Source organism: Barbus barbus, assembly GCF_936440315.1.
Source record: "Barbus barbus genome assembly, chromosome: 49".
Classification (NCBI taxonomy): Eukaryota; Metazoa; Chordata; class Actinopteri; order Cypriniformes; family Cyprinidae; genus Barbus; species Barbus barbus.
The window spans coordinates 3,591,835-3,663,923 of record NC_136727.1 but is presented as its reverse complement, the minus strand read 5'-3'; the positions used below and the strand labels follow the sequence as shown (position 1 = coordinate 3,663,923).

The 72,089-nt window shown below is 38.0% G+C and overlaps 3 protein-coding genes and 1 long non-coding RNA gene across 7 annotated transcripts; 3 read left to right on the top strand and 1 right to left on the bottom strand.

Annotated features, from left to right (window-relative positions):
- Positions 1-16,632: 16,632 nt before the first annotated feature.
- LOC306867198 (uncharacterized protein) lies at positions 16,633-24,186 on the top strand. The gene is made up of 7 exons (XM_079412791.1): positions 16,633-16,813; positions 17,216-17,536; positions 17,749-18,069; positions 20,176-20,493; positions 21,255-21,581; positions 22,276-22,379; positions 22,526-24,186. The coding sequence occupies exons 1-6, from the start codon at positions 16,765-16,767 to the stop codon at positions 22,365-22,367; spliced, it is 1,428 nt and encodes a 475-aa protein (XP_079268917.1). The 5' UTR covers positions 16,633-16,764; the 3' UTR covers positions 22,368-22,379; positions 22,526-24,186.
- A 1,108-nt stretch (positions 24,187-25,294) lies between these two features.
- LOC306867854 (globoside alpha-1,3-N-acetylgalactosaminyltransferase 1-like) lies at positions 25,295-43,949 on the top strand. Of its 3 annotated transcripts, none has more exons than XM_079413773.1 (11): positions 25,295-25,427; positions 38,711-38,860; positions 39,289-39,413; positions 40,901-40,930; positions 41,036-41,080; positions 41,321-41,356; positions 41,517-41,552; positions 41,634-41,678; positions 42,239-42,271; positions 42,378-42,512; positions 42,655-43,949. In XM_079413773.1, the coding sequence occupies exons 3-11, from the start codon at positions 39,358-39,360 to the stop codon at positions 43,343-43,345; spliced, it is 1,107 nt and encodes a 368-aa protein (XP_079269899.1). In that variant the 5' UTR covers positions 25,295-25,427; positions 38,711-38,860; positions 39,289-39,357; the 3' UTR covers positions 43,346-43,949. The 3 variants fall into 3 exon arrangements, with proteins under 3 accessions (XP_079269899.1, XP_079269900.1, XP_079269901.1); XM_079413774.1 differs by lacking the exon at positions 41,634-41,678 and adding an exon at positions 27,042-27,142; XM_079413775.1 differs by lacking the exon at positions 41,634-41,678.
- A 6,521-nt stretch (positions 43,950-50,470) lies between these two features.
- Positions 50,471-60,299, bottom strand: LOC306867855 (globoside alpha-1,3-N-acetylgalactosaminyltransferase 1-like). 2 transcript variants are annotated; one of them, XM_079413776.1, is made up of 10 exons: positions 60,128-60,299; positions 56,727-56,851; positions 55,210-55,239; positions 55,060-55,104; positions 53,080-53,115; positions 52,884-52,919; positions 52,758-52,802; positions 52,159-52,191; positions 51,926-52,060; positions 50,471-51,783 (listed from the first exon to the last, which is right to left on the bottom strand). In XM_079413776.1, exons 2-10 carry the CDS (start codon positions 56,780-56,782, stop codon positions 51,093-51,095), a joined length of 1,107 nt encoding a protein of 368 aa, XP_079269902.1. In that variant the 5' UTR covers positions 56,783-56,851; positions 60,128-60,299; the 3' UTR covers positions 50,471-51,092. The 2 variants fall into 2 exon arrangements, with proteins under 2 accessions (XP_079269902.1, XP_079269903.1); XM_079413777.1 differs by lacking the exons at positions 52,758-52,802; positions 60,128-60,299 and having other exon boundaries at positions 50,477-51,783; positions 56,727-56,838.
- Positions 58,271-62,143, top strand: LOC306867885. The gene is made up of 4 exons (XR_013784072.1): positions 58,271-60,450; positions 60,604-60,870; positions 60,996-61,169; positions 61,698-62,143. It is a non-coding gene; the product is annotated as an uncharacterized lncRNA (long non-coding RNA).
- The last annotated feature ends 9,946 nt before the right edge of the window (positions 62,144-72,089 follow it).

Sequence of the window (72,089 nt, the reverse complement as noted above, 5' to 3'; positions counted from 1 at the left end):
ATACGGCATCAAATACATAAAGTATATCAATGTTATTCAACATATTTAATTATTGAAGGTTTGTGCCATATTCTGAGTTTGCATTTCACCGCTTTTATTCATTTTGAATAAAGTTGAATCTGTTTGTGCCAGTGAGATGAGTAAATACATATTGATATTTAGTCCAGAACTACAGTAAGTATCATGTTAACACAGCGCACACAACACCTCTGCACTTACTCCTGATTTCTCTCAACATGGAGACAGGAGAGCTGTCAGTCAATCAAAGAGAAAATACCTGCTGTTACTTATATGGAAAAGTAACTCAGATATGTTCTTGCAAATTAAAAACCCTTGTTACCCTCTTGTTACGTGTAGTTACTGGGTAAGTGTAATATTACACTATTTTAAATATGCTACAATAGATATTTTTCAAAGTTATTAACAATGAACTGTATTGGTTAATAGCAGTAGATAAGTTTTATTGAGGATTACACAGACAGAAAAAGCATTTGCATCTTTCTATCCTCATTTATTTTTGCACGTTCAGAAACAAAGTGCTTACATTTTCATTAACAGCTGAATCTCGCATGAAACATGCATGAAGACGTGCAGGTATATTCAAATGCTGCAGTCTTTACATTTACATTTAGTCAATTAGCAGATGCTTTGTAAAAGCGACAAATGAGGACAATATAAGCAATCAAAAAAAAATAACCCGACAGTTTTGGGATAAGTTTTGAGAAGACAAGATCTTGGAAAGAGATTAATTATGCCTTCGTCATAATGCACAGGCCAACCTTTTTTGCAGTCATTTGCAGTGATGTGCCTGCTTCTGATTTCTCTGTCACAATCGTGTTCACTCACATGAGGACCGTAATGTTGAGTGAGGAATTTTTGATAACGGAGCAGTATATGTGGTGGTTGACCATAAGCAGTGAAAGAAGCAGAAGAATCACAGCAGACTGATGGATCTCCATGACCTGGTGAACATCACAAACATTAAAACACCTTCTACTGACATTTGTCTGTGATTATTTAAGAAAATACTGATGGGACCCTTCTTTTATTTTACTTGCACATCTTAGTTTAATTTAACCGTGTGCATGTTTTTCTGACAATTTAATTTGTTTCTCTGGATTTGTGTTAACGTGTTTTGTCTGCACTTTGTTTCATATGCACCAAGACACCGGCTGAAAAGAGCAAGTCTCCCTCCACCCATCCTCACCACATTCTACAGAGGCACCATTGAGAGCTGACCCGCTGCATCACTGTCTGGTACGGGAACTGCAGTGCTGCTGACCGCAAGACCCTCCAGCGGACAGTGAACACAGCTGCAAAGATCATCGGTGCCCCTCTCCCCTCCATCCTGGACATTTTCCTTACAAATGCAAGTTCAGACTTCAGTGTTGTCCATCAGTATTGATGCAGTTTTTTATTGCAAACCTAACTTGACTTTTAAACACTGGACTAAGGTTACCTTGACCTTTTATGGGAAGCGTATCACCCTTATTTGTTATTGGGTGATTTAGCAAATATTAACCCTCATGTACTGTTCCGGGTCAATTTGACCTGATTTGATTTTTGAGTCGTTGGAAATATCAGTAAACTTAGGGTCTGCGGCTTCATGCCCATTCAATGAGGGGACACGTGCCCCCTCAGATTTCTTAGCTAAGTGGATTTTAAATGCAGCTTCCAAAAGACAAAAAAATATTACCATACATTTTCAAGATATTTATGAAGTAGACATCCTATTCAGAAATAGTTTAGGCAGCCATCTTAATATTTGATTTGAATTCAATCTCTAAAACACATAAAAATATACGTATAGAATTAGAGTGTGTTTGGTACCACATCACAAATCTTTTTTATAGTCATTTTTATTTTCATTTTTCACCAAATATAAAAACGAGAGTCTAAAACCTTTCAAATGGTATATAATTTGTCAAGATTACTTTAGGTTTAGACCAAGATATTATCGTTAAAAATGCGCAATCGCAAACATCTCACAGGTGTGGGGGAGGGGCAGTCAAAAATAGTAGTTGAAAATATTTTTATAAATCATAAATTAAATAATTATAAATGTTTATAGATCATAATTTCAGATCAGGAGATAAAGCAGCCCTCAAAACAGCAAGAGCCAGTCTGTCCTGTGGCATCAAATGCAAAACGGTCATATGCTCAAAAAAATCAACAATCACTTCACAGACAGCAGAGACACACGGAGCCTGTGGCAAGCCATTCAGACCATCACTGACTACAAGCCCCTGCCACAGGCCTGTGATGAGGACACATCCCTCCCCGATGCACTCAACCACTTTTATTCACGGTTTGAAATGCAGAATGACACACCTGCACAAAAACTGCCCACACCTCCCAACGACCGGGCGCTCTGTCTGTCTCCAGCCGACGTAAGGAAGACCATATCTAGGATTAACCCACGCAAGGCTGCGGGTCCTGACAACATACCTGGCCGTGTTCTGAGAGACTGTGCTGCACAGCTGACAGATGTCCTAACAGATATCTTCAACACCTCGCTGAGCCAGGCAGTCGTCCCCACATGTCTCAAAACCACAACAATCATACCGGTACCAAAGAAATCACCTGTGTCTTGTCTCAATGACTACCGTCCCATAGCACTGACTCCAATCATGATGAAGTGCTTTGAGAGGTTAGTCATGCACAACATCAAAACCAGCCTCCCCAACACATTCGACCCGCTCCAGTTTGCATACCGTCCAAACCGCTCTACGGACGATGCAATTTCCTCCACCCTCCACCTGGCTCTTACCCACCTAGAAAATAAAGACTCCTATGTTAGGAGGTCACCTGTTTTTGAACAGTACATGAGGGTTAAAAAAGTGCAGCTTCTACCAAACCTGAGCTAGATTTCAAATGATCTCAAATATCCTGTTGTAATGGGTTAGTCCTCTTATATTTTCCCGGTTAAATGCAGTTGTCCACAGTGCTTTGTTTTCCTTGAGCCTTCATGTGGCTATGCTTGGGCCCGTCATTACTGCTTGTAATTACTGTAATTTTGCTATGATAATGAACCTTCAAATCGTCCTCATTTCCTGTTTTTGGGGTAATTTTTTTAACCATACAAATTATATATATATATATTACTTCTCATCTATACATTAAAGCTGTGTTTTGGGAGATATGGAGTACTTTTGTACCTATTTACAACCAAACATCATTAGCTTGCATGTGAAATATTACATTTTCATGAAAAAATCACTTAAATAATGATCTAAATTTGATTTAAGTTGTTTCTGGATATTGATCCAGGTGGTAGGTGTAGAAATCTGCCATCTGCTGGTTAGAGAAAAACCTGTAGAAATAAGAGTTTTTTGGGGTTTTTTTAAAGGTAATTACCTTATATCCAGCAGAGAGCCATTCATTTTTGTGGAAGTGGCCAACTGCTCCTCCCACAACTTTTCTAATATTTCGTAATATATATTGGAAAAAAAATGATAAAATACATTAAAAACAGTATTTTTCTCAAAGGTTAGAATTAGTTTTTGTCATTTGAGGTATTTTGAAGTGCCCGCTTTTGCATTAATGCCACATAAATTTGCAGAAACTTTTTGTAGAAAGTAGTCACTAAAACTTGATTCCAGGAACTTTTTTTTTATCTAAAAAGTAAAATCAAAACTATTTTATTTTTTTTAAATATGTGTGTGCGTACATGAGTGAGTATGCTCATTCCACATTGCATTTGTGCTCTAGTATCAGGCCTTCGTTTTTTGTGTGGATATTTTAGATTTTTTTTTTTTTTTGACAATAAAAAGAAAAGAATATATATATATATATATATATATATATATATATATATATATATATATTATATAGAAAATCTTATTTCACTGAGATGAAGGGAACCATTTTTTTTTACTAAGTAATATTAATTGAGATCGTAATGACCCCATGGTCAGATTGAGGGTTAATTATTCATTAACTACATTCAAAGAAAATAATTTGTATCAGATGGATAAAAATATATATACAGGTGCGTTTTCGATGCAGCATCTCGTTCCCTTCGGGGAACCATGTTACATACGTAACCTAAGACAATTTAGAGATATTGATTTTTGACTTTCATTAGTTGTAAGCTCTAATCATCAAAATTAAAAATATATATATTTTGATGTGTTTTAATTTACATCTAATGAACCTAAAATATATGAAAGCTTCACTTTTTTGAAATGTTGCAAAAAAAAAAAAAAAAAAAAACTAAGTTCACCATATTGTAATTTTCTGAGGTGCACCTGTATATCCAGAATCTGATTTTTAGCCATAGAGTAATAGTCTTGATCTTGATCTTGTGGTCTTAGTCTTGCGCCCACATTGGATTTGGATTCAGAACTTTGCATCCTGGTTTTGATCTGGATCTCAGTCTATTTCCAGCTGTTTTATCTTTATTTCTCTTCTATTCTCAAAATTTTAGTTTGTGGATATTTATCTCCAATTTGGTGTTGTTGAGATACAAGAAAATCAAGCAGATGAGTAGTAGAGTAGTTTTATTTGAAGATTACAGACAGTTGGAGAACATCATCTTTATTATCCTCATCTGTTTTTGCACATTCACTACTCCCAGTTTATTTATTTTTTTAAATGCTCAACAAGTGTTAACGGAGTTAGACTTGCTGAATCATGCACATGATAGGCACTATTACACACAGAGACGTGCATGAAGAAGTAAAGATCTCAGAGAGATTCTGAAGAATATATCATTAAAGTTAAATTAAAGAAAAAAAATGTAAATGAATGTAAAAACGGACTGGTTAGACAGTATTCTCCATCCTACAGAGTCTCATAATGACAGACAGGTCAATTTTATTTTAATTCTTGTATTCTATTCAAAAGAGAAAGAGAGAGAAAAAAAACATATTGCTCAAATATAATTGGAGATTCTAGTATAGCTTTTTAAAGCACAACTAACAATGCAAAGTTATACATATATTGCCACTGTGTTCACGTTCACAGCTGTGCTTCACTTGTAGACTTTGGACTGTATCAAGCAGTCGTTGTCAAATTTACAGCACATGTGAAAAAAAAAGTAAAAGCCACTGCACTTTTTTTTGACAGAAAAAGACAGAAAAGAAGAGGTGAACAAATGATTAGCAAAATATTGTAAAATTTTGTGTGGCTCTGTTCAGCCTGTCATCTATACATTAATTATGCCTTCCTCATAATGTACAGGCCATTCTCGATCACACCCCAAAACAATATAACGAGTGGACTTCTTCCCTCTATATTTACAATTTGGGTGTCTCTGCCCACTTTGTAATTTACACGTGACCAAAGGAAAAGGCTGGTTGCTCTTAAACAGATTATTGCCCTTTGGAGTTCCTCCTCTGCCACAAACTGCTTTAATATTATTTTTATTCGCTTGTATGAAGGTGTTGACATCTTTGCAGTCATTTGCAGTTCCAGAGGCAGTGATGTCCCTCTTACTGATTTCTTTGTCACAATCATGCTCACTCACACTAGGACCGAAATGTTGATTGAGGAATTTTTGATAACGGGGCTTTATATTATCTGGCTGACCATAAGCAGAAACAGCCAAGAGCAGCAGAAGAATCACAGCAGACTGATGGATCTCCATGACCTGGTGAAAAACACATACATCAAAACACCTTCTACTGACATCTGACTTACAAAAGCAGTTTGTTTTTACTCCTATCTTAGTTACTTTACGTTAATCTAGCTGCGCACATTTTTGTACATAGACAGTCCCTTTGTCCTTCTTTGTTTGTACTTTTTTTTCCATTTGCAACAAGACAAATTTATTGGATATCTTATACTTGCTGAGTAAAGTTATAAAGTTCTTACCTTGTTGTTCTGGGTAAATGACTACTTGTCCTAACAGTTGCCTGGAGGCTTTGCAGTAATCAACAGCTGTGTTCAGTCTCGATGCTAGCTGTGGTGTTGAACATTCGCAGTGCAGGATCCCCGGAGAATGATCAAGCTGATAAAGAGAGCCAGTGTGTTTCCTTAACACTCTCAACTTTATTAAAAGATGGGTCATATTTATATCCATACATCAACATATAGGATGTCCTGGGCATCCAATCAAAGTACTCAGAGGTCAAACAATACCCTATATGGATGTCAAGATGTATTACAAGTAAGATGTGCAAGCGAGCATCTCTGTGTGTGTGTGTGTGTGTGTGTGTGTGTGTGCACTTAGTCCTCATTTTTTTGTGGGTATACAGTGCCCAAGGTCTAGTTCTTGTTTTATCTGTAGGTATGTCTGTGCACATAACTGAAGGAAATTACCCAAGGGATGTCTTGCACAAGGATTATCAAAAGTGAAGGGCAAGAAAAAAAAGAAATATCAGCAAAGGCCACTTTAAATCATTTATGATGTAGTGCTTCACTTTTGATAGAAATTGTTAAGGCTTAAGGTTTTTTAAAGGAACAGTACCTTTCAAATAATGGCAATACAAAATCTTCAAATCATAATTTAATACTGTGGTCTATTATGAACAGCAACGCTTGTCTTAATCATTCCTTCCGAATACTGCAATGCACATGGCCCGAAGCACATGATTAGCAGAATAATCAACACAGGTATAACAGCATATTGAAATAAGTGGCCCAATTAGAAAACCACTCTCTCATGGCTTTACCCCAATCATATACCTCTGGTGGGTCCATAATAATGTCTCACATGTGATTGATCAAGTCTGAATTATTGATGTACTAGTCTGGAATCAAAAAACAGCAAAAAAGCACTGAATATTTTACATTTCCTGTAGCTGTCAAAAGGTCCATTCTGCTCTGAATTGCCTCACTTGCTTTCACCTCATTATTTATAATAGAATCAGTTACTCTTACATCATAGCCAGTCTGTCGATGTTTTGCAAAGCAGCCACTGGCCTTCCAACCGGAAACATGCAATGTTTTCTGTGTCGCAGTCATGCTTTCAAAACTTTAATCAGGTGCTTTATGCTTTAAATGCATGCTCTGAACGAGATACAGCACAAACTGACACTATTTTACGATGGCACATAATTTAATGTTGAAGAAAAGAGTGAACGTCTAATGATTATCCGATAAAAATAAAAAAACAAAAACTTTACAGCACTTTCTTGAAGACTGTAACACTAAATATGTCCATCAGAGTGAGCCATATGATAACAAATCATTGTAGAATATAAGAATACAAAGCACAGCAAGGATGCTATATGTCCTATACAGTAGTTTCACCGTGAACGCTACGTAATACACCTAATACAATATATACGATTAGTAACGGAGTACTAGCGTCTGAACAATAAGAGCAGCAGTCTGTTGGCTAAATCAATATAACTTTTAGTTATTGCATATCAGCGAAGAAAAGCCGAAACATGGCATATAATTATACGGGGGGGGGGTTCATTGAGACCGCCCCCCAGCGGCGAACCATTCAACCAGCGTCTACTGTTATTTTTAACCTGATCTCGGATCAGTTTTATCCATTTGTAGACATTCAAAACGAGACATTTGTGTAATTAAAATGATCTATGAGGCTCATGCATGTTTGTCTGATGAGTGAATGTGTAAATATATGGTGTTCTTCTGCTGTTTGTTTGTTTGCATGTATTGCATTATGAATCTAGACATATTTCTCTACCTATAATCATTATTATCTTTAGAAGAAAAAAAAAAGTACATATTTTGTATATTCTTATAAGAATATATTATATCCCTGTCTTCCAGCAGTGCTTTATAATTAGGCTATTTGTTCTTTTTCAGGTAATGATGATGATGATGATAATAAATATGAAGTGTCAGTGACGGATTGAGATTCGGTCACTATACACACTGATGTTAAAACAAACCAACAAGACAGAATGACATGGTATTTTCCGTGAAGATCAGAGTAAGATCTGTACAGATGATGAGTGTGATGAGAGATTCAGAGACAGACTGAAGCTGGACAATCAGACCGGTGATCTGACCTTGACCAATATCAGAACTACAGACGCTGGAGTTTTCCAACTTCACGCAATAAGCAGAAGAATCATTCAAAAGATCTTCAGTGTTAGTGTTCTTGGTGAGTCATGTAACATTTTAAAGCATGATAAATATGCCTAAATCACATAATTTGGGGTTATTTTTTCATTGTTTTTTGTTATTTTTATGGGTCCATGCACCAAAAGTTTGTTCTAAATTACTTTTTTTTTTGTCTTCATTATTTTTCTACTTTAAAGGTGCGTGGGCATCAGAGACTGTAAATCACAGAGACACCAACTTGGCAAGAGGGTCCCAAGTGTATTCATTCACACATCTGTTGTTGGACTGTAGTTGTTTAGTTTCCAAAAAAAAGATCCTGCAGTGAGCTGTTGGTTTTTGTTTCAGTTTGTCTGGTGCAGAAACGGATAAAACAAATACCAAGTCAGCGATGGAGGGAGAATGTGTCACTTTAGATCCCGGTCTAGAAAAAAATCCAAATGATTCGATGACATGGTTTTTTAATGACAATCTCATCGCTGAAATCACTGGAGATCAGAGTAAGATCTGTGAAGATGATCAGATGATTCAGTCACTCTACACACTGATGATGAAATTAACCAACAGGACAAAATGAGATGGTATTTGAATGACTTTTGTATCGCTCAAATCATTGGAAATCAGAGTAAAATCTGTACAGATGATCAGTGTAAAGAGATTTTCAGAGACAGACTGAAGGTGGGTCATCAGACTGGATCTCTGACCATCACAAACACCAGAACCACAGACTCTGGAGATTATGAACTACTGATAAGCAGCATAAAAATCATTCAAAAGATCTTCAATGTTGCTGTTTATGGTGAGTCATTTAACCTGTGCAGGAGCTTAAATTTTAAATTAGAAATGCACTTTTGAGTTCATTAAAATGAAGGGAAATTAAGGGAAAATGTATTTTAAATATAAACCGAAGATCGACAGTAGGTGGCAGCAACTTACTGCACGAGTGAGTCATTCAATCAACCAATTCATTCATCAAATCAACATCACATTTGCAGTCGTGCTGATATTTGAGAGCCACTCTTTCACAAATTTAGACCTAATCCCAGACTAAGTCTAAGTCTGAGCTGTTTCAACTGAAAGAAACTTGCACTAACTTGTCTTAAAAGATGCCTTTGTTTTGTCTCAAGATGCACACCAGTATTGTTTTTTTTTTTTCTAAGGCAAGTTTATAAAAACTACTTAAATGTCCTAATTGAACTATTGCCTAATCCTGGTTTAACTTAAGCCCTGTCTGTGAAACTAGGCCTTTGTGTTATATTAACTATGTCAGAATCAGATGATATAAAAGACAAAGTCATATGGGGGCATTTTTGTCCACTTATCTTGAATGTTTGTTTTTTGCGATATACTTGATAATGTCAAATCACGTATCGTTTAAACAACAATTACAATATTATTGTAGATGATACATATCGCTCACCCCTAGTAGTGACATTCAAATATATTATCTTTAGATGTATACTACTTATTCTCCTGTATTTTAAATAACATGCAGACATATAGTTTATCATAACATTTGCCAACATTTATCAATAAACGAAAAATATTGCCTTTCAGAGTGATAGCCAAGAAAGCGCATATCTACAGTTCTCTCGTGGAATTTATGGTATTTCTTTAATCAATATAGAACTACAATCAGCTGTTGGTTTGTGTTCCAGACGTTCCTTTTGATGAACGAGATGAAATGAAGAGAAAGTCAGTGCAGGAAGGAACATCTGTCACTTTAGACAGTCAAGTAATAAAAAACCCAAATGATTTGATGATGTGGTATTTTAATGGCATTGTCATCACTGAAATCACTGGAGATCAGAGTAAGATCTGTGGAGATGGTCAGTGTGATGAGAGATTCAGAGACAGACTGGAGCTGGATCATCAGACTGGATCTCTGACCATCATGAACACCAGAACAACAGACTCTGGACTGCAGATCATCCGCAGGATCCGCCATCGTCACAGCATCAGCATCATCCGCATAAAGAGATTCAGCATTACTGTCATTGGTGAGTGTTATTTTCATTTCAGTTTCGTGTAATAGTCAGTTGTTCTTTAAATGCTGCTGCTCCACGTTGAGCTCTTAGTGGTGATGCTGCTTTAGCTCCTCTTCAAAAGAACACCAGATGGTGCCATTTATCAGTTATATCAATATCAAACAGCCGATGACCAAAGTAGAAGGATGTAAATATTAGAAAAAGCAAGCAGTAACCTTGATTATCAGTTGATCTCTTGTAATAATGACTGTCTGTCTTTATCATTACAGATTCAAGTCTGCCTTTAGGAGTTATAGCAGGAATATGTGCTGCTGTTGTTCTGCTGGTGGTTGTAACTGCAATTTGTGTAAAGTGCTGCAGGAGAGAACAATGTAATTAATGATGTATTATAACATATACTGTGTAAAATTACTGTCTAAATTAACATTGGTGTGAATTCATTTTTGTACCAGCAGGATGTTGTGTCCCCACTTCAGTGTCATGGTGTAACAAACGTACACTGTTAAAGAGCTGTGATGGAGATGATTAACCTTCCCCAGTGTTTCAGTGGGTCCTTAATTTGTTTTTATCTAATTTAAGGGCATTAATATCTTAAATGGTAATGTTTTCAAGTGAATGTTTTCTCTTTCACTTTCTGAAAAATCTTAATCACCATTTCAAGAAGTTCTAAATTTGAGGAACAACCCGTGATATGGCTTAATGTGAGTAAACTTTAAAAGGCTATGATTCCATTGAAATGTGCAGTATTTATTCAAAGTCAAAATGCAGCGCATTTATGTGAATGTTTCTCTAAGGAGACTTGACTGTCTTCAGAAAAGTATTGATAGCATTTTTGTTTTATCTTAGTAGCATTTATAAGTGCAGTGCTGCTTTTACAGCCGTTACCAGGGAAATCGCTATGTTTCCGCCTTTGCAAAAGTGCCAGCTCCTGTCAGAGAATGAAATTTGCATTTTCAATCAGCCCGTCTGCTGTTTCTGTTCAGAACTGTGTGAAAATCAACCCATATTTTTATGCAGTTGTAAATGTAAACCGGTGAATCAAGAAGAAGCTGCTAATGCATTGTACGAATCTGAACAATTAAGACAATTCAGTATATTGTAATATATCTTCACACAAGATATATTAAAGTGGGGCAAATAAGTATTTAATACACTGCCGATTTTTCAAGTTTTCCCACTTACAAAGAATGGAGAGATCTATAATTTTCATCGTAGGTACACCTCAACTGTGAGAGACAGAATATTTTTTTAAAAATCCAGAAAATCACATTGTATGATTTTTAAATAATTAACTTCCATTTTATTGCATGAAATAAGTATTTGATCACCTACCAACCAGCAAGAATTCTGGCTCCCACAGACCTGTTAGTTTGTCTTTAAGAAGCCCTCCTATCCTCCACTCATTACCTGTATTAATTGCACCTGTTTGAACTCGTTACCTGTATAAAAGACACCTGTTCACACACCTCTCCACTATGGGCAAGACCAAAGAGCTGTCTAAGGACGCTAGGGACAAAATTGTAGACCTGCACAAGGCTGGGATGGGCTACATGTGTGACAGAGTTGACTGATGTCCAGATGTTGAGTCTGGTTTCTGATGGGATTGTTGAGCACACAGCTGTAGGTGTTTTTATCCTGATATTCCACCTCCAGAGGTAGAGAGAGACTGATGCTGAGATCAGACACACTGATGCTGGACAATAAACTGTTTCCTTTGTACCAGGAGAGAGTCACATCACTCACATTCAACACTGAACACAGCAGTGAACAATATGATGATGATGACGAACAGTCTCTGATAATGTCAGGAGTAGGCAGATGAGCTGGGAAATAAGATAATAAACAGAAATATGGATAAGTGTAAACAACAGTGTTATTTTCAGTGTAGTGTGTTGACGGTCTGTGAGAGCATGTCATCTAAAACTATAACATGATTAAACATTTTCAATATGTAGGTAAAGGAATATTCATACTTCTGTAGACATTAAGCTCAATGTTTGTGTTTGAGCCTTAAATCACAAACACAGTCGAATAAGCTAAACCCAAATATTCATTTAATAAAACAAGAATGTGAACGCTTGAACAAATGATCTCACCATAGACCGAAACATTGAATGTTTTTGATGACAGTTTTGCTTCACTTATCTTTACTTCATAGAGTCCAGCGTGTTCAGTTGTGGTGTTTGTGATGGTCAGAGATCCAGTTTAATGATCCAGCTTCAGTCTGTATCTGAATCTCCCATCAGTATCATTATATGTAAAGAAGATTCCAACATCTCTACTGATTTCAGCTAACAGAATCTTTTCAGCTACAAAATGCCACAGTATATCATCGTCTTCATGTATTTTAGTAACATCAGAGTTTAGAGTGACAGAATCTCCCTCCATCACTGACACTAAATCACCAAACACACCTGAAGAACATGTTTTGTCACAGATTAAGGCTACTGATAGTTTACAAAGCCTGAAATCAGATGTTGTATGCAACCTTTAAACATGAACTGAAGAATAGAACCAGAGACGCAAAAGAAAGGTGATATACATGAACAGACAATTTGAACCAGTAATTTGATCTTTAATATGTTTTATCTGCTTGTAGAGTAATATAAATGTGTCTAATATAAATATTAGTCAATTGACATTTTCAATAGTTTCATATTTTTGTATTTGGCTTATTAAAACAGGTTCGGTGAAAACAGCAGCAGAAGCATTATTATGGTAAAACAGGAAGAAATTAGGGCATGGAAATGTGTTCGTAACTTACCAATCAGATGCCAACTACACAAACAGAACAAATAAAGAGTCTGAAACATTTTCTTCAATTGTACAGTGAAAAGTCTGGTGTAATAATAAGACTATCTGCTGATAAAAATCAATCTGATATGAATCCTCCCACAACAGAGTTTGGCCCTCCTAGTTCACATGGTATGGTGTTTTGATATATATATATATATATATCAACATATAAATGTTCTTCTGGCTCTAATGAAGCCTTTAACTCTTTTTAATAGTGGAAAAATTTAAACATTTATATAATTTAACACTGATAGTTTCTGAAAGGTAGTTTTCTGTCTGTGTTAGGTATGAAAATAGAAAAGTGTAAAATTGTGTGTATATAGTATCAGACAAGCTTTTAAGATATTTTGATGGTTTTATAATCATTCAGTTGTTGTAAATGACAAAGATAATCTGATAGTATTGCCAGTCTTACTGAAGTATGGCACGAGCAGCTCAACATCTGTTTCAAACTGAAAGCTGCTGTGGTCTGTTAGGTGGATAAATATCTTGTGCATCAGTGGCCGTTTTGTTTCATCTGTGTTTATTTTGTAAGTGAAGTGACATACTGCCAAGTGTGGTGACCCATACTCGGAATTCGTGCTCTGCATTTAACCCATCCAACGTGCACACACACAGCAGTGAACACACACACACCGTGAACACACACCGTGCACACACACAGCAGTGAACACACACACACCGTGAACACACACCGTGCACACACACAGCAGTGAACACACACACACCGTGAACACACACCCGGAGCAGTGTGCAGCCATTTATGCTGCAGCGCCCGAGGAGCAGTTGGGGGTTCGGTGCCTTGCTCAAGGGCACCTCAGTCGTGGTATTGAGGGTGGAGAGAGCGCTGGACATTCACTCCCCCCACCTACAATCCCTGCCGGCCAGAGACTCGAACTCGCAACCTTTGGATTACGAGTCCGACTCTCTAACCATTAGGCCATTACTTCCCCTTGTAAAGAAGATTCCAACATCTCTACTGATTTCAGCTAACAGAATCTTTTCAGCTACAAGGTGTAGGTGAAGGGCTTCTTCCTGTGCTGTGGTTATGAGCCTCACAGTCACAGTCTGATTTCCCTCCTACACAGAATAGATTTAGAATCAAATTAAATGAATTGACGAAAACCTGTGAGAACTGGGTTCTTGCTAATAATTAATTGTATTGTTTATTGTGTGTACATATTGTCTTAAGTATGCCAACATTGACCTAATTGTTAAAATTGTTGTTATAAAAGGCAATTAGTAGAAACAAAATGATAGTGATGACAAAATGAAACACTGAGGCTTTTCTCTTAGATTGCATAATTAACAGTGGTTTACAGTGATTTTAGAACAGCTACGAGTTATTTAGGAGAGTTGTGTCTATGATCCTTAGCTGCTCTAACAGTAATAAAATCAAGCAATGAAGTTCTGCAGCAACACAGACACAATGACGCAGTAATAGAGACAGAGCGCAATGCGTCATAGTCTGAAAACCTCGCCCACCGGGGGGAAAACAATGCAACTCTCTCCATTGGCTTTGTATTGAAACATGACGCCAAAGGGGTACCCAGTAAGTTAAAACATGAGGCCAAAGGGGTACCCAGTAAGTTAAAACATGACGCCAAAGGACGCCAAAGGGGTACCCAGTAAGTTAAAACATGATGCCAAAGGGGTACCCAGTAAGTTAAAACATGACGCCAAAGGGGTACCCAGTAAGTTAAAACATGACGCCAAAGGGGTAGCCAGTAAGTTAAAACATGAGGCCAAAGGGGTACCCGGTAAGTTAAAACATGAGGCCAAAGGGGTACCCGGTAAGTTAAAACATGAGGCCAAAGGGGTACCCGGTAAGTTAAAACATGACGCTAAAGGGGTACCCGGTAAGTTAAAACATGACGCCAAAGGGGTACCCAGTAAGTTAAAACATGAGACCAAAGGGGTACCCGGTAAGTTAAAACATGAGGCCAAAGGGGTACCCGGTAAGTTAAAACATGACGCTAAAGGGGTACCCAGTAAGTTAAAACATGACGCCAAAGGGGTACCCAGTAAGTTAAAACATGAGGCCAAAGGGGTACCCAGTAAGTTAAAACATGATGCCAAAGGGATCCTGAACAAAAGCTCCAATATGTGACGAGTTGGTGGGAGTGAGAACTTGTTGTGTATTGCAGGAAGCTGCCTCCTTGTCATTTCTGACTTATAACAAAAAAACAGAACAATCAATGCCTAAAAGCTACTTTGTGACAAGGTGTGCAGTAAAACAGACCAACATTTTTATAAGCTGTCGACCCCCCCAAAAATAGCGTTTAAGGACAAAAAAGTAGAGCGCAACGTGTCATATTACAGATCTGCGCCCACTGGAGGGAAAAGTAATCGGTGACAGGAAACATTCATTATTTTTGACCATGTTAGATTATTATTTCACCACCATATGTGAACCTGACGGGATGAGATATATGGAGAAACCAAATTGTATTGGTCTGTGTCAGTGCCCCTTTCCCTTACCTTGCTGTTGTTTGAGAAATGATGCAACTGAATGGCCCAACCTGAAATATCCCAACATCTTCAAATATTTGTCCTTAAACGCTCGCTTAACAGCTTATAAAACATAGTTCTGAGTTTGTAGCTGTTGTAGGCTACACCTTGTCACAAAGCAGCTTTTAGACATTGTTCTGTTATTGTTATAAGTCAGAAACGAGGCAGCTTCCCGCAATACAAAGGCTGTGTCCAAATTCAGGGTCTGCATCCTTCGGAGTACTCATTTGAAGGATGTTACGTCACAGCGCCGCGACGAAGGCTGTCCAAATTCGTAGGATCCTTCAAATGCGGCCCACAAATACGTCCTCCTTTTCCCCGAATTGGAAGGATGGGTGTGGTGGATCCTTTCCCGTCCTACCTATCCCATAATTCTTTTCGGCAGAGCGTAATGGCGGACGAAGCGAGCGGTAGCGGAGTGGGAGAGGAGTTTCTCTGACAAAACAAGCTAAAGTTTATGCTTCGGCTCAATGAATTTGTAGGAGAAATTAGTAGAATACTTAAAAACAAATAAAAATAGGCTATAATGGCTTACCTGGATGTGACTGTCTTGTAGTCTGATACAAAAAACTCTCCGACAACGAGCAAAGAAAGTATTTAATTTATTTAATTGCTTTATTTCTTCCAAAAGAATTAAAATGAGGAGAGTAACTCTTTGTTTGTCCATTTTCCCGCTTCTTGCTTGGCGCTGTCACGGTTGCTAGGCGACAGGATATGAGCAACGGGTAAGGGAGGGAACTGAAAGAAGGGTAGGCTGTCCAAATTCACAAACACCGACTTCCGGGTTTTGCGGATGTCGGAGGATCCCTCCTCCTTCAACCGGGTAGGAAGGATCCTAAGGAGGATGCAGACCCTGAATTTGGACACAGCCAAAGTCAATGGAGGGCGTTAGATTGCCCCTCCCCCTCCCCCGGTGTGGGCGTGGCCTAAACGCGCTCTGTCTCGTGTTCTTTCCAACAGCTTCGATTGCGCCTTCATGTGGTGAATTTATTTATTGTTTACAACATTTTATTTTAATTAAAATAAATAAATGCCATCAAACTGATTAATACAGAAACGAAGCATCAATTGCAGAAAAGAAAACAAGAATAAAGTTTTTCTTGACTGATAAGCTATTTTCTTATGTTTTTTTTTTTGTTTTGTTTTTTTTATCTTACCTTATGTTTTATTTTCTGTTCCCATGTGCTACATAAAAAGATTTTGACAAAATGCATTATACATTGAAGGACTTTGTTCTTTAGCGTTTTTTTGTTTTGTTTTTATACTTGGTTAGCCTTACTTTCACTTTACCCGAGAGTCGGGACGTCACACCACAGGCTGCACAGACAAGTTCGTCGAGTTTTGTCTGATCAGTGTGTTACAAGAACATCTGAGAATTTACTTAGGTAGCCTACTGCACTCGGTGGACTGCCGGAGCGCTGTTAATTGGCCTTTTAGCGACAAAACACTTTTTATTTCCACATTAACTGCATTAGGCTAATTGAAAATGAGGGTCTTTATTTCGTGCATCATACTGTGTGCATTCTTCGTGACTGGTAAGACATCTATTTGTCTAAAAATAAATAATAATAATAATAAATAAAAATAAAAAAAGCGATGTAATGCCGTTTCATTTTTGTATCGGATTTTACACTCGAAATAAATGTTTGTTTGTCCCCTACTGTTTTAATTAGATACGGGTATATTGTAATATTTTAGACAAAAACTAGTGGCGTTTTAAGATTAATGTTTGAGGAAACCAATTAAAGGACTAATATTCATAATACTGGTGTAATATATGTTCATAGAAAGTAGATCATCCATGAGACTCACGTATGTTTGTCTGAGTGCATGTGTAAATCAGCAATGTTCTTCTTCTTTTTTATTTTGCATGTGTCATGCATGTATTACATTTTGAGACATATTTCTCTACTTACAATCTGTTATTTCTTCTTCAGTTGCGTCTGATGTTGGTGCAGAGGTAGTGCCATTGTCAGTGATGGAGGGAGATTCAGTCACTCTATACACTGGACTTATTAAATCCCAACAAGATAGAATGAAATGGTATTTTCATGTCGATCGCATTGCTGAAATCACTGGAGATCAGATCAAGATCTGTACAGATGATGAGTGTGATGAGAGATTCAGAGACAGACTGGAGCTGGATCATCAGACTGGATCACTGACCATCATGAACACCAGAATAACAGACACTGGACTTTATAAACTACTAATCAATAGCCATAACACTGAACTAATCTTTGGTGTTTCTGTGAGTGGTAAGTGAATGAAAAATAAATAAATACTTGTTAAATGTGTTTGATTTACATAATTGATTCTGGTGATATTCAGTTCTGCTTTTTTCTTACCTTTAAATTAATTTGTAGAGTTCAGTTTGTAGAGTTAAGATCTGAGTCACAGTTCAGTTTGAAAAATAAATAATTTCCTTTGGTAAGCTATTAGTTTTGACAGATGTTGGTTTGTATTACAGCCATTTCTGCTGCTCAGCTAGACAACATGAAGAATAAGGAGGGAGAATCTGTCCGTATAGATCCTGGTGTAATAAAACATCCAAATGATGTGATTACATGGTATTTTAATGACACTATCATCGCTGAAATCACTGGAGATCAGAGTAAGATCTGCACAGATGATCAGTGTGATGAGAGATTCAGAGACAGACTGGAGCTGGATCATCAGACTGGATCTCTGACCATCACAAACACCAGAACCACAGACTCTGGACTCTATAAACTACAGATCATCAGCAGCAGATTCAACATCATTAGGAACTTCAGTGTTACTGTCATTGGTGAGTGTCATTTAGTCATTCAGTGCATTTTCTACTGCATATTTAGAATACAATTCAATATTTCGAAGTTGCTTTGACCTATATTATTACTGTACATTATAATTGAGATAATTTCTACCAACTTTTTGCACATGAAGGTAAATTAACAATGTTTACTCTTTCTCCATGTTATATTCCTTCTCCTTCTGAGGTACTGGGGAAAGTCGTGGCCTAATGGTTAGAGAGTCGGACTCGTAATCGAAAGGTTGCGGGTTCGAGTCTCGGGCCGGCAGGGATTGTAGGTGGGGGGAGTGAATGTACAGCGCTCTCTCCACCCTCAATACCACGACTGAGGTGCCCTTGAGCAAGGCACCGAACCCCCAATTGCTCCCCGGGCGCCGCAGCATGGCTGCCCACTGCTCCGGGGGTGTGTTCACGGTGTGTGCGTGTGTGTGTGTGTGTGTGTGTGTGTGCATTTGTTCACTACTCACTGCTGTGTGTGTGCACTTGGATGGGTTAAACGCAGAGCACCAATTTCGAGTATGGGTCACCATACTTGACAATACGTCACGACTTTACTTTTTTACTTTACCAATTTATTATTATTATTTTATTTTTTATTTTTTTGTATGTCTCAAACTGTCTGATCAAGCCCAGCGGCTAATGGGTGTGAAAGTTCCATACAGTTTTACATTTTTGGCAAAAGGGCGGCTCCACCCTTTTCCTCTGTATTTTAGTCATGTAGCACCGATTTTAAAAATGTCCCTGTGGCTTGAACCAACCACAAAAATTTGGGCAGGGATCTTTATTTGATATCTTACATAATAGGTGTGACCCTGGAGCACAAAACCAGTCATAAGGGTCAATGTTTCAAAATTGATACCTATAAATAAGCTTAAAGCTGAATAAATAAGCTTTCCATTGATGTATGATTTGTTGGGATATAACAAAATTTGCCGAGATACAACTATTTGAATATCTGGAATCTGAGGGAGCAAAAAAAAAAAAAAAAACTGAGAAAAAAGCCTTTACATTTGTCCAAATGAAGTTCTTAGCAATGCCAATTACTAATCAAAAATTACGTTCTTTACTTAATATCCTAATGATTTTTTGGCATAAAAGAAAAATCGTTGATTTTGACCCATATTGATGCTATAAATATGCCCATGCTAATTACGACTGATTTTGTGGTCCAGGGTCACATATTACATTTTAACATTCTGTAATAAATTAATTTAAAATAATTGATCATCTCAGAAATGGGCTGTACCGCTGACATGATATATTTAAAACTAAAGGCACTGACTAAAAGGCATTAATACTGTTAAATAAGTGATAGATTCTGAATAGAAACATAAAATAAGTTAAAGTTATAATATGGTGAGAAATAACACTGATTTCCCATCCTTTATCAGCGGTCAATAATAATGTGTTAATACATTTAATACACATACCAGTCACATTTTTCTACCCAAAATCTGTATGATCTGTAGAAAAACATTTTTTGTCACATATGTGTTGTGTAAACATACGAAGATGAAGATGAGAGATAACACACAGTCTTTAATCAGTAAAGTGAAAGTGAATTGGTGCTCTGCATTTAACCCATCCAACGTGCACACACACACACACACACACAGCAGTGAACACACACACACACACAGCAGTGAACACACACACACACACAGCAGTGAACACACACACACCGTGAACACACACCCGGAGCAGTGGGCAGCCATTTATGCTGCGCTCCGGGGAGCAGTTGGGGGTTCGGTGCCTTGCTCAAGGGCACCTCAGTCGTGGTATTGAGGGTGGAGAGAGCGCTGGACATTCACTCCCCCCACCTACAATCCCTGCCGGCCCGAGACTCGAACCCGCAACCTTTGGATTACGAGTCCGACTCTCTAACCATTAGGCCACGACTTCCCCTACACATATCCACAATCATAGTAAAGTCGAGACCCAAAAATAATGAACGGAGACAATAAAACTTAAATACAAATGAGGTGATTAGTGACAAAAAAGCTGAGCAAAATGACAAATCAAACAAAACTGAGTGCAACTGTTATAACTTGTACAGCTCTACTCCAAAAATGGCTTGTAATGAGCTGTTCATTTCTTTTTCAGATGCATTTGCTGTTGATACAGATGGTGTGTCAGTGATGGAGGGAGATTCAGTCGCTCTACACACTGATATTAAAATGAATCAAAAAGACAGAATTAGATGGTATTTCAATAGCATTCGCATAGCAGAAATCATTTATAACCACATTAAGATCTGTCCAGATAAACTGTGTAAAGAGAGATTCAGAGACAGACTGAAGCTGGACAGTCAGACAGGTGATCTCACCATCATAAACATCAGATCAACAGACAATGGGGTTTATAAACTACTGATGAACAGCCGCAACAGTGACAGGAATTTCAATGTTGCTGTCAGGGGTGGTGAGTCATATGTTTTATACTTAACTTATATATTGTGTTTATTATTGAAGTGACATTCAGACTGACAAATCCGTGACATTTTCCAAACACACTCAAAACGGTTGACCGATCACAACACACTGGTCTTGCCGGCCAATCAGAGCACATTGTGCTTTTCGAAAGACAGGGCTTCATAGAAACATAACACAGTGTGCAACAATGCCAAATATGTGAAAAAAATAAGGGTTCAAACATTTGTCAAACTTGGTTCCTGCTCCAACACACATACCATGTAGTTTTCACATAAGCCCGAATGACTTGATTAGCTGGAACAGGTGTGTTTAATTAGGGTTGCATCTAAACTCTGCAGGGCTCCGGCCCTCCAGGAACTGAGTTTGACACCCCTGCTTTAACGCAATGTAAGTGCATCTAAATAGCCGTAATCATGACTATTAATTGACACTTGTCTCTTTAGACATATGGAGTGTTTACATAATTAGACTGAATGACTGCAAAAATAAACAATTTCAATCACTGATTTGTTAGTTCTAACAGTTTTGGTTAATAAAAATATACATCTGAGATTTTAAACAAAATCATAAATGAGCATTTTTTCACCTCACACTTTGATGTAGAATGCAAAAACATGGATATATGTTGCTTTTCAGACTTAAAGTCAAGGAAAATTGCGTGTAATGATATTCTTGCCCACTGTGTATAGTTTTGTTTGTTTGTTTTTGTCCACAAAAAGATCTTCCTCCAGCTGTTGGTTTGTGTTTCAGGTGTTTCTGCTGCTGAACGAGATGAAACGAACAGAAAGACAGTGGAGAAGGGAGAATCTGTCACTTTAGAGATTGGTGTAATAAACCCAGATTGTGTGATAAAATTGTATTTTAATGACATTGCCATCACTGAAATCACTGGAGATCAGAGTAAGATCTGTGAAGATGATCAGTGTGATGAGAGATTCAGAGACAGACTGAAGCTGGATCATCAGACTGGATCTCTGACCATCACAAACACCAACTCCACAGACTCTGGACTTTATAAACTACAGATCAGCACCAGCAGATTCAGCATCATTAGGAGCTTCAGTGTTACTGTGATTGGTGAGTTTCATTTAGTCATTCAGTGCCTTTATAGAAAACAGTTTGAAATACTTAAATCGTCCAGGTACATGTTTTCCTTGTGGATCATCTCTCATCTTCAAAATGCACATCAAAGCAAGAGATAACATTTTTACAATTTTGAAGCCTTTTGTTAAAGGGTTAGTTCACCCAAAAATGAACCTTTGTTTTACTCACCTTCAAAGCTTTCTTCTTTCAGACGAATCCAATCGGAGTTATATTAAAAATTGTCCTGGCTCCTCCAAGCCTTATAAAGGGGGTAAGCGGGCGCTTTTTGTCAACAGTCTAGAAGACGTGAAATAAAGTGTGTGCATTCATAATAAAACGTCCCTCACACGGCTCCTGGGGGTGAATAAAGGCCTCTTGTAGGGAATCCATGCGTTTTTGTAAGATAAATATCCATATTTCAAACATGCCTATAAGAAAGTCATATACACCTAGAATGCTTTGAGGGTGAGTAAAACACAATTTTCATTTTTGGGTGAACTAACCCTTTTAATAAGAAAAATGCACAATCATTTTAAGTTTTTAAAATTTTAAGTCACTGCTGATTAAAAAAAAAAAAAAAACATGGCACCATTTATCAATTTCACACAACTTTCTACTGAAATTATAGGTAGAGTTGATTATCAGTTGATCTCTAGTAATAATGTCTTTCTGTCTTTATCTTCTCCAGTTTCAGACGTACGTTCAGAAGCAAGTGCTTCTGTTATTGGTGGTATCATTGCTTTTATTGTTGTTCTGCCGGTCATGGCTGTAGCAGCTTAGTACTTAACAATGGCAAGTATGCAAGTATTACATACAAGTGATTGTACAAAATGTAATTAATAGGCCTATATATTGTGCAAAAATAAACTTCAAAATGTTCAAGTTTGTAATTTTATGCTAATTGGCCAATTAAGAGTTTGTTATTATTGTTCAAACAGGAACTGTGGAGCAGTGCAATTATTGTCAGGATACAGTGAGCACAGAATCCGTCTGTCTGGAAAAACAACAGTAGTAGTGCAGCACAAGACACCATGGCAACAAAAAACCAGCTCAAACTAAATGTGAACTTGCCTGGGTAAAAACCCAAAACAGCTTTGGGCAAAGGCCTCTGGAGTTTGCACTCTGTGGTGTTTGAGGCACAGTTTAACTCAGTTGCTTGGTGTGCTGCTCCATGAGGGACTGCTTTGGTTGTTGCATTTTTACTCTACTGTTCCTGTTGCGTGGACTTATGGTCAGATAAATGCATATTTCTTACTCCAGATAACGCCAATGCATTTGATTTCACTACCATGATTGTCTGTATTGTTTCTTGTATTTTTCTGTTTTTGTTGTGCTCATGTTTGATTTGTAAAGTGCTTTGAGCTCTGGAAAAGTGCTATATTAAATTAATAATCTGATATATATCAAAAGCTTTTTAGTAAATAATTAGTAAATGTTCAGTCTCCTCCACTGACCAGTTCATAAGACATACAATATACAATGTGTGATTGTATGATGACTCGTGTAAAAAAATGAGCTCGTGCATCACACCACTTTAGATGTGTGCTTGGGATTTTTTAATCTGAAAAAAAAGGAAGACACAAAATTGTGTGAGATAATAGTTTTACCTTTTCATTATATTTTTCATTCTGATTAATTGATGTGTTTACATGAAGGTTTTACAATCCATTCGAGCCATCACTCCAATTACTTATGGATTATTTAGGTGCATGATTTTGATTTATCATTTATGTTCATGGCTGTGAACATAAATGTTTTCAAAATGGGCATTTTGACCAAGAAATATCATATTGCAAGACACAAGTGCTCTATATGTGACTATGTGCAAATTACCATTTGAAGGCAACTATATGAATCTGTACTACTTTTTATGAAGGGTTTAGCTAATAAGGCCAATTGGAGACAATAACAAATCAATCAACATCACTGATCTCTGTCGGCCATGTTCAGGTATGTTAGTATCTTGTGGAAATAGGCTAACTACAGTTTAGTGCTTGATTTGTTGTTCATCTTTGGCGAATGTAAAATGTTCTTTTGTTTTCTCAGATTGTGCCTTCTGTTGTCATGCTTCTGAAGCTGTCGCCCGATTGGCTGTCTCTCTTGCGGTGGGTGTGGCTACAGTTGTTATTGTAGTTTATGACATCATCACATGTAATTCATCACATGTAATGTAATTCATCAGATGTAATTCAGTTTAAGATTTTACTTATTGTTTTCAAACCTCTTAATGGACAAGCCCCATTCTGATCTTATTAATTTGCATTCAACGCCCAAGTCCCTTGGGTCAGCAAATAAAGCTCTATTACATGTTCCTCGGTCACATCTTAAATTAAAAGGAGACAGAGCTTTTGCAGTCGCCGCTCCACGTTTATGGGAGCAGTACCACCTGACATTAGGAGTGCTTCTTCTTTCTATTTTCAAGTCCAGACTTAAGACACATTTTTACTCTCTCACATTTCCAGGCTATTAATTCAGTGTGTAGGGTTGTTGTTGTTGTTGATATTGTTATTATTTTTATTTTTATTCTATTTTAGTATTTGTTGTATTGGTTCTGTTCAGCACTTTGGTCAGTTTAATGCTGAATTTAAATGTGCTCTATAAACAAAAACTTACTTTTGTCCTTGTTTTTATATATTCATTTGGCTAGGGTGTATTTGAAATTAATTTTGTTTGCTTACTGTATATATGGGATGTTTAAAATGAGTGTAAAGCTGTTTTTATTTATTATTTGCAATTTGTGTTTAAGTATGTGGCATTTGATTTAAAAACAACAGGAGAAATTCCTTAATATTTACATATTTTCATGTTTTGTTTTTTTTAAAGGCAAATTATTTATGTAGACGCTGTCTGTGCAATATAATCATAAAGGGATAGTTCAGCAAAAATGAAAATTCACATAAGTTGTTTAGATCAAAGCATGCGCATATGTCGTGATACTCTCTAAAATGGTGCCATGGTGACGCAGAGGAGACAATTTGTTGAATAAAGTTGATATTTTTATTTCCTTTGTGTGCAAAAAAATATTCTTGTAGCTTCGTAAAATTATGGTCACATGGATTATTTTAATGATGTCCTTGCTACGTTTCTGGACCTTGATCGTGGAAGGACCCTTGCTGTCTGTGCAGGATCAGAGAGCTCTTGGATTTCATCAAAAATACCTTAATTTGTGTTCTGAAGATGAACAAAGGTCTTACGGGTTTGGAACGACATGAGAGAGTAATTACAGATTTTTTTTTTTTTTTGGATGAACTATTACTTTAACAGCTAAGCATAAGCAATTTTTGACATTTATTTGCATCAAAGTGTTGTTTTGAGACAACTTCAAACTTCTCGAGTCAATTTGTATCAACGTATGTTAGGCTGAATTAGCAAGTCTCTTTAGCATTGCTGAATCTGCATTCGGCATATTAACATTTAAATGTTTTCCTTCATAGTCTATACCTAATCACAGTGTATTCAGACCTGTTCAGTACAAGGGTGAACAAAAATTTAACTGATAGATGAATATCGCTTTGGAATCATTGTTTAGCGTTTTTAATATGATTTATTTATTTTTTATTTATTTATTTATTTATTAGATAAAATGCTCCATATGAAGTATACAGAACATTATTGTAGAAAATATCTCCCCGAAACATGGACTTTCCCGAACACCCCCATCATTCAGACTGAAATGGACTGTGCAAAAGTTTGCGCTCGGGTTCGCTAGGTGACGGAGTGGGAAAGTGAGTGGTAGAACACAGAGAGTTCGGCTGTGCATTATATAGTTTAGAGAGGAAACGAGTGAATTATATCTTCAAAGTGTACATCGATTGTGTATATGTGTGCGTGCATCACGATGTAAGTACCCGAGTGTGTATACAAGTAACTGTTTGACATGTATAACACCGAATACGACAGTTACATGCAGATGTTTACACTTGATGATGTTATGTGACTGCGTTATCGTCAGTCAGCTGTTATTTGAGTCATTTAACATTCATGTTACATGCATATGTGTATTTATCTAAAAGCAAAATGACTCTGTTATAGTATAACAGCATGTAGGCGCTCTGAGTTGTTTACTACATCAGCAACACCACATGAGCAGCAGTAGCCGCGTGCACGTGAACGACGCATGCACATCAGCGCACTTTCTATATGCTTTGTGTTTGAGTTAATTTACATAGTAATTTAGGCAGTTTGAAGTTAAGCTGCAGTACAGTGTTACAGCGTAATAGTTTCCATTAGTTATTCATTTGTTTACTAGTTGATACATGTCAATTGTTATATATTTATTCACTCATGTTTGTATTTGTTTAATTTGTTACAGAACCACACAATATTCATGCACGATCAATAAACAAGATTTGAAGCAGATACTGGACTGAGACATTGTTGTCCTGACCCGTAACTCGTAGCCGTCAGCATATATAAACCAGTCAGACAAAAAAGAGAAATTACAATTATTAAAAAAAGAAAACGAGTTATAGTTTGATTACTATCTCCAAGTTGTGATTGCGACAACAGCACCTCCTGTAGGCTGTTAACATTTGCATGCATGCAGTAGCCTATAGCCTATATTATCAAAAGAAAATATTTCTAAACGAGGGAAACTTTTTCAATTAGATGTAATTTACTGTATAGGAATATTTTATTTTTTTTGCCTTAAGTGTGATCGCCCCGTCACTAAACACCAACACCAATCCACAATCAATCAAATCAAATATTGCTTCCATCACGTGGTGTACCTATGTCAACTCAAGCCTCTGTTCATTGTAAGTTGCGCTGCTCGGTGTCATCGCTAAACTCAGTATGAAGAACCTTGGTTTAATCTGTCTTTTCCCATTATTGGTAAACTGTAAGTTGTTGTATTTATTTATTTATTATTTTAAACTATTAAACGCTTTCGGTTCGGTTCGATTTACGTCTTTTTAGGAAGTTTGCTGGCTTCCTGCCTCTGATTTTAGCCTATTACACACACACAGGGACGGATTATGGGTTGTGTGGGCCCCTGGGCAAAACGTTCGCGAGGGCCCCCCCCTTAAAAAAATAAAAAAACGCCAGCATTGTCTGGGATGGCTAGTTGTTACGTCATCATGCCACAAACTAGTGCGGCGTACGCATACCGTGTTGTAAAAGCAGAATGATGTTGACAAAACTATCTTTTGCCGCTTTTTACATCGGAAAAAGTGAAAAGAAGGTGGCTTAAGTTGATACAGTAAGTTGGATCTCAAATTATAATCAGTACAGCCTAATGCCATTACCTCACGTTAATGTTAGCACCAGGTTACCCATCTCTGTTTATAGAGACAGGTAGCAACGTAGCACAACCAGATCGTACCATAACAAACATTATTTGTTTGAATTATCCAGAATGTGCTAGTTCGAAATAGAAATGGAAATATCTATGAACCAAGTGAACCAAAATGCCATGTATGGTACCTGTTATAATCTGCAATTGTTGCTTTGCAGCTTTCCCAAAGAAGACAATTACATCCTCGTAGCTAGGGGGCAGCCATATCATGCGCAGGGCCAGGAACAAATAAATTCAAGGACACCAACAGAATGAAATGGTAAAGTAAGCGAAATCACAAATACTACCCACCCGTGTCATATTTAATAAACCAATAACTTAGATAAACAGCAGGTTTACACGTGGGTTGTCAGAATGTTGTGGAGAAGTGCGCTCATGTAGTTGAGAGGTGGCCGGGCGTTAGCTTGCCAGATGCAAGTTGACATGTATAAATCTGACGATGGTATAAGGTGCAACAAATAGACCCAACAAGAAATATGATGCGCTCAAAATAATATGTGAGGTGAATTTCTTGCCAACTAGAGCCACGGCTGGCAAATGATAAATGAAACCTATTGTCCTACCTTAAAACTTCGTAGCTACAGTTAATGTTGTCGTTAGCTGTGTGATCCTTTTGTCTTCTTGCCGGCTCATGGAAGTCTTTATCAGTTTAAATTTGCGATTGTAGATCTACTTTTATTACATTACTTTTCGTTCTTTTACTTTATGCCATATAGATTTAGGAGGGCAAGCATACTATAATACAGATTGAAACAAAAAAAAAACACGTTGCGCCATGACAAGAAAAACATATCCATGATTTCAACTTGGGAATGCCCACTAGAAACGTCTACCGCACGCCCATATAATTCTTTTCTTTTCTTCATTTAAATTGCTTAATTTTCTGTCAAATCCATGTGCATTTGCTATTACTGACCAACTGGGCTGAAATTAACGATACCCTTGTTTAAAAGCATGGCTTTTCTTCCCTTAGCAACCGTTGGCATGGGTAAACAAAATCAACTAAGCAATATGATCTGTCTTATTCTGTTATTAACACCAACTTTCTCAAATTAATTCAAATATTTATTATTTGGAGTGTCATTATTGATGTCACGTACATTCACATCAGAAGAGAACAGAGCGACGAAAGTCATTATTTCTCTATGGAGAGTCGGCGAATTGGCCGAACAAAGCAAATTCACTGGCAGCGAAGCGAATTGGGCGACCAGAGCAAAAAAGAGAAGTTAAAAGTCAGTTAACCTTATGTAATGAGTTATGACGCGGTTCGGTGAAAACCAATTCTAATATATAGATTTACCAACGCCCCACGGTAACAGGCTAAATCAAACATTCCAATGAGCGAACAAAGTGAATAAAGCAAATTCAACAACGAAGCTTCTTCAACGGCCTTGGCGACGTGTTCGCTTTGGTCTCTCCTGGTGTGAACGTACAGTGAGAGCCATGTTGGGGCACGGTTAGTGATCACACTACATGTGCACCGTGTCCAGCTGAACCATGCCAGAATCCACCTGTGTACCATATCCCCGTACAGAACGGAGTGATCAGGGGTGTAGTGGTAAAATAAGAGGTGGGTGAACTACGAATTCTGTGATCACATTTTGTGCATAAACTATACTATGATGTGCATTTAGATCAATTGAGAAGTGGGTAAACTCTAATTTTGAAATTTCAGAGGTGGGTAAACCGTGTTTACTTGCATTTAGCCTCCACTACAGCCCTGGGAGTGATTACACTGGTCAAACTCTTACACTGCTACACTGGTCTGGGGGCCACTCAGCGGGCAGGTTAACCGCCTCCATCCCACCATGCTACCGCTCCCTAGTCAGAGGGCCTTCTGTAAGGCTGTTAACACGCCCCCCTCCCCTCCCCCCAGAAGCCAGGGGCCCCATGGTAGGGGCCCTTGTAATCAGATGGCCCTCTAAAGGTACACTACACCCTCCTCCCTAGGGCCTCCTAGTAGGGCCCTCATAATCAGAGGGCCCTCTAAAAGCCCCCAAAGCCCCCATCCTCCCTAGGACCCCCTGATAGCCAGAAGCCAGGACTATAATAGGAGGGCCTAAGAGGGCCTTCTAAAAGTAGGCTCCCATGCACCCATTTCCCTTTAAAGTTCCTATAGCAGGGCCGGGGGCCCCCTGAAAGCACTGACCCCCCCACCAGCACCACCACCACAATTCAAGGGCCCTTGGCAGCCAAACGCCCTCCCTATAGGGTCAGGGGCCCTTGTAGGCAGAGGATCAAAGAATGTAGGCCCTCTAAAATAGACAAACGAAAATACATTGTTGATAAGCGTTGCAAATTGTTTTGGGCTAGGGGCCCCACGGGCCCCCTGCACCCCTGTAATCCATCCCTGGACAGAGCACACCCCTGTCTAATACCTCTAAAAAATCTAAAGGGGGCACATAAGTCACCATTTATCTTCAGTAAACTTTCAACATCACAATATAAGACTCAACCTATCAATAAAAACTTTATTAAAACCAAAAGCTTTTAGAACATCCCATAAATAACTATGTTCCACTCCATCAAACGCTTTTTCTTGATCTATTGATATTAAACCAAAATTAACGTCCAAGAGCTTACCAATATCAAGAAAGTCTCTAAGAAACGAAATATTATAAAAAATGTGCCTACCTGGAACACAATAAGTCTGATCAGGGTGAATAATTTCACCTAAAACCTTACTTAATCTATTTGCTAACACTTTAGATTTATAATCACTGCACAGCAAAGAGACAGGCCTCCAATTTTTAATGTCACTCAGGTCTCCTTTCTTTGGCAGTAGAGTAATGACTGCTCTGTGGCAACTCAGTGGTAATTTTCCACTGCTCAAACTGTCCTTGATGACTGCAAGCAGATCTGCACCAATCTCAGGCCAAAATGACTTATAAAAGTCTGCAGATAGGGCATCTATTCGCATTCCATACTTTGAAGAGCTTTCTGTAGCTCTTCTAAAGTCAACACTCTACAAAGCTCGCCATTGGCATCATCCGATACCTGAGGAAGACCTTCAATAAACACATTATCACTGTCTGACCTGTGTGTAAGCTCGCTGCTATACAGTTCTTCATAAAACTTTACTGCCCTCTTACGAATCTCTATATGATTCAACAAGAGTGCACCACCCTTGGAACGTAAGCCATAAATACATCTTTTTTGACCATTTTTTTTTCTCCAAATTAAAAAAAAAAATGTGAAGGTATATCCATCCACTCTATATTCTAGAAATGGGATCTGATCAGAGCCCCTTGTGCTTTCAGGTTTAAAAATTTTGCCAATTCTTTCCTTTTTTATATAAAGTTCCAATAAGGTCTTGATTTTGTTCAGCATCAATAGATTCTTGAAGTTTCTTTATATCTTCTTCTAATTTTTCCATTAAATTAGTTAAGTCTTTAGTGATGTTGCAAGCATACTGTTGACTCAATTGTCTAATTTGTATTTTACCGAAGTCCCACCACTGCTGCAAGGATTGGAAATCAGACTTTCTGGTTCTAAACTCATTCCAAAAAAAATGAAAAATACCCCTAAATTCCAAATCAGTTAATAAACTATTATTAAAATGCCACAACGCACTCTTAGGTTTTATAGAACCTAAACTATGATCCGAAAAACTGACTGGAACAATAAAACAATCTCTGAAAATATTAAGTTGATGACTAAAACCATAAAATCTGTCCAACCTTGCTAACGACAACATATTATTATATGAATGACACCAAGTAAACTGCCTCTTATGAAAATTTTTCCATATGTCTATTAAATCATGCATTTCTATTAATTGAATAAGTCTTTTTCGAGAAGCCATATGGGGCTCAGCATGATTTCTATCAGAGGCATTTTCTGTACAGTTAAAATCCCCCTCCTATTAAAAACAAATATTCGATGTTACAATCACTTATTGCTTTACATAATATATTTAAAAAACCCATTCTTTCAACTGCATTGGTGGGAATATAGATACATAAAAAAACATAAAACTGATTTTCAAATTGAGCTCTTATCTTCAATAATCTTCCCTTTACAATTTATTCAACTTGATATGAAACTGGAATAAAGTTCTTTGAGAACTGTTACACTCAGAAAGATCAGTTTCACTCTCAGTATCAGTTTGACTCGAGTCCACTTTATCCATTCTTTTTGGTTTACTGTAATGACGCTGTTTCATTCTTCTCTTTTGTGGTGTCTTAAAAACACACTCATCCTGTTCTTCCAATAAACAATGATCTCCTACCATCTCCATGTCTTGATTTTTGTCTGAACTCTGCTTATCACCTGAACCATTAAGTGACTGCATCTTATCAGATACAGAATCTTCCTCCATCTCAACCACAGTTCGTCTTTCGTGACTGCATCTTATCAGATACAGAATCTTCCTCCATCTCAACCACAGTTCGTCTTTCGTGACTGCATCTTATCAGATACAGAATCTTCCTCCATCTCAACCACAGTTCGTCTTTCGTGACTGCATCTTATCAGATACAGAATCTTCCTCCATCTCAACCACAGTTCGTCTTTCATCACCCATTTGTTTCGAAGTTGCTACATCACCTGATAGATCAGTTTGGTTTACATCTGCAAATTTTTGTGCATTATTACACTAGCTGTTGTAGGCAACTCCTCTCTAACAGTTTGTACTACCTCCTCTTCACCTGCCTTTTCAACTGAGACCAACTGAACATTATGTTTAGAGTTTTCTTCTTTTCTCGGACAAGCCCTCACAAAGTGTCCTATTTCCCCACAACTAAGGCATCTCATGTTATTGGTTGTGGCAAAAATCACAATTGAATTCATTGTGCTTAAAGTTAAACGTTAAGTCCAACTCTTCTCGGTTATCCTTTAACACCATAAACACAAAGCGTCTAAACGACACTACATGTTTTACAGCCAATTTGAATCATTTTTATTGGTGAGACTAATTTACCGTATCGCTCTAACATTTGTGCAAGCACCTCATTTTTAATGAAAGGCGGTACGTTTGACAGGATAACCTTCTTTGACGGCATGGACAACGATAGCACCGAAACAAACGCATTGTCAATTATGACTTCACTTTCAACCGCGATGTTCGCCAACTCAATAGTTTTCATAAACACAACAACCGCGCCATTCATTCTCGAAGCTGACACAACATTCTCACAACCAACCACCTCTCCACCGCTAAACTACAATCCTCAACACTAGATTTCGAATCTATTTTCACGGCATGACGCCTTGTCAATGAATTAAAACTCCCGCTGCCTAGGGCAGCCATGCTCAAACAATAAAAAGACATGTGTTTTCCATCTAAATTATACAAAAAGAGAAAATTAAAAATGCCTAGCAGTACACACATCACGTTAATTAAGTTTGCTACTATTTGCAATTGTTAAATTTAATAATCATATTAATAATTGAATCATTGTTCATGTATGATACACCTTGATAGTAGCTTGTACCTGTGATTGTTGATCAGTTAGTACACTGTAAGAAAAATATCTAGAAAAATGGAAAAGGTATTATATAGTAATTTTCAAGGATATTATCCGTTATCAGTTATCTATTATCCATTGTAACCCTGCAACCCGAAAACACAAAATATAATGTGTAATTTAAAATGCAGGTAAAAAAAAAAAAACCTGTGAAAAATCAATAAGGAAAATTCCTTCATATTAACATAGTGGCTTGTGACCTATTTTTACAGACTTCTTAGAGTGTAGCACACTTACTAACTACTAACACACTGCTTAAAAATATGATTGTTCAGAATGTGTGGTTTACTAGCTAATAAAAATATACAACTTAAATTGTAATCGTTCAAAAATGTGTTCAATTGATCAAAAACTGTTGAACAATTAAATTTTGTACTTAAAAATACTTATATTTTAATATTATATTAGTATTTATATTATTTTACTTAAAATATATAAAATATATTTTTGACTTGATTTGATGTAGTGACACAATTTTGCATCGTGATTACATAATGACGTCATTTAGAAACTTTTACCAACAAACCTTCCTTGGACCTTCCTTTAGCAACTTTCCCTGAAAATTGCTTGGCAACACTGGGGTCCATTGCATCAGACACGTTTTTTTTTCACTGACACGCCCCCAACTCAGAAACTCTGGGCTTAAAAAAAAAATGAGTTTCCCACTCTTTGTGGTGGTGTTCATATGTGTTCAACTCATAAATACGATGTATCCGACATGACTTGAACGCTCCAAAGTCTTGGACCCGAACCATCTATCTGGAGACCACAATATCCGACACTTGAGGGTGAATGTTTGACAAGTAAACAAACACTTTGGCACACAAAGAGCACCCTAACTGCATCGAGGTAAACCAGAAAACCTTGCAAACAAATGTTTGCCAATTATATCAGTTTCTCAAACAAAGGCCTTTTTGCGATTAGTAACACTCCAGAGTCCACATTCAACCGTGTTTTGTTTCCTGATGATGGTTGGTTTACCTCATTAGTGAAAACTCATTCAGAGTAGGTGCAGACCATCATCATCATCATAATGGCCCACAAGTTAGTATCTGGACACTGTCACGATCCCCTAAAAAAACTTTTGCTGATAATTTACTCACCCCCATGTCATCCAAGATGTCCATGTCTTTCTTTCTTCAGTCGAAAAGAAATTAAGGTTTTTGATGAAAACATTTCTCCATATAATGAACTTCAATGGGACCCAAACGGTTCAAGGTCAAAATGACAGTTTCAGTGCAGCTTCAAAGCGCTTTAAACGATACCAGACGATGAATAAGGGTCTTATCTAGCGAAACGATCGGTCATTTCAAAAATAAATAAAAAAAGTTTAAGTTTTATAAGCACAAATGCTCGCCTTGCTCTGTTCTGTGATTTGATTAACTTTATTAATCCCAAAGGGAAATTCACATGTCACAGCAGCTCATCACAAAAAATTAATAAAAAGGAAAAGATACTTCATAATACAATATTTCATACAGCCCCATAGTTTCAAGCATCATAATACACTCTACACTATATTACACAAATACAATTTAAAATAATACATCAATCATCTAATATGACATCGATTATATAAGCTAATGGCTGTTGGTAAAAATGACTTTTTATATCGTTCCTTATAACACCGGGGCTGAATTAATCTTGAGCTAAAAGTGCTCACACATGCTTGAACTGTTCCATGAAGAGGATGACAATCTTGTTTCATTATACTGACCAATGACAACATACCTGGCCGTGTTCTGAGAGACTGTGCTGCACAGCTGACAGATGTCCTAACAGATATCTTCAACACCTCGCTGAGTCAGGCAGTCGTCCCCACGTGTTTCAAATCCACAACAATCATACCGGTACCAAAGAAATCACCTGTGTCCTGTCTCAATGACTACCGTCCCATAGCACTGACTCCAATCATGATGAAGTGCTTTGAGAGGCTAGTCATGCATAACATCAAAACCAGCCTCCCCAACACACTCGACCCGCTCCAGTTTGCATACCGTCCAAACCGCTCTACGGACGACGCAATTTCCTCCACCCTCCACCTGGCTCTTACCCACCTAGAAAATAAAGACTCCTATGTTAGAATGCTGTTCATTGACTTCAGCTCGGCATTCAACACAATAATCCCACAACAGCTCATAAATAAGCTAAACCTGCTGGGCCTTAACAATTCCCTTTGTAACTGGATCCTGGACTTTCTAACTGGAAGACCTCAGTCAGTCCGTGTCGGCAACAACACCTCGAGCACTACAACACTGAGCACAGGTGCCCCACAAGGCTGTGTGCTCAGCCCGCTGCTCTTCACACTGCTGACCCACGACTGCACTGCCAAGTTCAGCTCCAACCACATCATCAAGTTTGCTGATGACACAACAGTGGTAGGTCTCATCAGCAACAACGATGAAACGCACTACAGAGAGGCACAGCTGGCTGAATGGTGTGGCACAAACAATCTGTCCCTCAATGTGGAGAAGACAAAGGAGCTTGTGATGGACTTCAGGAGAAACTCCGTTGACCACCCCCCACTGACCATCGACAGCTCGACTGTGGAGAGAGTCAGCAGCACTAAATTCCTGGGGGTGCACATCACAGAGGATCTCACCTGGACCACCAACACCATGTCACTCTCCAAAAAGGCACAACAGCGCCTACACTTTCTCCGCCGGCTGAAAAGAGCAAGTCTCCCTCCACCCATCCTCACCACATTCTACAGAGGCACCATTGAGAGTGTGCTGACCAGCTGCATCACTGTCTGGTACGGGAACTGCAGTGCTGCTGACCGCAAGACCCTCCAGCGGACAGTGAACACAGCTGCAAAGATCATCGGTGCCCCTCTCCCCTCCATCCTGGACATCTTCCTTACACGATGCTCCAGCAAAACCAACAGCATCGTGAAGGACTCCACCCATCCCTCCCACAGTCTCTTCCAGCTCCTACCATCAGGAAGACGGTACCGGAGCATCAGAGCCTGCTCCGCCAGACTGCTCAACAGCTTTTTCCCCCAGGCTGTGAGAGCCCTGAACTCAAACCACCCCGCCCCCCTCTGAAACCCCATGCAAACCCCTACCTCCTGAACATGGACCACCCCCCACCCCAAACCTTACCACACCAAAGAAAAACTGTATGGAACTTTAATTATTTTTTTATTTATTTTATTCTTATTTTTCTTTACACTATGGACACTCTCCTCTATGTGCACTATGGACACTTTACACTATGGACACTTACACTTTACACTATGTGCACTATGGACACTTACACTTTACACTATGTGCACTATGGACACTTACACACACTGCTGCGTGTGCACAATCTCACAAAAGACTCAGCAATATATGTATGTTTACATGCTCATGCACTACAAATCATCCTGCACTGTTCCCCAACCAGCTGCTGACTCAAATGTCTCTCTTTGCACATGTACAGTATTTGTGAAGCATTCGTATAGTTTGTATTTTTTATCTTCTATTTTTTAGTTTGTATAGGGTAATATTTATGTGAAGCATTCGTATAGTTGTATTTTTTATCCTTTATTCTTTTAGTTTGTATAGGGTAAATACCTATATATATATATATATATATATATATATTAGTATACTTATAGTTAAATCTGTTAGTAGTGTATAGGTTTATAGTGTTTTTTTACTTCATTGTTGTATGACTGTATTTATGTAGCACCGTGGTCCTGCGAGACACGACATTTCGTTCCACTGTATGTCCCCACATGTAGCGGAATGACAATAAAGCTCAACTTGAACTTGAACTTGAATTTATCAGTCATTCTATCCTGTGCAATCACATCAATAGTGGGCAACACGCAACCCACAACAGAACCTGCCTTTGATGCGCGTTCGTACGCAATTACGTGGAAAAGGTCACGGTTGACTTAGGCGGAAGTACCGAGTCAGTAGGCTTTTTAATATTAAAACACCCAGGATACGCACACGAAATGGGTATTTTAAACGATAAACTGACACAAAGACATTTGAATATGTGTATATGGTCCTCCTTCCGCACATTTGTAAACACTGACTCGGTACTTCCGCCTAAGTCAACCGTGACCTTTTCCACGTAATTGCGTTTCTCTGACTCATCTTTAACATTTTGGGGTTCGACTTCTCATCAACGCCTCTTCCTAATAGCCGTTCAACTGCCAACAACAGATTGTTGATGAACAGTGTTATTCTTTTACACTGAATACATTGTGATGAATAACTTTTTAATTGTGGAGTTTGTGCTCTTTCTAGATATTTGCGCATTGTGAAATTTTGAGTGTATCCAAAGACGTGTACAATGACGGTGCACTCTACTGATGGACGGATTGATCCTGAAGTATAAATTTAATACTGGTGTTGTACAGAAAGAATCCACACAAATAAATATCGATACTATGGTATTTTTAAATTATTTCATTGATTTAGCACGAAGTGTAATGCGTAAAATAAGCTTTGAAGTGCAAAAATAAACTATGTCAGCAAATAATTGTGTGAGAGAGAACTGATCTGTACATATATAAATACTGAAAGACAAGCAAACAATCAAAGAGCGTTCGCTGCTGACACTGCGCTTATTCAAACCATAGACTGTGATTCAAACACAGCTGTCTTTGCCAAAAGCATCACAAGCATTGGGAGATCATGAGAAATCATTCAATGCGATCAACGGCCTCATGATGCATTTGGAAAACAGCTAAAAACATAGCTTATCAGATAGAGCAGGGATTCCCAAACTCGTTCCTGGAGCCTCCCCAACACCGCACATTTTGCATGACTCCTTTATCAATCACACCTGATTCAACTCATCAGCTCATTAGTTGCAACTACAAGACCTGAAATTGCAAAGAGGACACTGGCAACGTGCTGTCAGACAAGACAGTAGTTTACTTTTCATATGAAACAAAGTCTCAGCTTTCAAAGTATATTGTATTTTTAGACTTTACAGTAATTTTACTATTTAATGTGATTTTTTTTTGTAGAAAAACCAGCACTGATGGGTATTTCATAGTAAAGCATAAGGCAAACTGTGACTATCATATGTCTAAAATGGAAACACACTTTTAAACCACATGCTATTGACACATCAAGACAAACACCCACTGACACGCACCACAGATATCCTGTAATAGACTCATGCTTGTGCAGACTCTGTTTGTCAAACCACATCTCTGTACAAATGGAAATGTGTCAGACCACAGCAGATCTTATTTTTCCACTTACAAACTGAGCTGCTACAGCCTCAAATTGCCAGGGGTCTTTAAAAGTAGTAGAACAAAATGGCATATTTACAGAACAACAGTAAAATTGCAATAGGCGTACTAATATTTATGGCCATCTTAATTTCTTTTCTTTCAAATGTTAAACTATCAAGATTTTCTATTGGTAGAAAACCAAAAGGAGACCATAAAGTTTTGTTGACAACAGATTTATAACTGATGTTGTTGATGGCACCTATTGCATTTTCAAATGCGCTCTAACCAAGTGCACTTAATGATATAGAGTTTGTGAGAAGCAGAAGTTGCTGGATCATGAGCTGTTTGTGTGTTAATGATCTCATGTTTCACTCTAAACCCGCAGAATGCCGGACTGTATATTTATAAAATTTATTTGCAGCCTTTAAAATTTATGATCACAGCATACTTATACATTACTAATTCATAAAGTAACACTGGTTTATACACTCGGCAATGCTGATTTTTACTTGCATTTAGTGCTTGCATGGTTTAATATTAGGTTCACACAACCATTTTATTCTTAATTCCTTGTATAGCAAAGCAGTTCTACACTACACAAATTTCAAAGATGATATTCTTGTTCAAAGCTGTTGTTAATGCACAGAAATGTTTAATCCTCACTTGTTTTTAGTGATATTAACAAATTAATGTATACAATTAGAGCCGTTTCACTTGTACAAACATCCTGTGACTATCATTAAAAAGAAAGAAAACCTTTTTTTTTTAGATAATTTATAAATCAAATTCAGAGGAACTTTTAATAAAAGTTAAGTAGCTGTTTTTTTTTTTTTTTTTGTATGGTGAAATTGAAGCTCAAATGAAACATCAACATAGAAATGTTCATTTGAACACCAGCAGAGAGCTGGATCTTTACACATGTATGGTCATAAAGTGTTGAGTAGGCCAACTTGTTGAAATAATTTAGATTAGCATTTCTGTGTTTATATCCCGTGTGTTTTCATGCAGTTTTGAGAAATATAGAATTGTGTCATTGGATCATTGCCAAACCCAGTAATTACACACATTGTGGCTGCTGCTGCTGCTGCTTCTTCTTCTTTAAAAAGGGTTATTCCGTAATACTTGTTTGTACCACTTGCCTTCTTGGTCAGTTTTTCTGTGTTTCCTGCAGATGCAGAAGATCCCGACTGCAGCTACAATCAACAGAGATCCAATAACAGCAGAGATCAGCACTATCAGGGAGTCTGGATGTGAAGGAGACTGTCCATCTGGTGCTGTAATGTCAAATAAGTGAATGTGTCAGTCTGATGTACAACAAAAGGTAGAGATTAGGTCACTAACATCAGTGCTGTCGTGTGTTGTTGTGGGTGTATATGCATGGATCGTGTTTATATGTGTTAGCGAGTGTCTATAGGTGTATGCATGCATCAAGTTTATATGTATACGCAAGTTATTCACAAGTGTATATGCATTCATTACTAACATAATATGTATTGGTATGGATTTCATATTAGTGTGCACGTGTATTTCATATATTGAACATCCAATAGTATACATGAATATGTGAGTAATTTATAGGTGTATATGCAGGTGTTTTATGTATGTATTGATAAGCGAAGTTTGATTTAAATCCTATGTGCCGGCTCATACTTTAAGCTGCAGTTTGTTGCACCCTAATGTGTCTATTTGACTCTAAAATGCACAGACTCCTCCTTCCTTGTCCTACATCTCTCAAATCTCTCTCTACAGCTTTATTCCTCTCACTTCTGCCTATGTCTCTAACTTCATATCAGTGTGGACATAAGTATTCCAGGAATAATGTTGGGCCGTCGGAATGTTCTCATCATTGTGTTCTTTGGGATGGCATTGAGTGGGTATGTAATTACTTTTTAGCAATATTACATTGTTTGTCTTAGTGTTTGGGTTGTGAATTGATGTGATAATAATGCATTATTATTTCTCAGAAGTCGGTAGCATTACCACTGCTTGAAATGTGGCCAGGAGGAGTAGGGGAGAGCGGGGCACAAAGTAACAATTTTTGACTTTCTCAAATTGTGTAAATCCAGTTGGTGTTCAGAGTATAATTTTTTTATCCACAGTAATTTCACACTTGTCTAGTACAAATATGTCGCTTTGTTTCATAGTGTATACGTTTTTCTTTATTTACCCTCAAAAATTTGAAATGTGACAACATGCCCCTAGGTGGGGTACATTGTAACAGCTGAGGGGCACGTTGTAACATGACCATATGACACCCTAAAATGTTATCTGATCTTATGAAAAAAATATACAAGATAAACTAAAATATTTTGTCAGTAAAATAAAATAATTATTTATTTTAAAATAAAATAATGGCGTTTTTTAATAATTAAAAGTAATCTGATTTTTGAGTTTGACAATGAACATTGCAACCTACATGGGACGGCCCATATAAACGAGCCAAAATGCTTTCCATATCTTGAAATAATAATTTCTGAACATTAAACAAGGATTGTCAGTCTTTATTCACCTGTTTCTCGTCGTTTCTCATTCAAATGTATTAAAGTAAATAGTGTGAATTACATCGCTAATGTCATAGAACAGTACGACAGGGCAGATTGTAACGCAGTGTTACACTTTACCCCATCTGTGCAACTTTAATTTAAAACCGGTTAGTGTCTTCTGCTAGTTATCGGGGCATTAAAAAAAAATGTAAACTGATAAATAACAGATTGGAGATTAAAATAATAGCATATTTGTCTCTTTTTAAATTAGTAATAAAAACTGAGATGAAAAATTTACTTAAGCCACAAATATAATTTTACTATGGTAAAATAAATGTTCAGCGATATCTTCAAAAGACTTTTGAATTTTGGCGCACTTTTTTTCTCTATATAATGTTGATATGGTAACTAGTAAATACTGTAAATTTGGTTATGCTAGCATGTGTGGAAATATTTAGAAAACGTGTTACTAACCCCGCGTTACTTTGTGCCCCGCGCTCCCCTACATGAAGTATTTAGTATAATATTGCTACTCTATTCTGTTTATGCACATTATTTTAGAAATAAGTTTAGAATTAATATTGAGAAAGATATTATACATTTCTAAAACTGCATTGTATAACCCCTTTAAAAATGTGTACATTTTAATTTTATTCTCAATATGTGTTATATTAAGGGTGGTTCTGGTTATGAAAGGAAACAGGAAAACAAAAGTTATGGTTGATTTTCAACCTTACAATATTAAGCAAATTATTACTCTGCATTTTCTGTGTAAATGACAAGCATAAGATATAAAACTCTACACTCTTAGAAAAGGATTAAACAGTTACACGTTTACAGAGATATCTCCTCATTAAGTTATTTGTCTTTCTTTACAGGCTCATTTACTTGAAACTTATCCAGTGCAGGTGAGTTTAGTGCAATTAGAAAAACATGGTGATGTAGTGTGTGTTGCTCTCTTGATTTGAGAAGTTTGCATTACCGAATAATTGTTTCCTTTTTACTGTTTTAAGCTACAATCATCAGATAACAGAACAAGACTTCAAGCAAGTAATGATGTGCGTATTCATACATCACACACACACACACACACACACACACACACACACAAACATGCAGACACATGCTAGTATTAATGTACATGCTCATTTTTAAACACACACACACACACAACATAATCAAATTCAACTGAGTAAGAGATTGACTCTGTTATTATGAGGCAACGGCCCTGAGTGTGTATGTTGTTCTCTTGATTTGAGAAGTTTGCAATACTGATTTTTATTTTTTACCGTTTTAAGCTGCAGTCAGCAGATAACAGAACAAGCCATCATCAAGTGAGTAATGGTGTGCATTACAATCAAACACACACAACATAATCTGATTCAACTGAGTAAGAGATTGACTCTGTTATTATGAGGCAACGGCCCTGAGTGTATGTTGTTCTCTTGATTTGAGAAGTTTGCAATACTGATTTTTATTTTTTACCGTTTTAAGCTGCAGTCAGCAGATAACAGAACAAGCCATCATCAAGTGAGTAATGGTGTGCATTACAATCAAACACACAACATAATCAGATTCAAATGAGTAAGAGTTTGACTCTGTTTTAATCAGGCCAAAATGGAAGCAAACGAGCTTTGGATTGCGCTCATCGCCAGGGTGTGTAAAACTTCATCTTCTTAAAAGTGACTTTATTTTTAGGCTGATCTGTAGTTAATGTGGTCTACTGCTCGAGACAAAAACATTTTTGGTTCATCGTTGTTTTTGTGGTTCTGGTCAGATGACCAGAGATAGTTCACAAGTTCACACTTACATATATTTAGCACGAGTTACGTAATGCGTATTTGGCGAGTATGGTAATACGTAGTTGGCGTGCTGTCCTGGGGAAGGGCTCTGAGCTCGGGAATGGCCCGAACCCAGAGTATCCCCCCGTGGTATGGTGAGAACTTAGTGATATTGGTGGAGAAGGGGTGGTGGAGGGATGCTGATAGACCGTCAAATGAGTGGAGGTATGTCAGCTGTATTTATGTCCGTGAGTTGATTGACTTGATTGCGTACCACTTGTGTTTAATTAGGCTAAGTATCTGACGTGCTCCTCCCGAACTTTGTTAATAAAACATCATAGATGAAAAAAAAAAAATGTGTATGTTTTTTTAATGTGTATCAACTTCATGAACCAATAAAATGTCTGTTGTTCTTTCTGCTTATTTTCATTACAGGTTGTTGTACAACCAGCCGAGTGCGTTGGTAGGGTGAGTATTATGTTTTTATATCAACTTCTTGTATTAAATGGAATGGATGGAATGATTACAGTGCTTATTGTGTTTTTTTTATTTTTGTTTTTGTTTTTTTATGAAGTCGGACAGATGTTGCTTCTGTGACACCATGGTCAGCTCCAATCATTTGGGAGGGAACCTTTGAGTCCACACTCATCGACTCTTTCTACAAACAACAAAATCTCACTATAGCAACCACTGTCTTCGCTTTGGGGAAGTAAGTCTAAATTATACCTCTCATCTTGTATTTATAATTCTCATTTGTTTCCCCTCTGTTTTTCCTTGTTTCGGGAAATAGTAATCATTCAATGATAAATTAACCATAACATATATCCCTGTATTTGTTTTCTCTTTGTTAGATACATGCGTTTTGTCAAAGATTTTCTGGAGTCAGCAGAGCAACATTATTTTGTTGGATTTCGAGTGCATTACTACTTGTTTACAGATCAACCAGAATCAGTTCCTGAAGTAAAGATAGGTGAAAACCGTAGTTTGACAGTTCTAAAGGTTCAGAGTTTGAACAGATGGCAGGACATCAGTATGAGCAGGATGGAAAAACTGGAAAAACTAATAGAGAATGAACTAGTCAATGAGGCCGACTATATTTTTTGCCTTGATGTAGATACAAAGTTCTATGGCCGGTGGGGTGCGGAGTCTTTGGGTCGTCTGGTAGGCGTGATACATCCTTGGTTCTTTGATGCTCCAAGGGATCGATTAACATATGAGCGTAGACCAGAATCTAAAGCATACATTCCAGCTGGGGAAGGTGATTATTATTATGCTGGTGCTACATTTGGAGGTTCACTGGAGGATGTACATCATCTCACCAAAACCTGCAGGGAGCAGCTGAACATAGATGCTGCAAACTCCATTGAGGCGGTATGGCAAGAGGAGTCTCACTTGAACAAGTATTTTCTTTTGAACAAACCTAGTAAACTGCTCTCTCCTGAATATATGTGGCGGGGCGTCAATGAAAAAGCAGCCCAAATAAAAATAGTTCGCTTCTCTAATGTACCTAAAAACTATGCTGAAGTTCGCCCAAACCCATAGCAACTGTTGCCAGTATTCATCTACACTGACATGATGTGTTGTCACAGGCCTCCCATAAGACATTGTGAATCTGTTAACAGCTAATACTGGCAACAGGGAAGACGACATCTGCCACAAAGAAATAGATAATCACAGACATGTACAGATGTTTATGAGCACAATGTGGCATCAGAAACAATATCTGCCAAAATTGTTTTGAATAAACACACAATATCTTATATAACTTCTATAATATTTATAAATAGTTATCAAACTTTTTGCAATAGGCCTACTCTTATGTAACTGAACACAGTTTGCGTGTATTGTAAGCACTTTGTTTCACCAATTTAATTGTTTTACCACATTTAAGGAGCTACAAGGTCTGAAACTAAAACCAATTGTAAACTTGAAATGATATATTCTGGGTACTACTGCAAAAATTTAACCTGCCTTTTTGTATGTTTGGTTATACACTGAAACAATGTGTGACATTTTGACACCGTAAAAAATATGTATGTATGCATACATTTAGGAACATAAAATATACTTTATACTATATACTGATTGCTTTTAATTGTATTTGTTTATATTTGTATAAATAATTGAATATACATTTTAACATAAATAAACACAAACTATTGTATAGATCAGGGGTACTCAAATTCAGAGGCCAAGCGGGCCGCTTTTAAACTGCATACGATGCGAAAGGCCACAAATTACAATTTGCATCATCAGACTTTATTTGCAAATTTACTGATTTAGAAATACAGTTTATCACTTATCTAAGTCTTGCTTGTCCTTGTCCTATTTAAAATAAGACTGAGCAAAGTTTGATTAAAAGTTTGTTTTGCTATATTGATGCAAAAAAATTGCATTCATACTCAAACTATTGAACAAACTCAAAAATTGAGCAAATATAGTTCACAAAGTACTTTAGAAAGAAGTATTATTTTTCATATTTATGTTAACTATATTGTATCAATATTTTATTTAAAAATAGATATCACTATTCTCCCTCCATGATTCTGAACAAAACAGACAACTAAACAAAATAACATGTAATTTACTAGTTTCTAGAAAAAAATTGCTGCAGTCTATTTATAGAATACAGTATTCAACAAATTGATAAAAAAATTAAACAAATGGTTCATAACCAGTTTTGTGTAAGTTACTTCCAAACTGTAATATATTATAGATTACTTGTTACTGTTATTTAAAAGTAATTCCTTACCTTACAATATTACTATCTCAGAATTGTAATGCGTTACTTGACTCCTGTATTACTTTTGAGTTACTTTCACCAAAATATCTACAGAAGTAGAACTTAACATTCTAAAATGACAAAATGTACTAGAGGTACATAAAGCTCATAAAGGTAAGAGTAATACATCATTCGTAACTGTAAAGGGTCTACTTTTATTTGTGTGCACTCACAATACCAACAAAACGTTGTGCTTTTATTTTGAACAGGAAAAAATGAACCGAAAGTCAGCGAATACATGCCTCACAGACATGATAAATATATCCATAGAAAGCTTTAAATTACTACTTAACGAAATAAATAAAAACGAAAACAAAAACTATTTAATATAATCGAGCCATTGTCCACAAATGGCGAAAACATGGAACAGTGGTGAACCTTCCCAGGAGTGGCCGGCCGACCAAAATTACCCCAAGAGCGCAGCGACGACTCATCCAAGAGGTCACAAAAGACCCCACAACAACATCTAAAGAACTGCAGGCCTCACTTGCCTCAGTTAAGGTCAGTGTTCATGACTCCACCATAAGAAAGAGACTGGGCAAAAATGGCCTGCATGGCAGAGTTACAAGACGAAAACCGCTGCTGAGCAAAAAGAACATAAAGCTCGTCTCAGTTTTGCCAGAAAACATCTTGATGATCCCCAAAACTTTTGGGAAAATACTCTGTGGACTGACGAGACAAAAGTTGAACTTTTTGGAAGGTGTGTCCCCCATTACATCTGGCGTAAAATTAACACAACATTTCAGAAAAAGAACATCATACCAACAGTAAAATATGGTGGTGGTAGTGTGATGGTCCGGGGCTTTTTTGCTGCTTCAGGACCTGGAAGACTTGCTGTGATAAATGGAACCATGAATTCAGCTGTCTACCAAAAAATCCTGAAGGACAATGTCCGGCCATCTGTTCGTGACCTCAAGCTGAAGCGAACTTGGGTTCTGCAGCAGGACAATGATCCAAAACACACCAGCAAATCCACCTCTGAATGGCTGAAGAAAAACAAAATGAAGACTTTGGAGTGGCCTAGTCGAAGTCCTGACCTGAGTCCTATTGAGATGCTGTGGCATGACCTTAAAAAGGCGGTTCATGCTCGAAAACCCTCCAATGTGGCTGAATTACAACTATTCTGCCAAGATGAGTGGGCCATAATTCCTCCACAGCGCTGTAACAGACTCATTTGCAAGTTATCGCAAACGCTTGATTGCAGTTGTTGCTGCTAAGGGTGGCCCAACCAGTTATTAGGTTTAGGGGCAAGCACTTTTTCACACAGGGCCATTTGGGTTTGGATTTTATAAAACAGGTGCAGTTGATGATTTTTATCAATTAATTTATTAAATTCTGATTGGATATAAACAGTTAGGTCCACCCAAGTGAACAAAAGTATACTTTATTGTATTTGTAATATATTCCCTGCTTTAAAAGTACATTGCAAATATAATAACAAAAAAATACTATTTTTAAATATACAAAAAGTATATTAGCAGCATACTTTTGACTATTTTCAAAATACAACTTTTAACACACTTTAAAATAATTATAATTTAGTATATTTTCTAAAAAACATATTTTACAAAAATATGCTTGAATTTAAATTTCTGTAAATTTTTTATAAGTATATTTATTTGCATTTTACTTATATGGCACACTACATTACATCAAACATCCTTGATGCTTGGATATCATGATGTCCTTCATGTGGTGTGAAATATTCTGAAATAGTAAACAACGTTAGCAAAACAGCCATCATAAATGCTCCTCGAGCCGCTTGTTTACCGAGGCTTCGGTTGCATTAGTAAACTTAATTAGCATCACATGGTTTATGGTTATGCTCGATGAAACTGACGACGTGGATCATAAATACAGATGAACACAAAGTTTAAAACTAACAGTAACGTTACTGTAATATAGTGAATGTGTTTGTCTTGACGTTACCTTTTATGTGTTGGTTAGATCTCTCAGCCGTCCTCCTGGTTTAAAAGACAAAAATCACCGGACTTGTTTGTCTGTGTCCGACTGAGAAAGAAAATCACAAACAAATAACGTTATATGTTTTATTTTCCCACTAACAAACTGTGGTGTAAAACACTGCATATTTAACACTTGCCGTTGATAACTTTGATGCAATGGCGTGTTAGTTCCTCTCTGCATTAGCGTTGCTGAGCTGGTTAAAATAATAAGATACGAAAATAAATCATAAACGTTCAAAAGTGCTTTAAATAGGAATAAAGAAGCTTGAAATACTTACCTTTTCTTCCTGAGTTAAAGTTTTGAGTTTGAATGAAGCTCAGCTGTGATTGGACGGGTGACGTCACGGCCGCGGGTTTTGAATCGTTTTAGGAAACACTAAAAATATATATTTTGCCATAGCCCAAGTAAAAGTTATTACATTAAAAAGGTGTAATGTAGGCGTAATATGAAAAATGTATGTACAATGAAAAAATTTAATTTTTTAAGATAAGTGGTTGCAATCCATTTATTTTAGCTACATTTAAATAAAAATGTTGAAAGTTGGTCAACTAAATTTGTTTATTTCGATGTAGCTAAAACAAATGGATTGCAACCACTTTCTTTAAACAAATGTAGCAAATTCAATTATTTTTTTTTCTCTCCAGTGAAATAGTAAATATATTTACTATTGTTTATGTATTTATTTGTTTAGCTTTTAATTAGTTATAATAACCTACAGCCCTATACTCTATAAACATATTTTCTCCAAAAACATTATTTAATAAGCAAGTAAAAGAAAACGGTTGTTTCAAGTCTGTTCAATGCAGTCATGTTTGAACGGGAAACCTGATATATGATGTTAAATCAAAAGGAATTGTTTAAATAAAGTGAACAGCATCAAAAATCTTTTTTTTTCTTTTCTTCAGTGAGCAGTGTTCTTTATCATTCTTGTAATAACATGACTCTTAAAAAGAGATGAGTGATGGAAATTAATTAATAAGTGATGGAAATGCTGACCCTGATGGCTTTCAAGTGTGAGGATGGGCATCTTCTGCTTCCACTAAAGAGTGTGTGTGTAAGAGATTCTTCTTAGAGATGTTCAGCTAAATATATCCTGAACATTTACATATTGTCTCATAATGTATTTGCTGTCCATCCACAATCACTCAAATGGAAATGTGTAATTATTAGGTCTAAGGACAAACTGTATGTCATTCCACTTCCAAACAATATTGAAAGAGACAAACAACTCCTGGGGAACTACTTCTGCAGCTTTATACAGATATCATTGCCAATTGTTGTTTTTCAGCTTTGTTTCTCCATACAATTTATAATGATGTTATAATAATGCAGTGATATAATATTAATGCAGAGTGCGTGAACTTCACTTTTTGGCCTTGCAATATAGACAGTGTTTACTTGACTGTACACTTTATAATGCATTCGCTTTATTTGTTTATTTTTTTCTTTACTTTCTGAAAGCAATGTATGCCCAAGTAATTAAGTAAATTCCAAGCATGAAGAAGTAAACTTAAAAATTACTCAAAAATGTACATACTACAACTACAGGTTATTTAATAATGTACTTTGAAAGTACACTTTCAATGCATTGTTACAAAGATCATTTTCAGCACACAGTAAAAAAATATTCATAAAATATATTTAAGTAAAATGCAAATAAATATACTTATAAAAAATTTACAGAAATTTAAATTCAAGCATATTTTTGGAAAATATGTTTTTTTAGAAAATATACTAAATTACAATTATTTTAAAGTGTGTTAAAAGTTGTATTTTGAAAATAGTCAAAAGTATGCTGCTAATATACCTTTTGTATATTTAAAAATAGTACATTTTTTGTTATTATATTTGCAATGTACTTTTAAAGCAGGGACTATATTACAAATACAATAAAGTATACTTTTGTTCACTAGGGTGGACCTAACTGTTTATATCCAATCAGAATTTAATAAATTAATTGATAAAAATCATCAACTGCACCTGTTTTATAAAATCCAAACCCACATGGCCCTGTGTGAAAAAGTGCTTGCCCCTAAACCTAATAACTGGTTGGGCCACCCTTAACAGCAACAACTGCATTTGCGATAACTTGCAATGAGTCTGTTACAGCGCTGTGGAGGAATTATGGCCCACTCATCTTGGCAGAATTGTTGTAATTCAGCCACATTGGAGGGTTTTCGAGCATGAACCGCCTTTTTAAGGTCATGCCACAGCATCTCAATAGGACTCAGGTCAGGACTTCGACTAGGCCACTCCAAAGTCTTCATTTTGTTTTTCTTCAGCCATTCAGAGGTGGATTTGCTGGTGTGTTTTGGATCATTGTCCTGCTGCAGAACCCAAGTTCGCTTCAGCTTGAGGTCCCGAACAGATGGCCAGACATTGTCCTTCAGGATTTTTTGGTAGACAGCTGAATTCATGGTTCCATTTATCACAGCAAGTCTTCCAGGTCCTGAAGCAGCAAAACAGCCCCAGACCATCACACTACCACCACCATATTTTACTGTTGGTATGATGTTCTTTTTCTGAAATGTTGTGTTAATTTTACGCCAGATGTAATGGGGGACACACCTTCCAAAAAGTTCAACTTTTGTCTCGTCAGTCCACAGAGTATTTTCCCAAAAGTTTTGGGGATCATCAAGATGTTTTCTGGCAAAACTGAGACGAGCTTTATGTTCTTTTTGCTCAGCAGCGGTTTTCGTCTTGTAACTCTGCCATGCAGGCCATTTTTGCCCAGTCTCTTTCTTATGGTGGAGTCATGAACACTGACCTTAACTGAGGCAAGTGAGGCCTGCAGTTCTTTAGATGTTGTTGTGGGGTCTTTTGTGACCTCTTGGATGAGTCGTCGCTGCGCTCTTGGGGTAATTTTGGTCGGCCGGCCACTCCTGGGAAGGTTCACCACTGTTCCATGTTTTCGCCATTTGTGGACAATGGCTCGATTATATTAAATAGTTTTTGTTTTCGTTTTTATTTATTTCGTTAAGTAGTAATTTAAAGCTTTCTATGGATATATTTATCATGTCTGTGAGGCATGTATTCGCTGACTTTCGGTTCATTTTTTCCTGTTCAAAATAAAAGCACAACGTTTTGTTGGTATTGTGAGTGCACACAAATAAAAGTAGACCCTTTACAGTTACGAATGATGTATTACTCTTAACTTTATGAGCTTTATGTACCTCTAGTACATTTTGTCATTTTAGAATGTTAAGTTCTACTTCTGTAGATATTTTGGTGAAAGTAACTCAAAAGTAATACAGGAGTCAAGTAACGCATTACAATTCTGAGATAGTAATATTGTAAGGTAAGGAATTACTTTTAAATAACAGTAACAAGTAATATATTATATTACATTATAATTAATATTACATTATATATAATATATTACAGTTTGGAAGTAACTTACACAAAACTGGTTATGAACCATTTGTTTAATTTTTTTATCAATTTGTTGAATACTGTATTCTATAAATAGACTGCAGCAATTTTTTTCTAGAAACTAGTAAATTACATGTTATTTTGTTTAGTTGTCTGTTTTGTTCAGAATCATGGAGGGAGAATAGTGATATCTATTTTTAAATAAAATATTGATACAATATAGTTAACATAAATATGAAAAATAATACTTCTTTCTAAAGTACTTTGTGAACTATATTTGCTCAATTTTTGAGTTTGTTCAATAGTTTGAGTATGAATGCAATTTTTTTGCATCAATATAGCAAAACAAACTTTTAATCAAACTTTGCTCAGTCTTATTTTAAATAGGACAAGGACAAGCAAGACTTAGATAAGTGATAAACTGTAATTCTAAATCAGTAAATTTGCAAATAAAGTCTGATGATGCAAATTGTAATTTGTGGCCTTTCGCATCGTATGCAGTTTAAAAGCGGCCCGCTTGGCCTCTGAATTTGAGTACCCCTGATCTATACAATAGTTTGTGTTTATTTATGTTGAAATGTATATTCAATTATTTATACAAATATAAACAAATACAATTAAAAGCAATCAGTATATAGTATAAAGTATATTTTATGTTCCTAAATGTATGCATACATACATATTTTTTACGGTGTCAAAATGTCACACATTGTTTCAGTGTATAACCAAACATACAAAAAGGCAGGTTAAATTTTTGCAGTAGTACCCAGAATATATCATTTCAAGTTTACAATTGGTTTTAGTTTCAGACCTTGTAGCTCCTTAAACGTGGTAAAACAATTAAATTGGTGAAACAAAGTGCTTACAATACACGCAAACTGTGTTCAGTTACATAAGAGTAGGCCTATTGCAAAAAGTTTGATAACTATTTATAAATATTATAGAAGTTATATAAGATATTGTGTGTTTATTCAAAACGATTTTGGCAGATATTGTTTCTGATGCCACATTGTGCTCATAAACATCTGTACATGTCTGTGATTATCTATTTCTTTGTGGCAGATGTCGTCTTCCCTGTTGCCAGTATTACCTGTTAACAGATTCACAATGTCTTATGGGAGGCCTGTGACAACACATCATGTCAGTGTAGATGAATACTGGCAACAGTTGCTATGGGTTTGGGCGAACTTCAGCATAGTTTTTAGGTACATTAGAGAAGCGAACTATTTTTATTTGGGCTGCTTTTTCATTGACGCCCCGCCACATATATTCAGGAGAGAGCAGTTTACTAGGTTTGTTCAAAAGAAAATACTTGTTCAAGTGAGACTCCTCTTGCCATACCGCCTCAATGGAGTTTGCAGCATCTATGTTCAGCTGCTCCCTGCAGGTTTTGGTGAGATGATGTACATCCTCCAGTGAACCTCCAAATGTAGCACCAGCATAATAATAATCACCTTCCCCAGCTGGAATGTATGCTTTAGATTCTGGTCTACGCTCATATGTTAATCGATCCCTTGGAGCATCAAAGAGCCAAGGATGTATCACGCCTACCAGACGACCCAAAGACTCCGCACCCCACCGGCCATAGAACTTTGTATCTACATCAAGGCAAAAAATATAGTCGGCCTCATTGACTAGTTCATTCTCTATTAGTTTTTCCAGTTTTTCCATCCTGCTCATACTGATGTCCTGCCATCTGTTCAAACTCTGAACCTTTAGAACTGTCAAACTACGGTTTTCACCTATCTTTACTTCAGGAACTGATTCTGGTTGATCTGTAAACAAGTAGTAATGCACTCGAAATCCAACAAAATAATGTTGCTCTGCTGACTCCAGAAAATCTTTGACAAAACGCATGTATCTAACAAAGAGAAAACAAATACAGGGAGATATATTATGGTTAATTTATCATTGAATGATTACTATTTCCCGAAACAAGGAAAAACAGAGGGGAAACAAATGAGAATTATAAATACAAGATGAGAGGTATAATTTAGACTTACTTCCCCAAAGCGAAGACAGTGGTTGCTATAGTGAGATTTTGTTGTTTGTAGAAAGAGTCGATGAGTGTGGACTCAAAGGTTCCCTCCCAAATGATTGGAGCTGACCATGGTGTCACAGAAGAAACATCTGTCCGACTTCATAAAAAAACAAAAATAAAAAACACAATAAGCACTGTAATCATTCCATCCATTCCATTTAGTACAAGAAGTTGATATAAAAACATAATACTCACCCTACCAACGCACTCGGCTGGTTGTACAACAACCTGTAATGAAAGTAAGCAGAAAGAACAACAGACATTTTATTGGTTCATGAAGTTGATACACATTAAAAAACATGGGTTTCCAAGTTTTTTTTTTTTTCATCTATGATGTTTTATTAACAAAGTTCGGGAGGAGCACGTCAGATACTTAGCCTAATTAAACACAAGTGGTACGCAATCAAGTCAATCAACTCACGGACATAAATACAGCTGACATACCTCCACTCATTTGACGGTCTATCAGCATCCCTCCACCACCCCTTCTCCACCAATATCACTAAGTTCTCACCATACCACGGGGGGATACTCTGGGTTCGGGCCATTCCCGAGCTCAGAGCCCTTCCCCAGGACAGCACGCCAACTACGTATTACCATACTCGCCAAATACGCATTACGTAACTCGTGCTAAATATATGTAAGTGTGAACTTGTGAACTATCTCTGGTCATCTGACCAGAACCACAAAAACAACAATGAACCAAAAATGTTTTTGTCTCGAGCAGTAGACCACATTAACTACAGATCAGCCTAAAAATAAAGTCACTTTTAAGAAGATGAAGTTTTACACACCCTGGCGATGAGCGCAATCCAAAGCTCGTTTGCTTCCATTTTGGCCTGATTAAAACAGAGTCAAACTCTTACTCATTTGAATCAGATTATGTTGTGTGTTTGATTGTAATGCACACCATTACTCACTTGATGATGGCTTGTTCTGTTATCTGCTGACTGCAGCTTAAAACGGTAAAAAATAAAAATCAGTATTGCAAACTTCTCAAATCAAGAGAACAACATACACTCAGGGCAGTTGCCTCATAATAACAGAGTCAATCTCTTACTCAGTTGAATCAGATTATGTTGTGTGTGTTTGATTGTAATGCACACCATTACTCACTTGATGATGGCTTGTTCTGTTATCTGCTGACTGCAGCTTAAAACGGTAAAAAATAAAAATCAGTATTGCAAACTTCTCAAATCAAGAGAACAACATACACTCAGGGCTGTATGATAATAACAGAATCAATCTCTTACTCAGGGCCGGCGCTCCGCACATGCACATCACGCACACGCAAGTGCTTGGGGGGGGCACCAAAAAATCTGGGTCGTGAAAATATCATCACAATATAGGCTACTAGTATAAATAACAAATAAAATATTTCTAGCATGTTAATATACAAAAGCAATACAAAAGTAATATAGGCCTAGACCAAATTAGTCGAGAAAAAGGTGAATCTCTGTGCCAGTCTCCCTCTGGTGCCCCCCCTTCCCCACCTCCCAGTGGTCTGTTCAATTATGCTTCAATCAATTTCAAATTTGGCCGACACCGACCTCAGATATGGCCTCGAAAAGGCACCAAGAGTCGGGGGCGGAAAAAAGAAAAAAGAAGAGACAGCGGGATGATGCTCGCGCGTCGCTTGCAGGTAAGACAATGTTTTAAATAAAAATGTTAGTTTTGTGCGTGTAGTATGCATGTCCAGGGGCGTCGGCGCGTCCGCGTCGCTAGTAGTGCAAAAGATCCGGGGCTTTAGCCCTGCATGTTGAGTCTTTTATTTTAACGGGGTCCGGGGGTTTCTCCCCCGGGAAATTTTGAAACTTGGGCTGTTAAAGATGCAGTTTGTTTGAGAAGGAAAGGAAGGCCAATCGTTGGGGTCCTCATCGTCATATTTGAATGACAAATAAAGCTAATTTTCCCCCTAGGTAGGCTATACGTTACAGATGTGTGTGCATATAGCTATTAGTGCAGAACGTTCCCTATTGTAATTTCTTCGCTTCAATATAATGCCTATCTGCCTCTTGGTAAGGTGAACTTTAGAAAAACCCTGCAACTGAACGTGATGTGATTTTGCCAAATTAGACCGCTTAGATAAAGTTTTTTCGTTGTTGTTCTATGCGGTCATTTTCAAGAGGTTCGGCCAAGGGCGACATCTGTTGGTGAAACTGAAATTAGAAAAAAAAAAAAACACAATCTCAGTGTTTGTATATTTTCATATTCACAGAGTTGTCAAATTATTAGGGCTGGGAAAAGATTAATCTCGATTAATCGCATCCAAAATAAAAGTTTGTGTCTACATGATATATGTGCGTGTACTGTGTATAATTATTTTGTATATAGAAATTATATATACAAAATAATTATACAAAATTATATATACAAAATAATTATACAAATTTTTTTTTTCAAAGCTCAAACTCATCAAAACGTACCTGCGTTCATCAATGGGGCAGGAACGTTTAAGTGGTCTGGCTGTCATCAGCATCAATGGGGACGTGGCTCAGAAACTGACATATGATGACCTGATAGCTGATTTTGCAGCTAGGAAATGTAGGCGTGTGCCTCTGTAGGGCCTCTGACAACTGATGGTAGTGAAAATGTTTAATATAGTTCTATAGAATAGCAGAATGGTCTCTTTATAGAGATGTAGTCCCTCTGTTGAGTAAATTCTACTGTGCAGTTATGTATGGTTATTTGCAGTTTAAAATGTGCACTTTAAAATTCATACTTCATAAAATTCATACACTTATACTGTTATTTGCACTTTAAACTTTTTTTGCACTTTTAACTTTCTGTGTTTACATTGTTCTGTTCCAATTATTTATTTGCAGCAGTTATTTTGGAAGTAAAGAGAACCTAACTAAGAAATTCTGAATGGTAGTTATTTCTTTGGTGGTGGTGGGGGGGGCACCGCCAAGCGTTTGTGCTTAGGGCACCCAAATGGCTAGCGCCGGCCCTGCTCTTACTCAGTTGAATTTGATTATGTTGTGTGTGTGTGTGTGTGTTTAAAAATGAGCATGTACATTAATACTAGCATGTGTCTGCATGTTTGTGTGTGTGTGTGTGTGTGTGTGTGTTGAAGAGTGATGTATGAATACGCACATCATTACTTGCTTGAAGTCTTGTTCTGTTATCTGATGATTGTAGCTTAAAACAGTAAAAAGGAAAAAATTATTCGGTAATGCAAACTTCTCAAATCAAGAGAGCAACACACACTACATCACCATGTTTTTCTAATTGCACTAAACTCACCTGCACTGGATAAGTTTCAAGTAAATGAGCCTGTAAAGAAAGACAAATAACTTAATGAGGAGATATCTCTGTAAACGTGTAACTGTTTAATCCTTTTCTAAGAGTGTAGAGTTTTATATCTTATGCTTGTCATTTACACAGAAAATGCAGAGTAATAATTTGCTTAATATTGTAAGGTTGAAAATCAACCATAACTTTTGTTTTCCTGTTTCCTTTCATAACCAGAACCACCCTTAATATAACACATATTGAGAATAAAATTAAAATGTACACATTTTTAAAGGGGTTATACAATGCAGTTTTAGAAATGTATAATATCTTTCTCAATATTAATTCTAAACTTATTTCTAAAATAATGTGCATAAACAGAATAGAGTAGCAATATTATACTAAATACTTCATGTAGGGGAGCGCGGGGCACAAAGTAACGCGGGGTTAGTAACACGTTTTCTAAATATTTCCACACATGCTAGCATAACCAAATTTACAGTATTTACTAGTTACCATATCAACATTATATAGAGAAAAAAAGTGCGCCAAAATTCAAAAGTCTTTTGAAGATATCGCTGAACATTTATTTTACCATAGTAAAATTATATTTGTGGCTTAAGTAAATTTTTCATCTCAGTTTTTATTACTAATTTAAAAAGAGACAAATATGCTATTATTTTAATCTCCAATCTGTTATTTATCAGTTTACATTTTTTTTTAATGCCCCGATAACTAGCAGAAGACACTAACCGGTTTTAAATTAAAGTTGCACAGATGGGGTAAAGTGTAACACTGCGTTACAATCTGCCCTGTCGTACTGTTCTATGACATTAGCGATGTAATTCACACTATTTACTTTAATACATTTGAATGAGAAACGACGAGAAACAGGTGAATAAAGACTGACAATCCTTGTTTAATGTTCAGAAATTATTATTTCAAGATATGGAAAGCATTTTGGCTCGTTTATATGGGCCGTCCCATGTAGGTTGCAATGTTCATTGTCAAACTCAAAAATCAGATTACTTTTAATTATTAAAAAACGCCATTATTTTATTTTAAAATAAATAATTATTTTATTTTACTGACAAAATATTTTAGTTTATCTTGTATATTTTTTTCATAAGATCAGATAACATTTTAGGGTGTCATATGGTCATGTTACAACGTGCCCCTCAGCTGTTACAATGTACCCCACCTAGGGGCATGTTGTCACATTTCAAATTTTTGAGGGTAAATAAAGAAAAACGTATACACTATGAAACAAAGCGACATATTTGTACTAGACAAGTGTGAAATTACTGTGGATAAAAAAATTATACTCTGAACACCAACTGGATTTACACAATTTGAGAAAGTCAAAAATTGTTACTTTGTGCCCCGCTCTCCCCTACTCCTCCTGGCCACATTTCAAGCAGTGGTAATGCTACCGACTTCTGAGAAATAATAATGCATTATTATCACATCAATTCACAACCCAAACACTAAGACAAACAATGTAATATTGCTAAAAAGTAATTACATACCCACTCAATGCCATCCCAAAGAACACAATGATGAGAACATTCCGACGGCCCAACATTATTCCTGGAATACTTATGTCCACACTGATATGAAGTTAGAGACATAGGCAGAAGTGAGAGGAATAAAGCTGTAGAGAGAGATTTGAGAGATGTAGGACAAGGAAGGAGGAGTCTGTGCATTTTAGAGTCAAATAGACACATTAGGGTGGGGCCCTGCATTAGACTGCAACAAACTGCAGCTTAAAGTATGAGCCGCCACGTAGGATTTAAATCAAACTTCGCTTATCAATACATACATAAAACACCTGCATATACACCTATAAATTACTCACATATTCATGTATACTATTGGATGTTCAATATATGAAATACACGTGCGCACTAATATGAAATCCATACCAATACATATGTTAGTAATGAATGCATATACACTTGTGAATAACTTGCGTATACATATAAACTTGATGCATGAATACACCTATAGACACTCGCTAATACATATAAACACGATCCATGCATATACACCCACAACAACACACGCTCATACATATAAAGTTCAAGTTCAAGTTCAAGTTCAAGTCCATGTTTCAGGAGGCAGGGGTTTGCATGGGGTTTCAGAGGGGGGCGGGGTGATTTGAGTTCAGGGCTCTCACAGCCTGGGGGAAAAGCTGTTGAGCAGTATGGCAGAGCAGGCTCTGATTCTCCGGTACCGTCTTCCTGATGGTAGGAGCTGGAAGAGACTGTGGGAGGGATGGGTGGGGTCCTTCACGATGCTGTTGGTTTTGCTGGAGCATCGTGTAAGGAAAATGTCCAGGATGGAAGGGAGAGGGGCACGATGATCTTTGCAGCTGTGTTTTTCACTGTCCGCTAGAGGATCATGCGGTCAGCAGCACTGCAGTTCCCGTACCAGACAGTGATGCAGCTGGTCAGCACACTCTCAATGGTGCCTCTGTAGAGATGTGGTGAGGATGGGTGGAGGGAGACTTGCTCTTTTCAGCCGGAGGAGAAAGTGTAGGCGCTGTTGTGCCTTTTTGGAGAGTGACATGGTGTTGGTGGTCCAGGTGAGATCCTCTGTGATGTGCACCCCCAGGAATTTAGTGTTGCTGACTCTCTCCACAGTCGAGCTGTCGATGGTCAGTGGGGGGTGGTCAACGGAGTTTCTCCTGAAGTCCATCACAACCTCCTTTGTCTTCTCCAGATTGAGGGACAGATTGTTAGTGCCACACCATTCAGCCAGCTGTGCCACTTCCTCTCTGTAGTGTGTTTCATCGTTGTTGCTGATGAGACCTACCACTGTTGTGTCATCAGCAAACTTGATGATGTGGTTGGTGCTGAACTTGGCAGTGCAGTCGTGGGTCAGCAGTGTGAAGAGCAGCGGGCTGAGCACACAGCCTTGTGGGGCAACTGTACTCAGTGTGGTAGTGCTCGAGGTGTTGTAGCCGACACGGACTGACTGAGGTCTTCCGGTTAGAAAGTCCAGGATCCAATTACACAGGGAATTGTTAAGGCCCAGCAGGTTTAGTTTATTTATGAACTGTTGTGGGGTTATTGTGTTAAATGCCGAGCTGAAGTCAATGAACAGCATTCTAACATAGGAGTCTTTATTTTCTAGGTGGGTAAGAGCCAGGTGGAGGGTGGAGGAAATTGCATCGTCCGTAGACGATATGCAAACTGGAGCACGTCAAGTGTGTTGGGGAGGCTGGTTTTGATGTTGTGCATGACTAGCCTCTCAAAAGCACTTTATCATGATTGGAGTCAGTGCTATGGGACGGTAGTCATTTAGATAGGACACAGGTGATTTCTTTGGTACCGGTATGATTGTTGTGGATTTGAGACATGTGGGGACGACTGCCTGGCTCAGCGAGGTGTTGAAGATATCTGTAAGCACATCTGTCAGCTGTGCAGCTCAGTCTCTCAGAACACGGCCAGGTATGTTGTCAAGACCCGCAGCCTTGCGTAGGTTAATCCTAGATAGGGTCTTCCTTACGTCGGCTGGAGACAGACAGAGCGCCCGGTCGTTGGGAGGTGTGGGCAGCTTTTGTGCAGGTGTGTCATTCAGCATTTCAAACCGTGAATAAAAGTGGTTCAGTGCATCGGGGAGGGATGCGTCCTCGTCACAGGCCTGTGGCGGGGGCTTGTAGTCAGTGATGGTCTGAATGGCTTGCCACAGGCTCCGTGTGTCTCTGCTGTCTGTGAAGTGATTGTTGATTTTTTGAGCATATGACCGTTTTGCATTTTTGATGCCACAGGACAGACTGGCTCTTGCTGTTTTGAGGGCTGCTTTATCTCCTGATCTGAATGCTTCATCTCTGGTCTTTAGCAGCCCACGAACCTGTCATCCATGGCTTCTGGTTGTCACGTGTGGTAATGGTCTTGGTGACGGTCACATCATCAGTGCACTTTTTGATGTAAGCAGTCACAGTTTCAATGTACTCATTCAGGTCTGTGTGGTTGTTGTAGGTGGCTGCCTCTTTAAAAATGTTCCAGTCTGTGTCCTGGAAGAAGTCCTACAGTGCTGAGGTAGCATTGTCTGGCCATATTGTGATCTGCTTTTGAACCGGTTTGGCGAGTTTGAGAAGTGGTCTATATGCTGGGATTAGCATAACAGTGATGTGGTCTGAGTACCCGAGTAGGGGGCGGGGTACAGCCTTGTAAGAGTTCTTTACTGTTGTGTAAACAAAGTCCAGTGTGTTGTTTACCCTTGTTGAAAAGTTACATTTACATTTATTCATTTAGCTGACGCTTTTATCCAAAGCGACTTACAATTGCTATATATGTCCGAGGTCGCACGCCTCTGGAGCAACTAGGGGTTAAGTGTCTTGCTCAGGGACACATTGGTGTCTCTCAGTGGATTCGAACCCGGGTCTCTCACACCAACGGCATGCGTCTTATCCACTGCGCCATCACCACCCCCAAAAGTTCACATTGGTAGAACTTTGGTAAAACTGTCTTTAGGTTTGCATGGTTGAAGTCACCGGCTATGATGAAAAAGCCATCGGGGTTATTTGTTTGTTGTTCACTGATGGCGCTGTACAGTTCACAAAGCGCGTTCTTAGCGTTTGCACACGGGGGTATGTGAACCGCGACGTTAACAATGACCGTGAACTCCCGCGGCAGACAGAACGGTCGACACTTCACAAACATAAACTCCACAAGCGAAGAACAGTGTTTTGATATTACCGCAGCATTGTTACACCAGTTTTTGTTGATATACGCACACAAGCCACCTCCGCGGGTCTTTTACACAGTGCAAATAGGCCGCCTTGTTGGCGTGGGTTATTTACCTCTGCTCATTAATGTCAAAACATTACAAAAGATGGCTATATCTATGCATTTCCAGTGGTGTAAGATATAAAGCATGTATCACAGTGTTTTTGACGCAAGAAAAACGAGTTCGCACCCACCTTTGGCTGAAATCGTTCTTCTCCCTTTTCACATCTCTTATTACATCGGAAAGGCATTTGTTTAAAATAAAAATAAAAATTAAGGAAATAATCGAAAAGTTTATATAAAGTATCGGGTAGGATTAGGACCACAAAACACATGTCCAAAGCAGGTAAAATGACCACACACTGCACTAGTTATATTATTACATACATAATAAGTAGGAGGAATATGGTAACATGATATTCTCTGTGTTTGCAGGACACACAGACATGCTGACTCTCATGGCCATGTGCTGGAATCAGCAAAAGTTGGCTCAATGATGTAAAGGAGTGGGCAGACGGTGAGGAAATGACTAATGTGTGTGTGTGTGTATATATATATATATATATATATATATATATATATATATATATATATATATATTAGTAATGCATTTAGTCATGAATAATTGTAATTGTTACTGTTGTAATTTTTCCCACACATTTCTTCTCAGCAACAACAACCACAAATGATGTTGATGCCTTGGCCAGCAGAATTGAGGTGCTGGCGGCGAGTATCAAGAGACGTTCCCAGCGTCTCTATAAAGATACAGATGGCAACAAAGGTTGTGCCAGGATCCGCCGCAAGATCAGGGAGGAGAAGGGGATCCTGACATCAGTTGTAGAGAGATACAACAGAATGGTTCCAAACACTGAAACTCTGTGCTTGGAAACCATTTTGTCTGGTGAGACAGCTTGGCCATGGCAGATACCACACAGTGGTATGTACACTAGTCTTCTGACAATTCTTATACATACTTATACTTATACAAGTCTTCAACCCCATATGATTTTAAAGATTCTTTGAAGGTTGATGTATGACATAAGTTTTTCTCATGCGTTCCAGACTCTGTCGATCTAAGGACAAAGAGAAAGGCATTCGACATCATGTCATTAAGAAGACTTCAGGAGGAGCAGAAGATTCTTGTTGCAGAGATTGACAACCACTGGAAATATCTTTCAACTCGTGCTGATACCCTCAGAGAACTGTCCTGCTTGTTTGCCAGTGGGACACTGAAAAGTACGTATTTGTAATATATGGCACAAACTTAAGCATAGGGTTGCCTGGAAAATGGACTCACAAAATACTCAGATCCAGTTCCAGGGCTGAGAAAGAATGTTATAAGTTCTTTGAGCCATCATAACTGTTAGACTATTTGGATTTAACTGTTAGTAAGAGTCTGATTTTTACTAAATGCCATATTCCTATAACTACATAGAGGACGTGTCCTGTCTAATCATTAAAGTAAAAAGTAGCCTAGTAATGAAAACATATTTCATTGTATCATCATATGTAGCTATATGAGCCATCATTACACTTTGCCCAAATCTCTATCCACAGTGTAACACAAAAAAGTTGAGCCAACTTAAAATTTTAAGGCAACCAGCTTCAGCAGATTTTTGAGTTCTCAACTTGTTGTTTTAAGTTTATACAACAAAAAGTTGAGAATATCCTACAAATATAAATTGAGAGAACTCAAAAATCTGCAAAAAGCTGGTTGCCTTAAAATTTAAAGTTGGCTCAACCTTTTTCTTTTTTTTTTTACAGAGCAATTGGTAGCTGAAAGTTGGGAATCTTGCTTGGAGTTGTCCTTAAAACTCTTTCAATGTTCAAAATTTGAATTTCCTGCCCCACATATGTAATTACAGGGACATATTAAATACAAATTAATCCAACTATGACTTTTCTGAAAGACTAACATTTTTGTGTTAGTATTAGAGGGCAGCCCTATTAAACATACACAACAACGATGACCAGAGAAATGAGGGTGCAAGCAAGAGACTGTTACCTGCAAGTTTTGTCTGGAGCAGAGAACGTCAACTTCTTAAACAAACTGTCAGCTGATGACTATGACAGTGACTTCGAAATTTCTGATGACGAACTAAAATCCACAAGACTGTGACACCTTTTTCTTCTTGACAGTGCCCTTGACCTTAACCCTGAATCTAAAGCATGTAATAAAATCTGCTGTTGATCACCTTATAAATATAACCAAAATGTAGTGTCTGTCTTTTTTCACTTACATAAAAATGAATGCCTGCATGCCTTTACAACCAGTCAGTGGTGGACATGCAGTGCATTATTGTAAGGCTAAGCACTGTACTGTATTAAGGTATAGATTTGAGGTTATTGTCCTCTATATGACTTGTTTCCTCTCATGCCACTATGTAGTTGTGCTAGGCTACAGTTCAAAGAAGATTTTTTTTTTTTTTACTGATCTTGCAGCTCATGAAGAGATTGTAAAATATGACATTTTGGTAGTACAGCCAAAATAATTAGTAAATTTGTTGATCATAAGTTGATCATTTTAAAGCAAAGAAATTTCATGGTTCCAGCTTAGAAAATTGTAAGATTTGCATTTTTTTAGTTGCTTAATTATGTTTTTGTTTTTTTTCAACTGCTCACAGTATTTGTGATGATATCGTTTTGGGTAATGTGAAATTTCTCACTATTTTCATAATTTTTACAAACCAAACAATCGGTTGAGTGATGGAGAAAATAACTAGCAGATTAACTCATATGGACAATGATCATTAGAACAGTTGTCTACAAAATAGTTCAAAATGAGCTCCACCTCAACCAACTACAAGACTAAATAATCATGAGTAATAATAATCAAACGAAATATGATTCACAGGGTTAAAAGGAATTTTAGGTCTTCAGCCCTGGGCTGAGGAAAAACAACTGTGGCCACATGCCTGTGTCCTAGTTTAGGATGCTGTATAACAACTGAAACCTGTTTGGAGACATGGAATAAGCAGATTATAATAGGGACATAGACAAGCATGACAAACAAAAAAAAAATCATGATGAAGAATCATTATTTCCCAACACTAAATGCACGTTCACCCATTGCCATTTTGCTAATGGAAAATTAATGATATATAAAGAAATAATATATTGCCTAGACATGTTACTTTTACCTTTTTTGTGTACATTTTTACTGTATTTCTGTTTTCAGAGTCTCACAGCACCATCAAAACCTAACATAAGCATGTTGTAAATACAGAAAGGGGCAGAAATAAAAATGTTCAGGCATAAATGTGACAACAGTTTGTTGTCCATGACAAAGATAGTACATCTGAATAGGTTTTATTGCCCTTCCACCCCCAGGGGACCAGAAGTGCCCCCTGGAAGAGGAAAAAAACAGCACATTTCAAATGGCTGTAACTCAAAGTCCAATGAGCATATCAAAGGGAAAAACAGCAGGACAACTACTTATCCTATGTTTAATAAATAATGTTGGACACAGTTTTGTCATATTTACAGAAAGTTTGTAAAAAAGTGTTCTTATTAAAATACCAAATTTCGACCTGGCTCTCAAATATATCGTAAAGATTTGCACAATTAACATATTTAGATATCCCTTTGTTCATTAAATATAGTATTTACTTTATTTAATTACTAAAAGGTTTTTAAACTGCATTACCCATAAGCCTTTGTCACTCTATTGATGGGACATGGCACTGTAAATTGTAGTTCCCTATATGGAGGTGTACATGGTGCATTGATAATACTGTGGTGTGTGGATGTCCGGCGTTTGTACAGTTTTGCTGCTTTGGGCGCGTCACCATTTTAGAGTGACGTGAAAGTAGTGACCCGTGTATTTACTGACCATGTAGGGAAATTAACTCTGCATTTAACCTACACTAATCTAGCCTACTGTTGAAATTGTTGGTCAGCCATCATTGTTGTTGAGTGCCTGTGTGCGGCATAATATGTGCATTATGCATATAACTTCGTTAGCTGTAACAGAGATGTGTAAGATGTGTGCATGTAGTCTACAGTTGCTTACTGAAGGCCCTGACTGAACCCCTACGGTACGCCACTGTGTTTTGGTTACAAATAGCAGCCGAGGGCGTCTTTTGTTGCTAAAACAACAGCTGCAACGGTAGCCTAGCGCTGTGTGCTGCAGAAATGTTGGCTTCTGAAGTTAACAGGGAGGGTATGCCGGTTCACAACAACGTTTGTGGGAGCGTGACATTATACGGGGGAAGGAAACTGTATGGTGCTTCCAATAATTTAGTCCAGGAGCTCCGGTTGGATGATGCACGGTTTCATACTCAACTGCTTGCGCTCTGAAACTAGTGCAATCTGTCTACTGGCTATCTTTTCCATTTTTCTTGTTGTTTTTGTTGTTATGGAAACGACTCGCCACTCACTTGTCATTGGTCAGCTGTCAAAAATGCGCTTGACGTAGGGCATAGGTTTTTTTTCAGAAAAGTTTAACTTTTTTCAACTTGAAAAGATGCTCTGAGCTGCAGAAAAAAAGCGCACAGGACTTTTTTGAAAACACAGTTTACTCCATAGGATTCTAATGTAAAACAGACACTGGCAGGTTCCAAAAAGACGCCAAGTGTGAACATAGCCTTATAGTGTTTTTTTTTTTTCAAACTCTTTTACACTTTTTTTTTTACTTTCTTTTTGACACGGTAATTCCAGTCAAATGCCTGATAATGAGATAGGCCTCTTAAAATTCATGTGACTTTTTCATAGTTTTAATTTTTTATATCATGAAGCTCACTAATGAATATGTCTTGCAAGCACAGTCAGGTGCATATATATGATGAACCATCTCCACATAAGAATTTTTACAAGCATCTCCTCCATTGACTTCTAATGAAACAGAAATGCATTTGGTCACTCTGGAAGCTCACCTGGGGAAGTCTCTGGACTGAATGGATGCTTAAAAATACAAATAAAAATATATATTTTTTTAAGGTTTCGGACATCAAAAATTTATTGAAACCAAGCTGCAAAATAGACTTGTTCTCTATTCATCGACATTATGATATTACACTATGAAACATGTCAATGAAATACTGTCTCCATAAAAACAAATTATTGCCTCCATGTCCACTGATGCCCAGTAGGTGAAGTGATAAGAACCTATATTTGTACACACAAGTAACTATTAGGAGTTGTTCAAGCAAGACATATTTTGCTTTATCTATCAATATAATTGTTGGTCTCCATTAACACACTAGACTGCCATCTTTGAGAGTTGTATTGCCTAATTATTTTATTCTATGTGTTGTGTCGTATACGGCTATATGACAGGTTGCTTGCTATTCACATTTACCAGGGCCAAAACCAAGCATTTCATTCAGATTATCAAGAGACAGGGTGGACATAATGAAATAATTTCTGTATTTATCACAATAAACTCATCCTGAATGACATCGTAATACACATTTAGTTCGGAGGTTTCACAGTGTTTGTTACAGATTTACTATTTACTCCTATTCATTTGCTAACACTAAAATACTGTCTCTCTACCACCAACAACTCATACTTTACATCTTCCTTCACGTCCTACTTCACAGCGTAGTTCAGGTCCTTATTCAGGTTCTCCTGCAGATCCTTTTTCAGGTATCTGAAAAAGTATCTTGTATGATGAAAATAGTGATTTAGTGATTAATTGTTGATTTAAAGCATCTTATATTATTATTATCATCATCATCATCATTATTGAAATAGCTGAGACGCACGAGGACGCGATCACTTACGCTGATCCAACATTCTACAAAAGAAACACGGTAAGAAAAATCGGTAAGATCATGTCATCTGTGTTATTTTCAGCAGAGTCGCATTTAGTGTGTTTAGTGTTTTTCATTTTCAATTGAAAATGGCTATGCTTCCCAATAAAACTATATATTGTATCTCTGTTTTCTTTCAGAGTGCTAAACAGGAGAATGATGTGGTGTACGCTAGTGTTGTCCACAGACGTTAATTAAATTCTCATTAATTGGTTTCCTCAGTTATGTTCTGATCACAGTCAGTACACATGCACACTTGGCGATTATTGCAACAAAGCTGTATAAAATTCAAGAATGGTGTTAAATGCTTATATGCACTGTGTTAGCAGAAGCTTATGTGTTCATGCAAACATGGAAGAAGCTCCTTGTTTTTTTGTTTGTTTGTCTTTTTGAAAAGTGCACATGTGAAAGATAACTAAAGTAACAGGTTAAGAGTGTTAAACAGAGCTTGACTAGATACCGGCTAAGACAGAGAATAAACATGCTTCACACAGAGAATAAACATGCTTCACACAGGTTGCAGTGAGAACACACAGTCAATCGTTTATTGGTCATTGGTACAGGTGCAGCTTAAATAGAACATCACATGGCATGGATACATGACAAACACACCTGAGAGAAATCCATAATAATTGGGAGCATACTCATTAACCAATTAATCAACACCCCCACTTGCACACACATTATCCACAATCATTCATATTCAGTCACAAAGAAAAACAAAAACATCATGGAAACCAACTGAATTACATCTTAGCTTGGCTATATAAGGGTGGTGATGGCGCAGTGGATAAGACACATGCCTTTGGTGTGACAGACCCGGGTTTGAATCTACTGTGAGACACCAATGTGTCCCTGAGCAAGACACTTAACCCCTAGTTGCTCCAGAGGCGTGCGACCTCTGACATATATAGCAATTGTAAGTCGCTTTGGATAAAAGCGTCAGCTAAATGAATAAATGTAAATGTCTATAACCCAAACAAGAACGTGGAAAAGGTAAGTAGCTTCACTTTTGTAGCTGGTTTAGTCATTAGGTCAGCAACCATCTGATCTGTTGGGCAATACTCCAACAACACTTCACCATTGTTTACAGTTGATCTCACAAAATGGTATTTAATATCAATATGCTTACATCTCTGTCTGCTAACAGGATTCCACGTACACCATACTGATAATCATCAAGATGTTCAAGCAATTGTGTCAAGTACAAACACTCTTGTATAGTGGCAGCCAATGCCATGTACTCAGCCTCACATGTTGATAATGCTGCAGTTGGCTGCTTTTTGGTCTTCCAAGAAATCAGAGGACCATTCTTACATAGGCTAACACAATAACCAGATGTACTACGTCGGTCATTTGCATCACCTGCTCAATCTGCATCACTGTAAATCACCAACCTTAACCCTTAATCACATTTCCTGTAACAGAGCATCTTGTCATTTGTACCTTTCAGATATTTCAGTACATGCTTTACAGTCATCCACTGCTCTTCTGTTGGCTCACTGAAATACTGGGACAGATTTCTAACAACATAACTCAGATCAGGTCTAGTGCATGAGGTTAGGTAGATTAAGCTACCCACTGCCTCTCTGTATTTCCTGGGGTCACTCAGCTTTTCATCACCATCGATGTAATTCAACTTTGGTTCACAAGGTGTCGACCTGGGTTTACAATCTTGCATGTCAAACCTGTCCAGCAGTTTGCCAACATAACTCTGCTGTGACATAGTCACACCCCCATCATACTGGTCAAAAGTGATACCTAGAAAATTCTTCCGTCTTCCCAAATCTTTCATCTGGAATTTCCCAGTAAGCATCTCTTTGACCGTTTTTAAAGCTCTCATCACTGGCAGCAATAACCAAGTCATCAACCCATATAAATATTATCACTTTCTCATGTTCTGTTTCTCTCTTGTAAACAATGATCAGCTGGGTTTTGTACAGAGATATTTTCACACAGATAGTCATGTAACATTTTGTTCCAGTTTCGACCTGATTGTTTTAGCCCATACAATGAGTTCTCCAGTTTACATACCATTTTCTCATTTGTCTGAGATTTTACATCATACCCCTCTGGCTGTTCCATGTAAATTTCATAATCAATCGGTGCATGTAGGTAGACAGTTATAACATCCATCTGATGGATGATCAGATTCTCCTGAGCAGCTTTCTGCATTAACACTCTCACACTGGTAAAGTCAACAGTAGGAGAAAAAGTTTCTCCATAATCTACACCCATCTCGTGACTATACCCCCTAGCAACATTGCGGGCCTTCAAGATTCAAGAGTTTTTATTTGTCACATACACAATTATACAGGGTATAACCAGCAGTGAAATGTAGGTCAGGTCCGCTCCAAGGACAGTGCAATTATATAGAATACAAATATTAAGAAGGAGAAGTACAAAACATAAAATAAAAGAATGAAATAAAATAAGATAAGATAAAAATATAAATATAAATGTGCAGGTCAGTATGTTGTTGACAAATAGTAATAAGAGGAATGTGCAAAAAGTTGTACAGGGTGTTGAATAGCAGCAATATGAGGTAGAGAAAAATTATGAATAGCTTATTGATATATGATATTTACATGGAGAAAAATTATGAATAGCTTATTGATATGGTGATATTTACATGGAGTTAAGTGATGTTATGACACAGAGTTAGAGTTTAGGAGCCTGATGGCCTGGGGGAAGAAGCTCCTCCAAAGTCTCTCAGTTTTTGCCATCAGGCTACGGAAGCGCTTACCAGATGGAAGCAAAGTGAATAGTCGGTTAGCAGGGTGATTTGGGACCTTGAAGATTTTAACAGCTCTGTTTTTGCAGCGTTTGAGGTAGATGTCCTGCAGAGAGGGGAGAGCAGACCCTGAGATGCGCTCAGCTAAGCGCACAACTCTCTGTAGTGCTTTGCAGTCCTGATTGGAGCTGTTTCCATACCACACTGAGATGCACTGAGTCAATACACTTTCTATGGTCCCTGAGTAGAAAGTTTTCAGGATTGCTGGTGAGACCCTGAATTTCCTCAGCTGACGCAGATGGTACAGTCTTTGCCTGGCTTTCTTAACCTGTGATTGGATGTGTGTAGTCCAAGTCAGGTTCTCGGAGATGTTTACGCCGAGGTACTTGAAGCTACTCACCCTCTCCACAGGGGTCCCACTGATCATAAGAGGAGTGTAGGGCTGCTGCTGTCTCTTCCTAAAGTCCATGATCAGCTCTTTAGTTTTGCTCACATTCAGAGAGAGACAGTTGTCCTGGCACCATGATGTGAGTCTCTCTACCTCATCCAAGTATGCGGTCTCATCGTTGTTGGAGATGAGGCCCAGAACCACAGTATCATCAGCGAATTTGACAATAGATGTGGAGCTGTGAGAGGACACGCAGTCATGCGTGTAGAGAGAGTAGAGCAGGGGACTCAGGACACAGCCCTGTGGGGCTCCTATGTTCAGAGTGATGGAGTTTGAGGTGAACTGGCCAACTTTCACCACTTGAGGTCTGCCGGTGAGGAAGTCTTGAATCCAGTCACAGAGTGAGGAGTTTAGGCCGAGGTCTGTGAGTTTAGATGCCAGCTTGATGGGGACTATAGTGTTGAAAGCTGAGCTATAGTCAATGAATAGCAGCCTTACATAATTCCCATTGTTGCTGTCCAAGTGTGTGAGGGAAGATTGGAGAACGTGAGAAATGGCATCGTCCGTGGATCTATTTGGGCGATAGGCAAACTGAAGAGGGTCCAAAGTATCAGGGATGGAGGAGCAGATGTGGCTCTTTACAAATCTCTCAAAAACCTTCATGACTATAGATGTGAGGGCAACTGGGCGATAGTCATTCAGGCAAGAGGGTTTATTGTTCTTTGGCACAGGGATAATAATGGATTTTTTGAATGAAGTGAGAACCACGGAGGTAGCAAGGGACTCCTTGAAAGTTATCCCATCAGGTCCGGCTGCTTTCCTGACGTTCACTCTCTTTAGCGCCCTCCGAACCTCATCCTCCGACACGGTGATTACAGGATCATCGCTGCTCTGCCTGCTGCTTCCTGACGCGCTGGTCGACAGAAACGCACCACCGCCGTTGCCATCGAAGCGGCCGTAGAAGATGTTTAACTCGTCGGCCAGCAACGGATCTGCTCTCACCTCCGCGGAGGATTTGTTTCCGAAGTCACAGATGGTCCTCAGTCCCTGCCACATCCGTCGAGAGTCGTTGAGCTGGAAATGAGACTCAATTCTCTCTCTGTATCTGTGTTTGGCGGCTCTTACTGCGCGTCGGAGAGCATAGCACGATGCTTTGTACTCGCTCGTATTCCCAGACAGAAGAGCCTCATTGTAAGCGGCAGTGCGTGTGTTAACCGCGGCACGGATTGTTCTGTCCACCCACGGTTTCTGATTGGAGAATGTCCTTTATCGTTATTGTTTCTGTAGCTTGCTCGGTTAGCGTGTTTACAAAACTTAATGCTACATCCGTGAACTCGCTGACGTCAGAAGAACTCGCCCGGAACATGTCCCAGTCGACGTCATCAAGAGCCGCCTGCAGCATAGTCTCTGAGTGGGAGGACCAGCGCGTCACTACTCTCTGCACCGGAGGTTCCTGAACGAGCCTTTGTTTGTATCCCGGTGTTAGAAAAATGGTGGCATGGTCCGATTTGCCAAAAGCCGGTAGTGAGCGGGCTTTGTAGGCATCCTTGAACTGAGTGTAGCAATGATCCAGTGTGTTCGGTCCTCTAGTTGGACAGGATACATGTTGATGGAAGTTCGGCATGACCTGTCTGAGGTTGGCTTTGTTAAAGTCCCCCGCGATGATGAAGGCAGCGTCAGGATGTTTGTTAATGTAGCCTCTGAGCACATCGTGAAGTTTAGACAAAGCCAAGCCGGTGTCCGCCTGTGGTGGAATGTACACAGCAGTAACAATGATCGATGAGAACTCCCGGGGCAGATAAAATGGGCGGCAAATAATGGAAAGATGTTCCAGATGAGGCGAGCAGGAACGCGACAGAATGGAGATATTGCTGGGATCACACCATTTCTTGTTGATCATGAAACACACTCCTCCACCCCTGGATTTACCGGCCTCTGCTGTTCTGTCCGTCCGAAAGACAGAGAAGTTATCACTCGGCATTACAGCAGTGTCCGGGACCGAGGACGAAAGCCACGTTTCTGACAAACAAAGGATGTTACAGTCCCTAATGTCCCGTTGGAAACTAATCCTGGCTCTAAGATCGTCCATCTTATTCTCCAAGGATTGGACATTAGCGAGGAGAATGCTTGGAAGAGGAGGACTGTGAGCCCTTTTCCTGAGTCTGACTCGAATTCCAGCGCGCTTCCCGCTGTGTTTCTTGATCCGTCGCCTCGGGGGGTTATTGTTCGTCTCCGCGTTCCGAAGAATCTCCAGAGGCCACGCAGGATTCGTGAATAAAGTGTCCTGAAGCAGGTTGGTGTAGCGGTTTCCAATGTCCAAAAGTGTTTCTATGTTGTAGGTGATCAGTGCCGACGTGAAATGTGTAAAAAGAGAAAGTAAAAGTAAGTAAAAAAGTAAGTTAAAGCAAAATCTCAGTGGAGCGACCCGAACGGCGTCCGAACACAGCGGCGCCATCTTGGATCTATGAGTTGCCATGTGAGTTGCCATGTTAAGCCTTATACTTGTCAGATCCATCAGTATTGGTTTTGATAGCATACACCCATCTACCCCCCACTGCTTTCTTGCCTTCAGGTAGGGTGGTCAAAGTAAATGTGGTGTTATCCCTCAGTGATTTCATCTCCTGATCCATTGCATCTACCCACTCTTTTGAGTTGGATGAAGTCACAGCTTCTCTGAAAGTCTGAGGTACATTTGAAACCATCTTATAGCAATAATCAATGCTGATCTGCACCCGATCACTCTCTACCCCATAGAAATCTGGCCTCCTTCTCTCTCTACCAGGGTATCTCCTCTCTCTACTCAGGGTATCTGGAGAATACGATTCTGGCTTGACCTCAGCTGACTGTAGACTTATCTGGCTTGGGCCTAGCCTAGTCTCTGGAATGTCACACTGCTTGGGTTTGTCAGACAATTCATCAGTTTCCTGTCCCTCAATATTAGACATAAATCTCACCAGTCTGTGTTTCATCCCCTTTCTACTGTCAGGATAGTAGACCATATAGGCTGGACTGTTCTTATCATACCCAACGAAGATGCCTTTGTCAGACCTTGAGTCTAGCTTCTTCCTGTCCTGTCTATAGGTATAACACACAGTACCAAACTTCTGCATCCTGGACATATTGGGTTTCCTTCCTGTTAGCATAAAGTAAGGTGTCTGTTTGATGCGGTTATTAAAACATCTATTCCTCACCACTGCTGCTGTCTGGACTGCATACGGCCATGGCTCCTGGGGTAACTGACTTTCTAAGAGCATACATCTAGCCATATCAAAAAGGGT

Coding starts and splice junctions, on each gene's coding strand:
- LOC306867198 (XM_079412791.1), top strand. CDS start 16,765: ATGAGGGTCTTTATTTCGTGCATCATACTGTGTGCATTCTTCGTGACT. Junction 18,070..20,175: donor CTTCAGTGTTACTGTCATTG/GTGAGTGTCATT, acceptor TTTCTTTTTCAG/ATGCATTTGCTGTTGATACA. Junction 21,582..22,275: donor CTTCAGTGTTACTGTGATTG/GTGAGTTTCATT, acceptor TATCTTCTCCAG/TTTCAGACGTACGTTCAGAA.
- LOC306867854 (XM_079413773.1), top strand. CDS start 39,358: ATGTTGGGCCGTCGGAATGTTCTCATCATTGTGTTCTTTGGGATGGCA. Junction 41,357..41,516: donor ACAGAACAAGCCATCATCAA/GTGAGTAATGGT, acceptor TACCGTTTTAAG/CTGCAGTCAGCAGATAACAG. Junction 42,513..42,654: donor ACTGTCTTCGCTTTGGGGAA/GTAAGTCTAAAT, acceptor TCTCTTTGTTAG/ATACATGCGTTTTGTCAAAG.
- LOC306867855 (XM_079413776.1), bottom strand. CDS start 56,782: ATGTTGGGCCGTCGGAATGTTCTCATCATTGTGTTCTTTGGGATGGCA. Junction 52,920..53,079: donor ACAGAACAAGCCATCATCAA/GTGAGTAATGGT, acceptor TACCGTTTTAAG/CTGCAGTCAGCAGATAACAG. Junction 52,803..52,883: donor ACAGAACAAGCCATCATCAA/GTGAGTAATGGT, acceptor TGTTTTAATCAG/GCCAAAATGGAAGCAAACGA.